Here is a 71281-nt window from a genome sequence, read left to right as displayed (position 1 = left end):
CCTCCAAGGAGTGGAGCCCTGGGCACCCATCTCGAGCTTGGCAGCCACCCAGCTCCCCCTGCCTCTCTGGAATAAGCCCACTGCCTGTCTTCCCACCTCTCACCTCCCTTCCCAGGCCTCCATCTTCTCCCTTATGGTGGGACAGGGAGGTGGCTGCCCATCCCCTGCAAGTGGTCCCTGCAGACCCAGTCCCCCACTCTCTCCCTCACCCGGAGAGAGGGATCATGCCTTGGGGGGGAGATAAGGGGGCTACTGCCTGCCCTGATGCAGTATTTGGGTTCAGCACCTGGGGCCGACCCATATGAGCCATGTGACCCTGGAGAGCTACTTCCTCCACAGGTGGGCAGGAGTCTCCCTCTGCCGGGGGTCCTGAGCCCTGGCTAAACACAGGGCCCAGCTGTACCTTGACGTGGCTTTATGGTGCCCCGTGTACAGAGTGTGGCCTTAGAAAGGTGGCTTTCCCGCAGCAAAGCAGGCTGACTAAATCCCACAGGGCTGCTGCACCGGCTGGCTCTTCCAGACTGAAGGGAAGCCCCAGGAAGAGGTCCAAGGAAGCAGGGACAAGCACACCCAGACCTGGTATTGGAGGCACTGAGACAGATGCTGTTGGTGACCAGTTTCCAGCTTTTAAGGAGAGAGCCGTGAAGCTGCCTTTGGCTGGGGAGCCAGGAAGGATGGGAGGAAGGGCAGCTTGAGGAGCCCAAGAGAGCAGATAGGCCCAGGGACGAGTGCCCTGCAGCTGCTGTAACTAACCGCCACAAAGCTGGAGGCTTCCAACAGTTCTGGAGGTCACAAGTTCAAAATCAACATCACTGGTCCAAACTCAAGGTGATCCATGGGGCCATACTCACTCCAGATGCTCTTGGGAAAATTCTCCTTGCCTCTTCCAGCTTCTGGTGGCCCCAGGTGTCCTTGGTTTGTGGCCATATCACTCCAACTCTGCCTCCTCCTCCTCCTCTGTGTGTGTAAAGTGTCCCTCACCCTCCTTCTTATAGGGACACATGTGATGGCATAATAGGGTCGCTATGAGTCGTAATTGACTCAACAGCAACGGGTTTGGCTTTTTGGGTTGGATAGAGTCTCAGTCGGAATCAACTCAACGGCAGCTGATCTCCCCATCTCAAGACCCTTAATTTAATTCCATCCGCAGAGACCCTTTTCCCTGGAACAAGAATGTGGACATGTCACGGGGACCATTATCACTGAAGCATTGCAGAGGATGAGAGCTGAGGAGAAAGGACAGGTCTGGAAGCCCCGAAGAAGCTGGGGGGCTGCAGTGAGCACAGGGGGCCTGAGCTGAAGAGTGTGGGTGAAGGTGAAAGAAGGGGTGCTTGGTAGGGAGATGGGAACATCAAACACCGTCCTGGATGCCATCTGCGAGGCTACAGTGAGGACCGCGAGCTGGCTTTTATTCCTTCAGTTGTCGGATTCTACCCAAGCCCCCGTCTCCTACACGCCAGATGGGCTCAGAGGCGTCTGGAGGCAGGAGCATGCATGTGGGAATGCTCATTTGGAGAGTCAGAAAAACGAGAAGGACGTGGTCTCCAGGAGTGCCAGCTGCAAGGATGCCAGCAGGACCCTCTGTGGCAGGGGAGAAGCCTCCCCACCAGCTTGTTGGTTCGGGAGGCCACAGCCCGGAAGACAGGGACAGCTGGGCCTCTGGTCTGGGTTCTAGGATGCTGGAGCCCTGCATGGCCCCCCAGTGAGATTTCACACCCCTCATCTGGCACCAGAGAGGGGCATGGGGGCGTGGTCAGGACGCAAGCAGGGCCCATGTGCCCTGGGCTGAAAGGCAGACAGGGGAGCCCCCTCCTCACAATAGGGTGGCTGATCTGGGGATGACAGGTCCAGACAGCTCAGAGATCCTGATGTCTGAGCCTCACTCTGGGCCTATGGGGGCCCCCAGCTCACCCTCCCCGTCGTCCTGGGCACACCCCCCCACAACCTCCTCTGTTCCTCCCCTCTTCTAATTTCTCCCGGAGCTGGGAACGGGTGACAGGCAGCTCTGGGCTTTCTGTCCAGAAAATCCTCCCCACCAGACACCTTAGAAGAGCTGAAATTGGAGGCTAGGAGTTGGTCCAGGGCTGGCCCAGCTAGGATGGCAGGAGGGCTGGGGGGCTGAGATCACCAGGCCTCCTGACCAATCAGCTCCCCTAAAAGTGCCCAGGGCTTGTCCCTTGTCTCTGATGACATTCTCCTGCCTCCAGCTGCCCTCTTGCAGAGCTGGGCAGCTGCCTGCTGCATCCTAGCCTGAGTCTGTGCCTGGGGCCCCCCTAGGGGCACAGGGTCCCTGCCCAGGATTCTGCCGCTGCTTCTAGAGGAGTAGCAGGACCAGTGATGCCTCACAAAGCACCGTCCACAGAGACTCCACAGTGATGGCTGTCACTCCCACACAGCCTGTCCTCACGAGGGTCACGGCCAAAGGCCAAGGGTGGGAGCTGGGTGCTGGACCGTTGTTTGGCTAACATGTGTCCTAATGGGTCTCTTCCCTAATTTCAAAGCCAGCGGTGGACAGTTTCTGAAGCTGTGGCTCCCCCACCACAGGACTGGTCAAAAGGAAGCAGCCAGAGGTTATGACCTGGCTGAGCCAGAGCCTCATGGGGCAGGGGGACAGCTGTCACCCCCCATGCAGCTCCTGCCCGGAGCAGGGGCGTGGGAGGCGCTGTCACATGAACAGATCAATTCGGCACAGAGCTGGGGTGCGGGCGTTGGCCCGAAGGGGCTGTGCACCTCCAAGAGGCTTGGGGGCGCCAGTGACACAACCTCGCCCTAACCACACCCCACCCCAGGCCCTGTGGTGCCTCCTGGCCGTGGAGGCCACCCCCGATCTGCTGCTCCTCACCTGGCCAGCAGACGGCAGCAGCGCCCCAAGAAAGATGAAATGGCTGACCAGGCCTGTTGTGGGCCCAGAAGTCCATTCAGACTCACAGCTGCCCTATATAAGAGAACGCCGCCCTAAAGGGTTTCCTAGACCTGAGGGTCATAAACAGCACCTGAGGCGCACCTGATTGGGGCATCTGCACCAATACTTTTACTGGTATTTTTACTTTGACAGTGATGACTGGGCCCACCACAATGACAAAATATCTCACACTTGGGCAGCATCTAACATTTTCAGAGAGATTTCACATTTATTTTTCCTTTTTACCTTTTAACCTTTTATGTTTCCTTTTAAACTCTTTATGGTGACCAGAGCTGGGATAAAAATCAGTTGCCATGAAGTCAATTCTGATGCCTGGGGGCCCCACTCGTGTCAGAGCAGAGCTGTGCTCCAAAGGGTCTCCAATGGCTGGTTTTTCAGAGGTAGATCACCAGGCCTTTCTTCCGCGGCACCTCTGGATGGACTTGAACCTCCAGCCTTTCCATGAGCAGCCAAGTGTGTTAACCGTTTGCACTTCCCAGGGACTCCAGGGCTGGGACAGTTATTCTTGTTTATCAAGGATGAATAAACAAACTCAGAGAGCATGGAAGTTGACTCGAGATCTTCCAACCCGGAGAAGCAGGAACTGGAACCATGTCTGAGGCTCCGCCCAGACCTCCCCTTGTCCCCGGGGAAGATGAGCTTCTGCAGCTCCACTTGGTGGCCCAGCTTCTTCTTCAAGCTCATGGGACGTGGATCGACTGGGGCACAGATTCCCCATAACTGCACACTCAGACTGCAGCTTAGAGCTCAGAGGACCAGGACACTCTCGGGAACCGTCACTGTCCACCCTCCGCTCAAGTTGCAAGGGTTGCATCCTCACGTGTTTTGTTTTCCATCCATTTTGTTATACCGTTTGTTTGGGTTGATCAACCTGAGATACAGTGGATGTCCCCGGGGATCCATCACCCCACGTTCTTGGGTGCTTTGAGCATTACAATTCCGTGTCTCTGAGGCAGATCCTCTCTCCAGGGCAAAAAGTTAAGCGTTAATTATAATCGAGGGGCTGCCGTGTAGCGGTTCCCCAAGTAAGAAAAGATGAAGGTGCACGTTACAGCGCCTCCCTGGGGGCCGGGGGAGCCCTTTCTTCCTGGAACTGGCAGCTGCTGCAGCATCTAGGATTCATCTTATCAGTCAAACTGACACTTTCTCTCAGGAGAAAATAAGTGGCTCATACTGTCAAGGAGACTTTGATGCACGAAAACCTTTTTTCAATGTACGGGACTTCTCAGTTACTGAGATAAATGGGGGGAGATTCGACATTTATTGTGCATAATTTAAATTCAAGTAGGCTCATAGCGAAGGAGAATTACGAGACACTCTGAACTTTGCCTGTGACTCCAATTCTGTTCCATCGCTGACACAGGGTTCTGAGTGGCTTTCGATCTGCCTTCATTTCTGTCATTTAGAGGGGAAAAAATACAGTGTGGAATATCATGAATCTGTTTTTTTTATTTTGAAATTAAATAAAATTATCCTTATGTATGAAAATGAGCAAGTATTTTTCACACTTTTAAATATCAATTTAGAATGAGAAACATCAGGTGGCTGACAAAGTTCCAAAATACAGGCAACGCCCAGGTGCAGGGGAAGGTGGAGTTTCGAGAGGAAAGGTTGTCCCTGTCGGTGTTTTCGGATTCCTCACAGACCCGCTGCCCATGACACACGTGGGGCTTGGTCATCTGGACTCCCGTGGCCTCACTCTGCCCCTCAGTTGCTCCAAAGGGGAGAGAGAAGCAAGCAGTTCTGTCTGTGCATGGTTGGGGTGGTGGAGGGAAATCCGGGGTGCCCTGTAAGCATGGGGTACCTCCACGCTTAGCCCGGCCACGCTAACGGGGAGGGCCTCTGAGACTTTTCTGTTGTCCGTGATGCCCAGCTATCCCTGGTCCGGGAGAAGAGTCTGGAATTTGTCTCCATCTTCAATACTGCCTATAGTGGGGTAAATGATGGCCCCCCGGAGGATATGTTCACATCCTAGCCCCCTAGTCCCCAGAACCTGTGAGTGTTGCCTTGTTTGGAAAAAGAGTCTTTGCAGACGTGATTAAGTTACGGATCTCAAGACGAGATCATTCTGGATTATCCAAAAAAAAAAGAAACCGTTGCCCTTGAGTCGATTCTGTAGGACCCTATGGGACAGAGTAGAACTGCTTTGTAGGGTTTCGAAGGAGCAGATGGTAGATTTGAACTTCCAACCTTTTGGTTAGCGCCCTCACTGCCTCCTCCCCCAACCTCAGATTGGAACCTCTGCTCAGCCTTGCTGACCCAGCTCCAATCCCCTCTGCCCACAGGTCCTGGTGCAGCTGCTGGCCCTGCCTGGGTGCGGTGCACAGCCTGCCTGGTTGCCCCTTGAATGGCTTGCCGGGCCCCCTTGGCCTCCCCAGGGCTTGGCGTGTGTCGACACACGACATGACCCACCTTCCCAAGAGGACTACGTGATGAAAAGGATCCATATACAAAGCATAGGGCCCGACAGAGAAGCCGTCCCTGACGCCACCGTGAGTGAAGCAAACCTGCCCTTGGGCAGCTCCGGGGTGACACTGCCTCCTTCTGTCCCCTTCAGGGTCACACGCCAAAGGGGCATCACTTGCTTAGAGGCTCTCGGCTTCCCTGAAAATACATGAACATTGCCATGAAAAGGGTCCCATTTTTACTGCCCCTCCCTGCAGGCCCAGGCTGTCTTCCCCAACCCTGTAAAGGTCCTTCACCAGGGAGGCTGAGCAAAGGACATGGCCCAGCAGGGGAAGAGCCAGGATGGTGCCCACCCAGGTTAGGTGCTGCCACTGAGGCCACCCTGCAGCCCCAGGCCACTCCCTGCAGAGATCCTGATTCATCCCTAAATCCAAGCCTCCTGCCCACCCCTCAGTGGGAAGGATGCCCCAGTCTTTCAGCCATGCACTGACCCCTCCCTGGAGCCTACCTACCTGCTGCACCTGGGGGGGTGGAGCGGGGAGTAGGGTTGAGGGGTAATTCCCAGGAAGGGGCCCTTTGCCACAGGTTTCAGAAGATACGTGGGACAGTTTGTGTCACAACACAGCAGTGACTAGAAGTCAGTTGTCTTATGAGCCCCACACCACTCGGAGCCCAGTTTTTACAGAGCCTGACTCTGCTCCCCTTCCTTGAAAGGTCTGCACTGTTACTGGGAAGACAAGGCGGCGTGAGTCACGTGAAAGGCCACACCTCCCTGTGACAGGGGCCACCGAGTCACCTTGGGATACTGGAAGCCCCTCTGTGCTCAGTTTTATTTTAAGGGCCGCAGCCCTCCACCCTGTCTCTGCCCTGCTGGAGACCATCTTAGCCAGCGAGGATTTGACTCTATCCCAAAGTTCGGCAATCACCCACACCACCAGTGACAACAGCAGGTGATTATCGAGGGCTCTCCACAACCTTCTGAGCTGCACCAGGTGGCCCATTTTCCATATGGGAAAAGTGAGACCCCGAGAGGGGCAGGTCACAGAGTTGGTGAGGAGTAGAGCTGAGGCCTGCCCGGCTCACCGTCTGTGTTCATAGTCCAGGCGCTGTGTCTCAGACATCTCTCCACGTGGTAGTGAGACACATGACAACAAGGCCCTGCACTCAGGACCCTGCGTTCAGGACCCTTAGTTCAGGACCATGTGTTCAGGACCCTGTGTTCAGCACCCTGCGTCCAGGACCCTGCGGTCGGGACCCTGCATTCGGGACCCTGCACTTGGGACCCTGCACTCGGGACCCTGCATTCAGGACCCTGCATTCAGGACCCTGTGTCCAGGTACCGTGCGTTAAGGGTGCTTAGACTCCAGTGCTCTGAGGCCAGCAGGGCCCAGCTTGTGAGAGTTGAATGCGGATTGCCCCCATCTCTTCCCAACTCTGTGCTCAGCTACATCACATTGGTGGCTTGTAATTGGCCGTGCTGAGTATTTACACCATGGAAAGTGGCAAACAACACATCAGGGCTCAGTTCTTTCTTCTAGAGTGTCAGTTCCCAGCACACCACTCTTATTTACAAAATCCATATCGTTTGATTTGTGTTGTCTTCATGTAAAAATATAGAATGCTGTGTGTATCCACACACACATCACACATATGCACACATACTCACACAAGACACACGCATGTACACACACCCTACCTACACTCACACACATAGGACACACATGCACACACACATACACACATATACACTCACAAACACACGTGCATACACACACCACATACGCAGAACACACACCTACTCATTCACAAACACACTTGTGCACACAGACGCACACATATACATGTACCACACACACCACACACACTCACACAGAGACACATACCACATGGCAGAAGGGATTATTTTAATTACAGCTATCTTTTTTTTTTTTTCCCTAAATGTTCAAAATGTGCAGCTGTCATTGGAGAAGGGAACGCTGAGCAGACCTATGTTGGCTGGCATCCCCAGGCCCCTCAGAGCTCCGGTCAGACTGGCTTAGACCTCAGTTCCACAGATGGGACACTGACATGGCCCCACGCCTCCTTTCAAGTCTCACAGCTTCCTCTTCAAGTTCTCGCCACCAAGACCCTGCTTCACCTGAGAGACTTGTTCCCCCCACATCCTCACCCGTTCTAGGCCCTCCACAGGTTTGTACAGGAAATTCATTCATTTCCTGCATCTGGGAGGGGTCGTGGGTGGGGGTTCCACTTTCTCACTGCCTTATCTCACTCCCTGGATCCTTCCCCTCCAGATGCTCACCAGTCCCTCCCTTGATCATGCTGGATATCTCGATCCGCACCCAGCTCCTGGACTCTCACCTTCTCCCCTGGCACCTGGGACTTTTCCCAAGAAGCACAATTGCCTCCTGGGAGGCCCCCGGGGTGGCCGTTACCAGAAAGCACGGTCCACTTCCTGACAGCCGCACTGGCTTCCCTCCGTTTTCTTGTTTTCTCATTCATAGTTCATCAAATAAAAATCCCCAGTGGGACGTGGGATGTGGGACATCTCCAACAGCTGCAACCGAAGCTTCATTCAAACAGGACCACGTCTGATGTACTCCGAAGATTCTCTAAGTCTCAGGGGGACCCAGAGCCTCCCACAATGGGTCTGGAGGGGACCGTGCCACCACCCAAGACACTCGCTGCCATGCTGGACTCCCTGGGCTTCAGGCCCCTGATCCACAAAGGACTTGAGTCCTGCTCAGAGCTGAGCCTGGAGCTAAAATTAAACACACCTGAGGCCCAGGCACACTGCGGCAGAACACTGAATCGAGGTTCCTCTGGACTGGAGGAGGGAGGAGGGCACCCACAGGACTCAGGAGGGGTGGGAAGGCTGTAAGGAAGGAGAAGGGGGATAAGGGGACTGAGAAGAAAACAGAGGGTAGACAACCTTGAAGTTGGTGCCAAAAGCAACCACAACAGACACTGAGGAGAGAGGGTGGTGGGAGCGGCATGGGGGTGGAGGAGATAGGGTGGGGAGAAGGGGAGAGAGGAGAGAGAAGGGGAGGGGGAGGTGGGGGAGCAGGAGGAAGGAGTTAGGGTAGGGGGAGGGGGAGAGAAGGTGAGGAGGGGGAGAGGGGGAGGGGGCCGGGAAGGGGAGAAAAGAGACAGGGTGGGGGAAGGGGAAAGAGGGGGGAGGGAGAGGGGAAGGGGAGGGTGGGGGAGAGAAGAGTTGGGGAGAGGGGAAGGGGAGGGGAGGGCGGGGGAGAGAAGAGTTGGGGAGAGGGGAAGGGGAGGGGAGGGCGAGATGCGGGAGAGAGGAGATAGGGTGGGGGAGGGGGAGGGCGGGGGGCAGGGGGGTGGGGAAGCACCCAGCACCTCATCGACAGTCACAGGAGACTTCTGCAGGTGGTCTGTCAGGTCAGCGAAGGCGTTGCTGCTGAGAGGAAGAAGGAACACCGCAAAGCACTGGCGTCCCAGAGAGGCCTGTAGTCCAACACTGAAACGTATTCACTTTCCTTTTATTATTTTACTGTGGTAGAACGCGCACAACAAAACATGTGCCTTTCAGCCATCTTCGAGTGGACAATTCTGTGACATTAGTTAAGTTCACCACGTTGTGTATCACCACTATCATTTTTCTTTTAAAATGATGTTATAAAAATAAAAACAAAAATGACACTCTGTCCTTAAAATCTGTGAGAATCGCCCTGGCCACACCATGTGTGCAGATGCTGGGTTTCCACTACCTCTGCAGGTACATAGGTCATGGTAAGTACCAGCCACGGCCCGCGACACAGGCCTGGCCCAGGGCTGACAGGTGCCTGTCCTGACAATGCTGATGAGCACTGGGGTTCCTCCAGCAACCCCTCTCTGCAAGCATCTTCACTCAGAGCTGCGTTTGTACAAAAACATGGAAAGAAGGCTTCTGGCTTACAGAGCATTTGACATCAGCAAAACATCGCCATCAGCAGGCAGGGTAAATACAATGAACTCAAAGTTCTGTTTTTCCGGAATGGTATTCTGGGCCCTCCGTCTATGTTCTGACACTTCTCATTGGATAAAGCATGTGATGTGGTCAGGGACGGATTACCAGGAAGCACATATGCACCAGGTTTGCACTGAACAAGTTACGTATGCAAGAGCTTAATTGCATTGGCTTGCTAATCTGTGGTGAGCAATTTCACCTGGGTTTCACCGGGTCTTTGATGTGGTTGGGGACAGGGGAAATTGTGCACTGCAGATTGGTGGGAAGGCATAATTGGGCCCGGGCTTCTTGGGTAACCCTGCCCTGAATGGGGTTCTAACATTCAGTCTACCCTGCAGGCTGGCGGGACACCCAGAAAGGGGCTCCTCCCTGAAGGAACTTATTGAGTCCACAGCGTTCAGAGAAGACAAAGTAGCCATTGACAGGCTGTGCGGTGGGGGGATAGCCCCACTGTGGGCAGGGGCTATCTCGGGCCAAGAGCCACCTGGGTTGGGTCAGAGCTAGGCTACGTTGACCAAGACACACTAGCTCCCTGCTCAGCTCAGAGCTCATCGTCCAGGGAAATAAATTCTGCAATGGAGGAATGATTACTAAAAGTACCCAGGATGGGAGGGGGTGAGCACTATACCAAGTAAGAGCTGGGGAGGTGGTAAAAATGCAGTGTGGAGTGATGGAGAAAACCAGCTGCCGTTGAATCAACAACTCCAACTCCTGGTGACTCCATGTGTGTCAGGGTAGCACTGTGCTCCATAGGGTTTTCAATGCTGACTTTTTGAAAGTCAGTTGTCAGGTCTTTCTTCCAAGGTGCCTCCGGATGGACACTAACTTTTGGTTAGCAGCTGATCATATTATCATTTGCACCACCCAGGGACTCCGTCCAGGGAAAAGGTGTAAGATTTGCAGCCTGGCTCCAGCACACAGACAACACTCGACTTCCTTATCTGTAAAATGGGAATGGAGAGAGCACATTAAACACTTCCTGTTCTGATGGCCACGGGATTACCTGGGGCACTTACGTGGGCTGAGCCCAACTACCCCCTAGTCTTGTTTCCCACAGCTCCTTCCTCATCTGCCAGGTAATGCCCATGGAAGGGATATCAGAATGGTGGAAATGGAAACACCTATCGCTTCGATGATGCAAACTGCAGAAACAGAAGCTGAATGGAAACTTGGCAGGTGAATAGGCAATTTGGACAAGGATAAGAATTACATCGGACTTCTCTTCAGAAATCATGCAAGCACAAAGAGTGCAATAAAATATTTTAAGTGTTGAAAGAAACAAACCTTCAACTAGAATTTTGTATCCAGTGTAATTATCTTTCAAAAGTGAAGGACAAACATAGACCAGTGGAACAGAATTGGGAGCCTAGACATAAATCCATCCACCTACAGCCAGCTGATCTTTGACAGGGGACCAACATCCATTAACTGGGGAAAAGACAGTCTTTAACAAATGGTGCTGGCAAAACTGGATGTCCATCTTTAAAAAAAAAAAAAAAAGAAAGAAACAGAACCCATACCTCATACCATACACAAAAACTAATGCAAAATGGATCAAAGACCTAAACATAAAGCCTGAAATGATAAAGATCACGGAAGAAAAAAACAGGGACAACGCTAGGAGCCCTACTACATGGCATAAACACAATACAAGCCATAACTAACAACGCACAATACCAGGAGAGAAATTAGATAACTGGTTGTTGCTGTTGTTGTTAGGTGCCCTAGAGTTGGTTCCGACTCATAACGACCTCATGTACAACAGAACAAAACACTGCTGGTCCTGTGCCATCCTCACAATCGTTGTCATGACTGAGCCCATTGCTGCAGCCACTCTACCAATCATCTCGTTGAGGGTCTTTCTCTTTTTCACTGACTCTCTACCAAGTATGATGTCCTTCTCCAGATAACACGTTCAAAGTATGGGAGATGAAGTCTTGCCATCCCTGTATCTAATGAGCATTCTGGTTGTACTTCTTCCAAAACAGATCTGTTGGTTCTTTTGCCAGTCCATGATATATTCAATATTCTTCGCCAGCACCATAACTCGAAGGCATCGGTTCTTCTTTGATCTTCCTTATTCATCATCCAGCTTTCACATGTATATGAGGCGATTGAAAACAACATGGCTTGAGTCAAGTGCACCTTAGTCTTTAAAGCAATATCTTTGCCTTTTAACACTGTAAAGTGATCTTTTGCAGCAGATTTGCCCAGTGCAACGTGTCTTTTGATTTCTTTACTGGTGCTTCCACGGGTGTTGATTGTGGATCCAAATAAAATGAAATCCTTGACAGCTTCCATCTTTTCTCCATTTATGATGATGTTTTTTTTGTTTATAGGTTGAGCTGTGAGGATTTGTGTTGTTTGAAAGTGTCATTCAAAGGCAAAGAAACCAAACCTGTTGCTGTCGAGTCGACTCCGATTCATGGCAGCCCCACGTGTGTCACAGTGAAACTGCTCCATAGTTTTCAGGACTGTGACCTTTCGGAAGCAGACCGCTAGGCCTTTCTCCTGAAGCACCTCCGGCTGGGTTCAAACCACTAACTTTCTGTTAGTACAGGGCTTCACCACTTGCACCGCCCAGGACTCCTAAGCTGTTCATGGTATTCCTTTTGTTATCCTTTTGATGTCCTCCCTCTTTCCCTTCCTTCCTCCCTTCTCTTCCTTCCCTACCCTCCTCTCCCCTTCCTTCCTTTCCTCCTCTCCTTCTTTTCCGCCTTTCTTTCCTTCCTTCCTCCCTACCCCTCCCCTCCTCTTCCTTTTCTCCCTGCCTTTCTTTCTTCATCTTCTGGAGAAAAACACTGGATCTGATCCTTTTGGGGAGGAGTAAGGGAAAAAGGGGAATGAAGGACTTGTAGTGCTCACTCAGGCAGTGAGGATCCAGCTGGGTGTGCTCTGGGGATCACAGGCTGAGGGTGAATGTCTGTGGACCCAGTGGCTCTGACCTCACCAGCCCACAGGACATGCAGTCCAGGATGCCCTTGCCAGAACGAGTTTCTCGATCCGGTTAATGTTAGATGGGATGATGACATGCATCACTGATAGGATAATTGGAGACAACCCCGAGTTTGCTACTAAATCTGAACGTGAGAATGACCCACATTTGGCATTTTAGATGACATTCAGTAACTGAAGTCTAAATAAAGCAAAGAAAGATTTTTTTTAAGTTATGTAGGGAAGAGCAATTAATAGGATCTGCTCCCTCTGTGATTTTTTTCATACTTTTCAGATACAAGGTTCTTTTCTGGCTTGATGAAAAATTAGATAAACAGTAAGTTAGACTTTTAAAAAATCAACTTTTATCAATGTGTGATCCACATGCATACAATATAATGGACCCAATTTAAGTGTGTGGTTTAATGAGTTTTGACAATGGCGTACACCTCTGTGACCACTGCTCCAGTGAAGACATACAACATTCCCATGGCTCCAGAAAGGTATCTCTTGCTCTTTCACAATCAGCCTCCTCCCCACAACCATGTTTTTTCCTGTCTCTATATTATAAGCGATCTAAACGGAGGCTCAGCAGTCAGACTGTTTAAAAAAAAATTTTTTTTCATCTAGTAGATTCTGACTCCTGGTGACATCATGGAGAGGAAGGAGTCGCCGGATGGGTGACACAAACGGTCAAACGCTCGATGACTAACTGAGATATTGGCAGTTTGCACCCACCCAGAGGCACCTCAGAAGACAGGCCTGGTGATCTGTTTCCAAAAGGTCACATCCTAGAAAACTCTATGGAGCAGTTCTACCCTGCACGCACGGGGTGGCCGTGGTCGGAATCACCATTTACAGCACGTACTCTTTTGTGTCTAGTTCCTTTTGTTCAGCATTGTATTTCTGAGATTCGCCCCTGTCGCTCTTAGGAGTAATTTGTTCTTTTTCGTTACTAAATAGTATTCCGTTGTGTGAGTACAGTACACTAGACTCTAATACACACCAGACACTTCACAACTCGCGATGAGCTCTAAAAATTATGATAAGGAAAAAGAAAACTGTCTTGCAATACCCAAGACTTGTCAACACCAATTAGAATGCAAACAGTGAAATTCACAGAGATATTTAAAGCTCTTTATTATCACAGAAAAGAAGAGTTAAAACTTCTTGCAGGCCAGCTGACGCAGGGTGGGTCCCAAGGAAGACAGCTCACTATTGTCAGGAATGTGCTACTTCTGTGGACCACACCTTGTCTTTTAATGTAGTTTAATGGTAGCCAATACATGAAAGAACACATCTGAACTAAGTTATCCTGCCATCATTTGGAAAGACTTATCTTTCCACACATAATAGTAAAACGGAACAAAAAATAGCAAACCAGTTACTGTGGCGTCGACTCCGACCCACGGTGACCCACACGTGTCAGAGTAGAACTGTGCTCCACAGGGTTTTCAGTGGCCGATTTTTCGCAAGTAGATCCCCTGATCTTTCTCCCGAGGCACCTCTGGGTGGACTGGAACCTCCAACCGTTTGATTACAAGTGAATGCGTTGGCCCTTTGCACCACCCAGGGACTCCTTCCATATATAAAGCAATTACACAGAAGACAGTCTGATAGTTGGCCAACGTTTCAGTTGCGGTCACGGTCAGGCTGGACAAATCTGCACATAAAAAGGTGAGATTATGGCGCCTTGTCTCTGCTTCTCCTGACAAGGTTCCCGAAGGGCTGTGGTGCTCACTGCCCCCACCACCGCCCCCCCCCCCCCCCCCCCGGCAGCTGCTCTGGACTTCTGGGCTCCTACCGGGGAAGCTAAGGTCCACCCTGCAGCCTGTCTGATGCCACCCGCCTGCAGCATTGGAGAGCCACAGCTCCCATCCCGTCCCTGGCTCCCCGCCCAGCTCCAGGAAGGCTGCTCCTCTGTCCTCCATTCTCTGTTCCCACACCCTTCCGGACTCTGACCTCGGTTCTCTTCCCCATCCACCCCCGTTCCTGGTGATCTCACCATTCCAGCCTCAAGATGCTGCTGACCCTGAGTTCACACTCCAGCCCCAACCTCCCTGTGATCCCGGCTCGGATGTCTAGCTGCCTTTGCCACCACTCCCTCAGCTGATGGCCACCCCTGGGCCTGTACTGCCACACTGCTCCTTCTGTGGTCCTTCCCTCCTCGAGCTAGGGCTGCAGACCCCAGGAGTGCAGTGGTCCCTCGGTCCCTTCTTCCTCTACATCCATCCCACCTGCACGCCCACCCAAAGCCCTGCCTTGGCAACACTGCGGCTCTGAAATCCGACCCTTCTCACCGTTCTCACTTCACACCCACGTCCACACCCCTCATCACCTTGCCTGGACCCGGCAGTGGTCCCTCACGGGTCTCCTTGCCTTGGCCCTGGAGTCCCTCCTTCTGTTCTCAGCACGGCAGCCACAGTGGCCTGTTACAGCCCCATCGGTCACCACCCTCCCCTGCTCATCACCCCCATAGGGTCCCCCACCCATCAGAATCCTTGAATGGGCCCACATGGGCACACCCTCCATTCTCCTCGCCTTACCTCCCTGTCTTCACGTCTACCTCGTCTCCCTTCACCCACTTTGCTCCCCCACCCCCGGCCTCCTGCCTTGCTGCTCCTTGCTTGTTGCCAGATGCACGCTGCCCCAGGGCCGTTGCACCCGCTGTTTTCCACCTCCTGGCATAACCTTTCCCAGATATTGCACGGCTGGCTCCCTCAACCCCTCATGGTCCTCCCCATCATTCAGTTTAAAATTGCAAGTTCTCCCCACACACATCCCAAATATACGCCCTTTGCCCGATCTCTACCTTATTTTTCTATCTAGCACCATGTGACTTATTACATAACTTGCTCTTGTTGTCGCCGGAATCCCTGTCTGAAATATAAGCTGGGGAGGTCAGACTCTCTGCCCCCGCCGCACCCTGGCAGCTGGAGCAGGGCGTGGCCATCAATAACCGTTCCTTCAGTGAACGGAGACTCTAGGTCCTTGTTTCTCCTGATTTGGAGCATTGTCTTCTAACTGTGCAATGCGACCACCGCCAACTCTGCAACATCACTGATACGAGTTAGGACTCAGATACCGGTGAAACCCATAAATGAATGGGTAATCTCTCGGATACCAGAGAAAACAAACCCACAAACGAAGAAGAGGCCAGCCACGTTGTATTTCAAACCAAAGGTTTTCATCAAAGTGTCTCCCTAGGTAGCTCCAAGAATCCCTGAGCCGCCGACTTCACAGACACAGGCGAACTCGGCACGGGGTTCTGGCCGCGAACCTGCGGACTCGCCGCGCGGGCCGGGAAGCCCCGCCCGTCCGGACATCGCCGTGCCTAGTGCGCCCCTGTTGGCTCCTTCCATTGGCCGAGGCTCCAAGGGGCGGGCCAGAGCCGCACTCAGGCCACGCCCACCCACCCCCAGACAGCCCTGCGCCGAGCGCGCCCCCATTGGCTGCTCCGCGGCAGGGCTCGCAAAACGGCGGCGCTCCAATTGGTCGAGGTCCGAGGGGCGGGGCTCAGACTGGCGGTGGGGCACGCCTGAGAGCGAGGCTGAGTCAGCACTGGAAGTCGAGTGTCCACCCTGCTTTCGAAGCCTGTCCACTGGGTGCTTCGGGGTCGCCGCTTCGAGCCCTCTACACCCTCCCTGAGAGCGGCCCCGCAAGTGTTCTTCCAAGGAGCTCCGGACACCCGCCGGCCCGGCGCTCCTCCTGCGTCCCTAAACCGTCTCCTCCCGACCGCGGGTCATGCGGCGGGGAGCGGCTCCGGGCGCGCGACGGCGTCTCGCGCAGGCGCAGTCCACGCGGGGCGCGTCGCCGACAGCCCCCGGGCCGCACGCCAGCCTCGCCCCGCCCTCCCGGGACAGGCCCCGCCCCCGGCCCCGGCCCCTCTCACTGGAGGTGGAGGGATGACGTCATCGAGCGGGGCGACGGGCATTGGGCGCCATTTTGAAAAGGGAAAAAAAAAAATCACTGGCGGCGGCGACTGCCGGGCTGAGGTTCTCGGGAGGCGGTAGCGCGGCGGCTGCTCGTTCCGTGCGCGCAGTCGGCGCGGCAGCGTCCGCCCGCCGCCGCCTCAGCGCCCGCCGCCTCGGCGATGGCAGGTGAGGGGCCGCGCGCCGGGGGCGGGACGGGCGGGGGCGGGGGCCGGGCCTGATGCCCCTGGTGTGTTTGCAGGAGCCGGGGGCGGCGGCTGCCCCGCGGGCGGCGGCGACTTCCAGTGGTGCTTCTCACAGGTGAAGGGGGCCATCGACGAGGATGTGGCGGAAGGTAAGGCTCGGCCGGCCCGAGCCCAGCTCCTGGCGTGACGGGCACGTCCCGGCGCGCGGCCCCGCCTCGGCCTCCGCGCGGTCCCGCTGGTGCAGTGCCGCCCGAGCGGAATCGCGCCGGGCCCTGCAACCCGGGTCCGGGTCACTGTGCGCGCCTCCGGCCGCGGCCGCACCTCGGGCCCCGAGAGGGACCGGCCCGAGCACTTCCCGGGACCCCGGCGCTCGCGGGCCTCCGAGGGCGGCCCAGGGGTACAGGCTGGGGCTCAGGCCGGAGGGGGGGACGGCAAGCCTGGAGGGGCCAGACCGGGGGGGGCGATAGAGCCGCGGGGGACGGGCCCGGGGCACAGGTCGAGGGGCGACAGAGCCGCGGGGGACGGGCCCGGGGCACAGGTCGAGGGGCGCAGACGTGGGGGTACAGGCCTGGGGCACGGGCTGGGGGGCGCAGACGCGGGGGGACGGGCCCGGGTTCAGGTCTGAGAGGGACAAGCCGGCACTCGCCCCGCTCCCCGGAACCACGCTCCCCTCTGCCTGGTGGCCATGGTGGCCTGAGGAGTCGCCCCGTGGGGACGGCTGCAGTGGGGCGCTGTTCTGAACGTGATGGTTTCTTGGTGCGCTCACGGATGTGTCATTTTTAATGGGATATTGGCTGAGAGGGGTTATGTAAGTAGCCTAAGGTCACAGACCGGGGGAGTGGCGGAGACTGGATGAGAACGGGGGTATTTTGAGCCCAGTTCTGGGTTCTTTCCAATGGAAGTGGCCCCCGCCTCCTGTATTTGGTGGAACTAAGAAAATAACTGCAGAAGTTGGGGACTCAGGATACTTAAAATCGGGGTGACTGTACTTGAGGATTAGGGACGGGGGCCACGGTTCTCTAGACCCCAGCGCAGTCTTTAATCTCTCTCTTTTTTCTTTTTTTTGGCTCAGTTTTTTCCTCTCTAAGAAGAGAGTTGGTCTACTGGATTCTTAAGACTGCCTTCTAGGGTTCTAAAATTATTGAATTCTACCACCAATCTTGATGTCTGTTTCTTTTTCCCTTTTAGGTTTTAATCTCGAACCTTATGGCATTGCATTAAATTGGCAGGTGGTTTTTTCACAATAGTCTCAAGTGGGCTAAGGCTTAGAGTTTCAGGACTGGGTGGGAAACTCCGTAGGGTGTACCCTGCCTCTCTCAGCTTCCCATGAAGCCACGTGTCATCTTAAAGGGAAAAACTGAGTGTAAAAATGATTTTTAGAGACTGAGAAGTTTAACATTTTAGGTTTAGAATAATAAACTTTTTTTGTTGTTCAGCCATCTTACTGAACATTGTGAGCCTTTCACTTTTCAAGAGTGAATTGTCATTGGCTGATGCTTTGCACCAAGTTCATCTTCCCTGCCCCAAGTAACCTTGGCTCTTCCTGTGCCCTTTACTCCCTCTGCCTGCTCCCTGTGCTTCTTCCTGGCAGTGTCTCCTTTGATGCATGACCCTTGGGGACATCTGCGAGCCTTGGCCCATGGGACAGACAGTGCCCAGATTAGGGAAGTGCAGTTGTACTCTAAGAAATTTGTGAAGTCGTGTATGGTTTTTGGTTGTAGCTTGATGATTTTATATAGTGTAAATAAGCATAAACAAGCACGTTGATTCTGTTTCCTTTGGATCAATCTAAAATATGTTACTTTTGTTGTTTGATTTATGTCCCAAGTAGGGAACAGTTCACCTTTACCCAGATGAAGTGGTGATTTCTATCGAGAGGAAAGCAGAAAATGTTTGTTTGGTGGCAGAGCTTAAGGCCTGTCTTAGTTTCTGGTTTCTTTCTTTTTTCTAGAAGTTTTTATTGCCAAGTTAAATGAATTGAAATTTAAATATAACTGAAATGGTATATTTTAAGTGTGACTTGATACTTTGAAGATGGCATTCTTTCTCTTACAAGAATGGGGACAGAAAGGTTTTGTTCTCAGAATTAAACTGATCAGAAGTTTTTGCAGCCTTAAACCCCGGTTTTGAGCAGAAATTTGAGCTCATCTAGAAGTTTCACGTTTTGAGTTGCCATCATTTTGGTGACTGCTTTGCGCTGATAGTGTGTGTATCGCAACTTTCTCTTTTAACCCACGCAAGGGGTTAGTCACTTGGCAGGGTTAACACATTTTTAGGTGTTCTTTACTTTGTCACATAGTTGTGATATGAATTTGAATTGCATCATTAACGTAGAGTTTGACAGTAACTAAGGAAAATGCAATCTTTAGCAACTGGTAATTTTTAAGCAACATGTAAAAAGAAGCTGGCAGAATGCTTTGCAGAAGAATTTCTAGCCCAAACTCAACCTTAATGAAGACATTTTGATGCTCAGAGAGTTACTAGGGAATGGGTAGGTAGTTTGTGAGAGGGACTAAGCTTTGACCGGAGGACTTGGGGTGCGCTGAAATCTGAACGAATGCATGGCTCTGAGGCGTGCCTGCGAAGGCTTTATTTTGGCCTGAGCTTTACCGTGAGTCAGCCTTAACCCTACGCTTTAGACCATGTTTCTGCATTCCTTTGGGATGGGTGATAAGAAAGGGCATTAGAAATTGAAGCTAGAGACCTCACCTCACTTCAGTGAGGGCGGTATCTGCAGAGGTAGAGGGGTTGGGGGAAGGAGGGTTAAAAGTAGGCACTCTGAACTTTGAAGATTGTAAAGTGAATGAAAGACAGTGTTTTGTTTTTATAGCTAATGGTTTGGGGTGGCTTTAATCATAGCTCCCAGTGAGAGTGTTGACTGTGTAAGCTGGGATGTTGTTTAAGGGCTGAGTCTTGCTGTGGGGCAGCACTTTCGCATCTCTGCTGGTAGTTGTAGACCAGGAAATGAGTGTTGTCCTGCTGGGGACTAGATGGGGAGTGGCAGGCAGTGGGGACGTGCCCCTCCTACCCCTCTGGCAAGCTGACTGTGGCTGGAGTCTTCAGCACCTGGAAGGTGGAATAGGTGAGCTTTTATGCCTAGATAAGCAAAATTTGAAATAGTAAAACCAGGGAGGCTTCCAGAGTAAGCAAGGAGAGAAGTTATTAGCGTGTGCTCTAAGCAGTGACTACTTGTTTGTGTGCAGAGTTTTCGCATGGGATGTTTGATCACCTTCACCCAGCCCTGCCCCCTGCCCTGGACCTGCCTTCCCTGGGTGAACCTGCAGATACCACTTCACCTTCACCCAGCCCTGCCCCGTGCCCTGGATATGCTTTCCCTGGGTGAGCCTGCAGATACCACTTCACCTTCACCCAGCCCTGCTTTCCCTGGGTGAACCTTCCTGGGTGAGCCTGCAGATTGCACGCTGTGTTACGTCCTGTTTCTGCCTGCTTCAGTAGACTCCAAGGCTGGATTTTTGCCTGCCCGCTCTCCCCAACCCACCCCCCCGCCCCGCACCTCCATTAGCACCTTGCAGAAGACCCAGCATGGAAGTAATGATAGCTAAAAGATGAGTCTTACTGTGTCCCAGAAATTGCTCGAAAGCTTTACGTGTCAGTTAATCTCCACACAACCCCAGAAAGGAGGGACCGTTGCTCTTCCCAGTTTTAGGTCCAGAAACCAAGGCACAGAAGGTCATCAACTTGCCCACGGTCACACAGCCACTATATGACAGCCAGGGTTTGAAGCTGGGCCAACTGGCAGCTGTGCTGCCTCTATGAGTGTCCGCAGCCAAGACAGATCCAGCCCTGCTGTGGGGTATTGGCTGCCTGGCCGCTTGGTCCTCTTGGTACTTGGTGGAGCTCTCGCCCGCAGTAAGTGTAGGAAAAGTGCCCTTGAAAACAAGCGAAAATGAGAAGCTGTTGAAGTGCCCATCAGAATGATAGATTAGCAACAAGGGTTCAAGCTGGCATCTTTTCAGAACACTTTGCAGAGTATTTGAAGGGTAGGTATCAGAGGCAGTAAGTGATGGACTCTCCTGCTTGTCACACACACACTGCAGTGTGTTTGCCCATAAAGATACTCTGACATCATTGCTGTTTGCTTGCCAGCAGGGAAGCTTTGGGTTTTACTGCCAAGAAATAATGGGGAGAGGTTGAAGAAGGGGGCTGTGTTCAACTGTTATCTGGTTTTATAGAACTTTGTGTCACTTGATGGCAGCTGGTTCCTTTCATCTTATTATTTGTTGTTTTAAGTATTTTGGCTTTTTATTTGATTATCTTGTTTTAATCATCTTTTTAATCTGTAATCCAGCCTGTTGCTTTGAATTAGACATTAACCTTTTTCTAAAAAAAAAAAAAAAAAAATACTAGCTAAAGGTTTGTCTGCTTAACTCAGACATGTGTCTGGGGAGTTGTATAAATAATATGGACATCTGGCTAATCTGGTAGGTAAACCCTAGTTCTGTCTAGAGTTTATGTGTGTCGTCAGGCCAATTCCAACTCATAGCAACTCTGTGTACAACAGAACAAAACACTGCCTGGTCCTGCACTGTGGTGTAATGGATCACTTTTGTGTGGCTTTTCTCACCATGGTCTTGCAATTCACTTGTAAATCAGGTGGATGGGACTGTGCACATAGGGTAATGGTGGCCCTCCAAGGGAACTGGTTAGTTTTGCCATCCCACTGGGCTTGAAACAAGCCATCCTAGATGTGGAAAGGGGAGGATCCCACCATAAAGACCAACAGGAGAGGCCAGCGAGAGACAAGCGCATTGGGCTTCCTGGCCCACGGAACGAGAAAGCTGAGTGCCTTTTGGCTGAGGCTTACTGGCAGAGTGGGGTGCCTCTGGGTACTTACTGACCGAGCTAAAGGAGCTTTGTAACACTTGCCTGAGCAGGGCAGAGGCCGAAGGGCCAGAGAGAAGCCTGCCTGGAAGCATGGCTGGGAAGAAAGTGGCTGTCTTAAATGGAAGAACGATATCCTGAGCGTACCTGAGCCTTTACTTCCCTATAAAACCCCGTAATCATGAGTATTGTTTGTGAGTTCTGTGTGGCCATTGCAGTGAATTAATTGAACCTGGCACAAAAGTGGAGAGTGCTGTGGGAGGGATGGTTGGTGTCAGAATTGGTAAAGATGGCAAGAGAGAAGGTATGTCTGGCCTCTGCCTCCTAGAAGTCAGCCTTAGGCTGTTGATCTTGATTCTCCTTCCCCCTTTTGAAGTTAGAGAAGGTCAGATGCTGCCCTCGTGCCATTTTTACATGCACCATCCTCGCGATTGTTGCTGTGTGTGAGCCAGTTGTTGCAGCCACTGTGTCAGTCCATCTCATAGAAGGTTTTCCTCTTTTTCGCCAACCCACTACCTTACCAAGCATGATGTCCTTCTGTAGGGACTGGTCCTTCCTAATATGTTCAAAGTATGTGAGACGAAGTCTTGCCATCCTTTCTTCTAAGGAGCATCCTGGCTGTACTTCTTCCAAGACAAATTTGTTCATTGTCCTGGCAGTCCATGGTAGATTCAGTATTCTTCACCAGCACCTTAATTCAAAGGCGTCAGCTCTTCTTTGGTCTTCCTTATTCATTGTTCAGCTTTTGTATGCGTATGAGGCAATTGAAAATATCATGGCTTAAGTCAGATGCACCTTGATCTTCAAAGTGACATCTTTGCTTTTTAACACTCTTGGGTAAAGAGTGCATAGATGGGAGACTGCCAAAATTCAAGCCGGATTCAGAAGAGGATGTGGAACGAGGGATATCATTGCTGATGACAGATGGATCTTGGCTGAAGGCAGAGACTACCAGAAAGATGTTTATCTGTGTTTTATTCACTATGCAGAGGTATCCAACTGTGTGGATTATAACAAGTTACAGATAACATTGCGGAGAATGTGAGAGTTTACGTAGAAGCTATGAAAGAAATATTTTAGTTGGGGAACAGCAACAAAAATTAATGGACCTTCGGTATCAGTAATGATCCCTGGTGGCACAGTGATTGAGTACTCAGGCGCTAACCAAAAGGTTGGCAGTTAGAACCCACCAACCACTCTGAGGGAGAAAGATGTGGCAATCTGTCCATAAAGATTCACAGCTTTGGCATCCCTGTGGGGCAGCTTAGCTCTGCTCTGTGGGGTCCCTGTGAGTTGGCATCGACTTAATGGCAATGGGTTTGGCTTTTTTGTTTGTTTTAGGTATAAATATCAGGAAATTATTGTGCTCCATTGCTTAAGAGGTACATTCTGATGTCAGTGATGTTAAAATGTGGGAAATGTGCTTCTTCAAATCAATGAAAGCAGAACTCTTCAGTCATAGTCATTATTTCAGACTACCGTATTGATTTCTTCCCAGTATACAAAATTGTGCAGTAGTTTTTATCATTGACCTTTTTTTTTTTCTCTTTTTAAGTCTCAGGTGAGATGTCAGGTTTTTTGAAATATTCCCAGTCTGATTTCTACAATCCTGCTGTAGAATTTGCACTTACCTCCTGTTATACCTGTGCCATTGAAATGGACCCGGAAAGGTGTCCCCTGGAGAAGGCATCCTCTGGAGCAGTCACGCTCTCTGGTGGTCTTGTGCAGTGTAACTTATGAGAGAGAGCTTCCCAGGGAGGCCACCTTTAGGAAATCAGACATGTACATTTCTGAAGAGTCATTCTTTGAATGTAGCCAGTGAGCGCTGGTGGCGTGGTGGTTAAGAGCTCAGCTGCTCACCAAAGGTCCGGCAGTCCGAATCCACCAGCCGCTCCTTGGAAGCCCTGTGGGGCAGTTCTGTCTTGTTTGTCCTGTAGTGTGGCTGTGAGTCATAATGGACCCGATGGCAGTGGGTTTTTGGTTTATTGAGCACCAGCTACATCTCCATGTCTTTGAAATCAGGATGCATGTTCAAGAACCTGGACTGCAGTTATAAAATTAGGTACAAATTTGTGAGATTCGTGTGGTATTCGTGTCGATTTGTGTTGCCCCGCATGGAGTTACCGTGAGTTGGAAGTGACTGTATAGCAACTGGTTTCTTTCTTTGTTTTTTCTTTCTCAGGACTTGTTTTTCTCCTTGATCTTAAAATGTCTGTTGTTTGATGAAAAGTTCTGGGTTCAGTTTGTGTCTGCCATTTATCAGCTTTAAAGGCCCTTCTGCCCCATACCTTGCTGATCATAAAATCAGGAATACTTATTAGACTGTAAGATTTTTATTAAGGTTAGACAGTGTGTAGTGCTTTTGTAGCCTGTGAAGCACTGTCAAGTGTTAGGTACAATGGCTAATTAATTCTCATGTATTTTAAGGTATTTGGGTTTGGTTTTAACTATATTTAAATGCAAAAAATAGCAGTTTATTCTTTTATTTTTTCTGATCTCTGTCCTCATCTCTCTTCCCACCTGCAGTTCCCTTCCACTGGGCCTGTTTACCGTCAGCTGCTGTCAGATCAGCCCCAACTCATGGGGATCCCATGCACATGGAACAAAACACTGCCCGGCCGTGCACCGTCCTCGTGCTCGGTTGGAAACTGGACTGTTGTGATCCATACGAAACAAAACACTGCCCAGTCTTGCACCGTCCTCGTGATCGGTTGCAAACTGGACTGTTGTGATCTGTGAAGGTTTTTTTCCGCTGGCTGATTTTCACAAATAGATAGCTAGGCGCTTCTTTGTAATCCTTGTTAGTCTAGAAGCTCCGCTGAAGCCTATTCAACATCATAGCAACATGCAGGCCTCCACTGCCAGATGGGTGGTGGCTGTGTGTGAGGTGCAGGGTCTGAAATCAAACACAGGTCTCCTGCATGGAAGGTGAGGATTCTACCACTGAACCACCACTACGCACCCCGCTGGGCCCAGCCTCTTGATTTTTCCATTATCATCCCATGATTGTTCCCCATCCCCTAGTCTTTGCTCAGACTTCTTTTTGCTTCCTGTCTGCTCTCCACACCCTCCTGATCCCTCTAAATTGATCCCAGCTTCCACTTTGTCATGAATCAGCACTCCAGCCACTCTTTAACATTCATTGTCCTTTTACTTAGCATCGCATGCTGTTTAACAATTAGCTGTAGCCCCTTTGTTGCTTCCTAATTTTACTACGTGTTTTAGACTTGTCTTTTCAACTTGATGTTAATCCTAGTAGGGAAAGTCATGTTGTTTTTGGTTGCCGTCGAGTCCGTTTCAACTCAGAGAGACCCCACGTGTGTAGAGTAGAACTGTTCCACAGGGTGTCCGAGGCTGTAACCTTTCAGAAACAGACCGCCAGGCCCGTCTTCCAAGGCGACTCTGGGTGGGTTTGAACCACCAGCCTTTTGACTAGTAGTCAAGTGCTTAACAGTTTGCACCATCCAGGGACTCCTAAGGAAAGCCATAAAGAATATGGAGTTTGAAGTCACATGGATTTTGGTACAAATCCCATTTCTACCCTCTTACAAGCTTTATGTTAACTAGACAAGTTAGATACCTTCCGTTTCCTCATCTGTAGAACGGGAGTATTGTTACCTAGGACCATTAAAAGGTTGTTGTGAGGATTCCAGGTAATTCGCAGAAAGCAGAGGGCTGCTAGTGCCAGGTGTTGGAGATGGAGAAGCACAGTTCCTGCCCTCAGGAACCTCTCTTTTTAGACAGAGACCGACAGACAAATGACTGTGACACCATGGCTGATACCAGAGTGTCACGGGAACACAATAGGAGGAGGCCGGGTACACAGGCCTTGGGGAAAGTGGAGAGGAGGAAGACAGGGAAGTCTTCCCAAAGGGTGTAGGGAGAGGGAAGAAGGGACAGGGACATTCCCGGTAGAGGCAGGTTGAAATGGAGATGCCTGGTTCATTTGGGAAATCAGAGAACTTGGCGTGGTTGTATAGCAAAGAGGGTAATAGCCTGAAACTGGCAGGAGCCAGATGGTGATTAAAAGCCTTAACTGCTGTGCTAAGGAATTTGAATTTTTTTTTTTGAACTTTAGATGAAGATTACAGAACAAATTAGTTTCTCATCAAACAGTACACACGTTGTTGTATGACATTGGTTAACAACCCCACGACATGTCAGCACTATCTCTTTTCAACCCTGGGTTCCCTATTACCAGCTTTCCTGTTCCCTCTTACCTTCCGAATTGTATTTTGAAGGTGATTATGAGCTTTTAACACTTTAAGCAGAGTGTTAAAAGGAGTGACAGCAGCTTTACCTGTTTAGAAAAGTCATTCTATCCTTTGGAGAGTGGATGATAGCGGGGTAAGAATGGAGGCAGAAATGTCAATTAGGAAGTTACTTCAATAATAAAGGCTAGAAATGAAAATTTACACTAAGTCAGAGGTTGGCAAAATTTTTTTATAGAGGGACAGGTGGTAAATACCTTAGACTTTGCAGGCGAAATGGTCTTCGTTGCAACTACTGAGGTGAACTTTGCTTTTGTAATAGGAAAACATAAACAGTGCAGAAACAAGTGGATGTGACTGCATTCCAATAAAACTTTATTTACAAGAACAGACCGTGGGCCAGCTTTTACCTTAGGGTTGCAGTTTTCTAACCTCTGCTCAAACAGTTCTCTGTCCTATAGGGTCACTATGAGTCGGAATCGACTCGACGGCAGTGGGTTTTTGGGGGGTCGGCTCTAAACTATTGGTTCTGAGAGCCTTTTGGTTCCAGGGCCCTTTATGCTCTTCGTGATTATTGAGAAACCCGAGTGCTTTTGTTTGTGTAATATGTGTTGATACTTACTATATTTGGAATGAAAACAGAACAACTTGAAGTGTTTATTATTTCATTATAAATCTTGCATGTTATCATAATATTTTTAATAATTAAACACTTCCAAAACAACAACAGCAAAAAATTCAATGAGATGTGGCATTGTTTTACACTTCTGCAAACTCTTTATCTGGCTTAATAGAAGACAGCTGTGTTCTTGTATCTGTTTCTGCATTCATTCTGTTGCAATACATTGTTTTGTTGAAATACATGAAGAAAACTTTGCCTCATGCAGATATATAGTTAGAAAAGGAGGTGTAATGTAATAACTTTTCATGTAATTGTAAATGTTTTTTGATACTACACCAAAACTTGACAATTGGTAGTTCCTTTGAGTTTAATTGCACTTGGAGATCTGAAGCTGCATCAGTGAATTGTTTATACTCTGTTCCATTGAAGCCCATAGTTCTCTCCTGCACTTTGAGTGGGTCTTTGGTTCGTTTGGTCATATCACGCGCTGATCATTTAGAAACACGGGTGGATTGAGTTCTGCAGATCTTCTAGATGTTGATATTTGGAAGCATTTCCTCTTCAGCTGTTCAAGATAAAAGAAAATTATGTTTGTTAATGTCACCACCGGTCTCATCAGAATAAATACACTCTTTTTAGAGGGCAATTTGACAGTTACTATCCAACTCTAAGTAAGGGTCGCGGTCGGGGAGGGGGGGTGGTGGTGTGCTGTTGAGCCGATCCTGACTTGGAGTGGCCCCAGAGTAGAACTTCCCTGTAGGGTTTCCAAGGCTGTAATCTTTACAGGAGCAGATCACCAGGTGTTTTTCCCTCAGAGTACCTGGTGAGTTGGAAATGGTTGAGACCCCATAATTCACTCTTTCCAGGAATCCTACAGAAATATGCTGGCATTTTGTAATGCTGAACATCTGGGAAAGAGGAAATGCTCAAAAGTAGCGGAGCACTTCATTAAATACATTGTGCATTACTCAGCAGCCATTCAAAGGAATAAAGGGGCTCTGTGCCTATTGGAAGGAGCCCTAGTGGGTTAAAGCACTCATCTGGTAACCAAAAGGTCACCAGTTCAAACCTTCCAGACTCTCTCTGGGAGAAAGACGTGGCAGTCTGCTTCTGTAAACATTTACAGCCTTGGAAACCCTATGGGGCGGTTTACTCTGTCCTATGGGGTCGCTTGAGTCAGAGTTGACTCCACAGCAGTGGGTTTGGTTTGGTTTTTGGTGCCTATTGGAAAGAGTTCTGTGATATATTAGATGGAAGAACGCAATTTGCAGAATGACAATCCCGTGTAAAACTGAGTGTGATCATAGAAGCCTAGAAAAGGGTCTGGAAGTTATATACCAAAGATACCTTGGAAGGTGAGGGAACCCAGTTTGCACTGACGAGGGACATTTCACTGTCGTTCTACACACCTCCATGTTGTTTAAAAGTTCCATACCAAGGATTCATTGTTTAAACTTTCAGTTGTTCTGCTCCAGGTACCTGGAATGACTAAATAGGTATTCCTAAAAGTTCAGCCATTGCAAAAGCTCTAGGACGATGACTAGATTGAAAGCAAAGCAAACAAAAACCCAGCTGATTGTAATTGTTACTGAAAAGGGGGGACTCAATGTCTTAGGTGCCTCAGTGCATTTATATATGTACCTAACTTCGTAAAACGTCGGGGGCTACCCTCGGCTCTGTTTTCTACCCTTTGCAGTAACCTGCATGTACCGACACCTTCTAAGGAAATGTCGTCATTTCATTATCTGGATATAGCTTTACCTGTAAGGTAAATATTTTACATTTTAAGTCTCAACCGTTTGCCACATCACATTTGATTGGTTGCTTTTTAAATAAAGAAAAAATATATGTTGTTTTTGTTTGGTGCCATTGAGTCGATTCCAACTCATAGCGACCCTAAATACAACAGAACGAAACACTGCCCAGTCCTGTGCCATCCTCACAATTGTTGCTGTGTTTGAGCCCATTGTCGCAGCTGCTGCGTCAGTCCATTTCGTTGAGGGTCCTCCTCTTTTTCTCTGACCCTTTACTTTGCCAAGCATGATGTCCTTCTCCAGGGACTGGTTCCTCCTAATAACATGTCCAAAGGACCTGAGATGAAGTCTCGCCATCCTCACTTCTAAGGAGCACTCTGGTTGTACTTCCCCCAAGACAGATTTGTTCTTTCTCCTGGCAGCCCATGGTATATTCAGTATTCTTCGCCAACACCATGATTCAGAGGCATCAGTTCTTTGTCGTCTTCCTTGTTCGTGGTCCAGCTTTCACATGCATTTGAGATGATTGAAAACGCAATGGCTTGGGGTCAGGTGCACCTTAGTTCTCAAAGTGACCGCTTTGCTTTTTAACACTTCAAAGAATTCTTTTGTAGCAGATTTTCCCAATGCAGTGTATTTGATTTCTTGACATCTGCTTCTATGGGTATTGATTGTGGATCCAAGTAAAAGGAAATCCTTGGCAAATTCAGTCTTTGCCCGTTTGTCGTGGTGTTGCTTATTGGTCTAGTTGTGAAGATTTTTGTTCTCTTTCTGTTGAGGTGCAAATCCATACTGAAGGCTGCGGTCTTTGATCTTCATTAATAAGTGCTTTAAGTCCTCTTCATTTTCAGCAAGCAAGGTTGTGACATCTGCATAATGCAGGTTGTTAATGAGCCTTCTTCCAGTCCTGATGCCACATTCTTCTTCATACAGCCCCCCTCAGATTATTTGCTCAGCATACAAATTGAATAGGTATGGTGAAAGGATACAACCTTGATGCACACCTTTCCAGATGTTAAACCATGCAGTACCCCCTTGTTCTGTTTGAATGACTGCCTCTTTGTGTACAGGTTCTTGTGAGCACAATTAAGTGTTCTGGAATTCCTACTCTTCACAGTGTTACCCACAATATCTTATGATCCATGCAGTTGAATGCCTTTGCATAGTCAATGAAATACAGGTAGACATCTTCCTGTTATTCTTTGCTTTCAGCCAAGATCCGTCTGATATCACCAATGATATCCTTCCTTCCATGCCCTCTTAATCCAGCTTGACTTTTTTTTTGGCAGTTCCATGTCGATGTCCTGCTGCAACTGTTTTTTAATTATCTTCAGTAGAATTTTACTTGCATGTGATATTAAGGATATCATTGTATAATATATGCATTCTCTTGGATCACTTTTCTTTGGAATGGGCACAAATACGGATCTCTTTCGTATGGCTAGCCAGGTAGCTGTCTTCCAGATTTCTTGACATAGGCAAGTGAGTGCTTCCGGCGTTGTATCCATTTGTCGAAACATCTCACTTGGTATTCCATCAATTCCCAGAGCCTTGTTTTTCACCAGTGTCTTCAGTGTAGCTTGGACTTACTCCTTCAGTACCGTTGGTTCTTGATCATAGGCGCCTTCTGAAATGGTTGAATATTGTCCAGTTCTTTTTGGTACAGTGACTCTGTGTATTGCTTCCTTCTTCTTTTGATGCTTCCTGCTTTCCTTCAGTATACATACATATTGAAAAATATATACGTATTATTACCAACAGTAACATTGTTCTTTGCCTTTTCCTTTATCGTATGCATATTTACATTTTTTTCATCGTAAGAGTCCCTCGGTGGTGCAGTTAACTCACTCGGCGGCTAACCAAAAGATTGATGGTTCGAGTCCACCCAGAGGTGTCTTGGAAGAAAGGCTTGGAAATTTCCTCTCAAAAAATTTCTATTGCAAACCCTGTGCAGTACAGTTCTGCTTTGCTTGGGTTTACCTTGAGTCAGAATCAACTTGACAGCTACTGGTGATGCAGATATCATAGGAAATCGCAAAGAATAATGATAACCACCCAATAGCTCTTGACATTTCGTCTTACTTGCTTTTTTATTTATTCATTTTGAGAAGTTAAGGGTTACGTTTAAAAGGGAAGCCTCTTAAACTCCAATTCCATTCCTTGCATTTCCTTTCCTCACCAGCAGCAACTTCTACTATGAATTTGTAATATAGCCTGTCCCCATTTTTTAATTTTTTGTCAAAAAAGATGTACAGGTAGCCTTTTAAATTTTTTTCATCAAACAAATATTAACGTGGTATCTGCTTTACCACTGCTGAATATCAGAGGTCACCTTTCTTTCTTAGGTTTTGACTTCGTCTTCTCATTTGTTCCTGATACCAGAGAGGATGTCTTTTATCGGTTGTTTATATCCTCTGCCGTCAACTCTGGTTTCAGTTTAGTTGTGTAACATGGTCTTACTTTGAAACTTAGACAATGAGAAAAGTTTGTTTTAACCACTCTCAGCTTACTTTAGTTTTCATTAAAGAACAGTAAAATTCAAGTAGTGGAGTAGTGGATTTGAATTATGAAATTATCCGTTTAAGACTGTCTGCGTACTCTATCGAGTACTGTTCAGAATGAAATGTGTCACTAGGTAAAACAGTCGTACAATCATGTAGTCCTCGCCCTAAAGTCCCTGTTGGGCCTATGAAGAAGCCCACCGCCTGTCTCTCCCGGCCAGCTCGCTGCCTGGAGCACTGGAGTCCTGACATTGGCAGCCTCTTGTTTCAGTAACTGTTCTTGCCTTTGCTGGGTCTCAGCTGGCCTGCAGAGAAGAACACAGTACCCAGGCAGACGCAGATGAGGAGCTCCTCAGGTCGGATACCACACGTTCTGATCTCCTTTTCTTGTTTATATTGCTTTTAGTCATTGCATGTACTTTTAAAATTTTTACTCTCAATAAATGTATTCCTAAAAGGCTACTTGGAAATTGAATTATTTTCATGCAGTGAGTGAAATTGATAGTCAGAAGCAGCTATTAAAAATTTTTTTTTAAGTCCATAATCACAAGTTGGAGGATAATTATTGTTTGCTGAAAGTTTGATAACTTGTTTCATCATTTACTTGATGATCTTACCTATTTTAAGCTTTCTGTAACTTAGGAAAACCCGTGAGTTCTTATGTGAGTACTTACGGTGTTTATTCAGTATAAGTTTTGCTAATTTGATAGACACTGTTGTTGTTAGATGCCGTCTAGTCGGTTCCGACTCATTGTGACCCTGTGCACAACAGAACGAAACACTGCCTGGTCCTGAGCCATCCTGACCATCATTTTTATGCTTGAGCCCATTGTTGCAGCCACTGTGTCAATCCACCTCCTTGAGGGTCTTCCTCTTTTCTGCTGACCCTGTTCTTTCCCAAGCGTGATGTCCTTCTCTAGAGACTGATTCCTGCTGACAACATGTCCAAAGTATGTAAGACGTAGTCTTGCCATCCTTGCCTCTAAGGAGCATTCTGGTTGTACTTCTTCCAAAACAGATTTGTTTGTTCTTCTAGCAGTCCGTGGCATATTTAATATTCTTTGCCAAAACCACAGTTCAAAAAAAGCATCAGTTTTTCTTCGGCCTTCCTTATTCATTGTCCAGCTTTCACATGCATATGATGCAATTGAAAATACCATGGCTTGGGTCAGGTGCACCTTAGTCTTCACGGTGACATCTTAGAGGTCCTTTGCAGCAGATTTACCGAGTGCACTGAGTCTTTTGATTTCTTGACTGCTGCTTCCTTGGCTCTTGATTGTGGATCCAAGTAAAATGAAATTCTTGACAACTTCAGTCTTTTCTCAGTTTATTATGACTTTACTCATTGGTCCAGTTGTGAGGATTTTTGTTTTCTTTATGTTGAGGTGCAATCCATACTGAAGGCTGTGGTCTTTGATCTTTATTAGTAAGTGCTTCAAGTCCTCTTCACTATTAGCAAGCAAGATTATGTCATTTGCATAACACAGGTTGTTAATGAGTCTTCCTCCAATCCTGATGCCCTATTCTTCATATAGTCCAGCTTCTCAGATTATTTGGTCAGCATACAGATTGAATAGATACGGTGAAAGAATACAAGCCTGCTGTACACCCTTCCTGACTTTAAACCAATCAGTATCCCCTTGTTCTGTCTGAACAGCTGCCTCTCGATCTATGTAAAGGTTCCTCATGAGCACAATTAAGTGTTCTGGAATTCCCATTCTTCACAATGTTATCCATAATTTGTTATGATCCACACAGTCGAATGCCTTTGCATAGTCAATAAAACACAGGTAAACACCCTTCTGTTAATTCTCTGCTTTCAGCCAGGATCCGCCAGACATTAGCAATGATATCCCTGGTTCCACGTCCTCTTCTGAAACCGGTCTGAATTCTGGCAGTTGCCTGTCGATATATTGCCGCAGCCGTTTTTGAATGATCTTCAGCAAAATTTTGCTTGGGTGTAGTATTAATGATATTGTTCTATAATTTCCACATTTGGTTGGATCACCTTTCTTGGGAATAGGCATAAATATGGATCTCTTCCAGTCAGTTGGCCAGGAAGCTGTCTTCCGTATTTCTTGGCATAGACGAATGAGCACCTCCGGTGCTACATCCATTTGTTGAAACGTCTCAATTGATATTCCATCAATTCCTGGAGCCTTGTTTTTCGCCAATGCCTTCAGAGCAGCTTGGACTTCTTCCTTTAGTACCATCGGTCCCTGATCATATGCTGCCTCTTGAAATGGTTGAACATCGACTAATTCTTTTTGGTATAATGACTCTGTGTATTCCTTCCATCTTCTTTTGGTGCTTCCTGTGTCATTTAATATTTTCCCCATAGAATCTTTCACTATTGCAACTCGAGGCTTGAATTTTTTCTGCAGTTCTTTCAGCTTCAGAAACACTGAGTGTGTTCTTCCCTTTTGGTTTTCCATTTCCAGCTCTCCGCACATGTCATTATAATACTTTGTCTTCTCCAGCCGCCCTTTGAAATCTTCTGTTCAGTTCTTTTTCTTCATCAATTCTTCCTTTTGCTTTAGCTGCTAGACATTCAAGAGCAAGTTCCAGAGTCTCTTCCGACATCCATCTTTGTCTTTTCTTTCCTCTTTTCGGTGTCCTCTTGCTTTCTTCATGGATGATGTCCTTGATGTCATTCCACAACTCGTCCAGTCTTCGGTCGCCAGTGTTAATGCATCAAATCTTTTCTTCAGATGGTCTCTAAATTCAGGTGGGATATATTCAAGGTCATATTTTGGCTCTTGTGAACTTGCTCTGATTTTCTTCAGTTTCAGCTTGAACTTGCATATGAGCAATTGATGGCCTGTTCCACAGTCCACCCCTGGCCTTGTTCTGACTGATGATACTGAGCTCTTCCATCATTTCTTTCCACAGATGTAGTCAATTTGATTTCTTCGTGTTCCATCTGGCGAGGTCCATGTATATAGTCGCCGTTTATGTTCGCGAAAGAAGGTATTTGCAATGAAGAAGTTGTTGGTCTTGCAAAATTCTGTCATTTGGTCTCCAGCACTGTTTGTATCACCAAGTTTCCAACTACTGATCCTTCTTCTTTGTTTCCAATCACCAGTAACTATCAATGCATCTTGATTGCGTGTTCAATCAATTTCAGGCAGCAGCAGCTGATAAAAATCTTCTATTTCTTCATTTTTGGCCCCAGTGGTTGGTGCGTAAATTTGAATAATAGCCGTATTGACTGGTTTTCCTTGTGGGCGTATGGATATTATCCTATCACTGACAGCACTGACTCCAGGATAGACCTTGAAATGTTCTTTTTGACAATGAATGCAACACCATTCCTCTTCAAGTTGTCATTCCCAGCATAGTAGACTATATGATTGTCCAATTCAAAATGGCCAATACCAGTCCATTTTAGTTCACTAATGCCTAGAATATTGATGTTTACGCAGTCCATGTCATTTTTGACGATTTCTAATTTTCCTAGATTCATACATCATACATTCCAGGTTCCGATTATTAATGGATGTTTGCAGCTGTTTCTTCTCATTTTGAGTCGTGCCACATCAGCAAATGGAGGTCCAGAAAGCTTTACTCCATCTATGTCATAAGGTCAACTCTACTTTGAGGAGGCAGCCCTTCCCCAGTCGTGTTTTGAGTGCCTTCCAACCTGGGGAGCTCATCTTCCAGCACTATGTCAAACAGTGATCTGCTGCTGTTCGTAAGGTTTTCACTGACTAATGCTTTTCAGAAGTAGACGGTGGGGTCCTTCTTCCTAGTCTCTTATTCTGGAAGCTCAGCTGAAACCTGTCCTCCATGGGTGACCCTGCTGGTGTCTGAATACCAGTGGCATAGCTTCCAGCATCACAGCAACACACAAGCCCCCACAGTACGACGGACTGACGGATGGCATATTAAAAGACCATTTCCCAAAGTTTCAAATACATCGTTCCCTTTTTAGTACCTGTCTCTCAAAACAAACAAACCCTTTGCCGTCGAGTGGATTTGGACTCATAACGACTCTGTAGGACAGAGTAGAGCTGCCCCTTAGGGTTTCCAAGGAGCGGCTGGTGGATTCGAACTGCTGACCTAGGTGAGCAGCCACAGCACTTAAGTACTGGGCCACCAGGGTTCCTACCTCTCAAAGTAACAGTCTTTTTATGTAGTTATGTAATATTTGCCACTGTTACTGTCTCCTTGCTAGTTTGACTGAGTTTCAAATACTGGAAGAGTAAGTTGTGTATGTTGTTGAGCGTTTGGTCGTGCAGCTGGAGAGGAGCGATGGAGATGTCGCTGACAGTAGTGAGTGACCGGCAGTGAGCGAGCCTTCACTCCTCAGTCCTCCCTTCTTCATTAGCTCACTCATTCTGCAAGGGTTTGAGAATGTAGTCGGCATGGTCCTAAGACTTAAATAATTCGCTAATGAATTACTGCCATTGTGTTGAGCTCTGGGTGGGGTTGGGAGCTTCCCTGGTCCAGGGATGGTTGAGCTTAAACAGGAGGCACTGAGGGGCCTGGAGAGAGGCTGCCCAGCAGAGGGCAGAGAACATGAGCAGACCAGGAAAAGGAGGGCATACCAACCAGCAGCCCAGGAAAAAGGCCGGACAGCAAAGGGACACGAGGGTCAGGGTTCGGATCTTTATCCTGAGGGTGGCGGGAAGTCACCTGTCGCATGTAAGGAGGAAAATAGCACCTTTCAAGCTGTGTTTAGAAGATGAGACCACTTTGGCTGCAGCGTGGAGAATGGGTTGGAATTGCTGTGGGGCAGAGTACTCAGTTTGAGGGATGTATTTTTAATTTTATAGTGAGCCTGTAAGGTGTTGATGGTTATGTTACGACAGTGACCTGTTGTTAATAGTTATAAGGTGCTTTGACTTGCTGATAAGTCAGATTTCTGCCATGGCTCACAAGGCTCTTATTATGAAAAGAATTAGTGAAAACCTAATAACATTATATATGTGCATATGTGTATGTCTCTGTGTGTGTGTGTGTATATGTATGTGTGTATAATCTTTAGACAGTCTTTTGGATAAAAACATTCTCATTTCAACATGGGTTGAGGGAAATAATACAGAATATCCTGTGTGGTTTGGAAGTAAAACCTGAGGACCTGTCTTTATAATAAAGATGAATTACATTCCTCGTTTTAAAAAAGTCTCAATTTGGTTGCTGATTTTATGATAACAGTAGCTGCAGTTATTGTATAATTGCCACCTTTCTTCTGTTTGATGGTAGCTTCATGGTACTCTGGACAAGACAGGGTGGAGGCACATTTCTGAAGGAGATGGGGCTTAAGAAAATACACATGTTTTTTACATTTAGATGGCATACGTGCTATGAAGAAATACAAGGTGTTGGCAGTACTCATTTAACAGGTGCCTTGGGGCTGGGGAAGGCACCTTGACAAAGTGACATTTGAGCTAAGATCTTAACGAGTGAGGCCAAGGAGGGGTGGCAGTTAGGGGCAGAGAGGCATGGCAGAGTTCAGGAAGAAAGCTGGGTGGCTGACACCAGAGAGCGTGGGAGCTATGGTGAGAAGTAGACGCTGAGGCGTGAACACTGGGACACAGACCAGGAGTGTCTCTCACTGGCGGAAGGCACAGACGTAGCTGTGGTCACGCTGTCTCAGCAAGGTGTGCGTTCGCGTAAGGAGGGCACTGGGGAAGCTTTGCTTCAGTGGGGCCTTGTCAGATTATTAGGTAAGATCTGCGGGTGGAAGAGGAGAAGGAGAAATTAGATTACCCGTTCTAAACAGAAATGGCTGTCCACATTCTGTCCAGGCTACTGTGCTTACAAAGATACTCAGTCTTCAACCTGGCCCTGGGTCAGAGCCAGTCTCACTGGTGGCACCTGTGTGATGTGGAGCTCCTGTGCCTTGGCTTGCTTACCTTTCACACCCACGTCATCCTTAGAGGCTGGCACCTCATCTGGGAAGAGCTCCGTAAACTGAAAGTACAGAGTGAATGTGGACAGCTGCACCGAGGTCTGCCACTGCCAAATCCATTTACAGTGCACCTTCCATGAACAGGCAGGTCACGGGACTTCTTTGCAGCGCACCTTCCATGAACGGTCACATCAGGGGACCTGTTTCTTGTTTACAGTGCACCTTCCACAAACAGGCATGTCAGGGGGACCAGTTTCTCGTTTACAGCGCACCCTGCACGAACATGCATGATAGCAGACCGGTTTCTTGTTCTAAGACATTGCTTCATAAAATGTTCCTCAGTTCTTGGTGTATGGGAGAAAGAACCACAACAGATCTCAGACAAACTCTCAGGACCATGCAGCGTTAAAGGGCATGTTACTTTGAGAACTGGTGCGTTCTCAATGGTTTTATAATTCATAGCTATAACTGGCTATGTTTTCTAATAAAGTGTGCCTAGTTCCTGTGAAAATGTGGTATATTAGTACTTCATGTTATTCAGAAAGAACACAAGTGCCCCTTTGGGGTTTCTCGCCACCAAAAGCTGCTGCATGTACCTGTTGTCTTGGTCATCTAGTGCTGCTGTAACGGAAATACCACAAGTGGATGGCTTTAACAAGCAGAAGTTTATTCTCTCACAGTCTGGGAGGCTAGAATTCAGGGTGCCAGCTTCAGGGGAAGGCTTTCTATCTCTGTTGGCTCTGGGGAAAGGTCCTTGTCATCAGTCTTCCCTGGTTGAGGAACTTCTCAGCGCAGTGACCCCGGGTGGAAAGGACACACTACTCTCCTGGCTCTTGTTTCTTGGTGGTATGACGTCTCCATGTCTCTCTGCTCGCTTCTCTCTCTTATATCTCAGAAGAAATTGGCTTAAGACACAACCTAATCTCATAGATCGAGCCTTGCCTCATTAACATGACTGCCACTAATCCCACCTTATTAACATCATACCAAACCACACCTGTTGCTGTCAAGTTGATTGTGATTCATAGCAACCCTAAAGGACAAAGTAGAACTGCCCCATGGGGCTTCTACGGAGCAGCTGGTGGATTCGAACCGCAGACCATTTGGTTAGCAGCCCAACTCTTAGCCACTACACCACCAGCACTCCATTAACACGTGAAGTTAGGATTTATAACACATAAGAAAATCACATTAGATGACAAAATGGTGGACAGTCATACAATACTGGGTATCATTGCCCAGCTAGGTTGCCACATATTTTTGGGGAACACAGTTCAGTCCATAACACTTGTCATCCTCAGATCTCTGATACAAGCCCATAGACGGCTCGGATGGCCGCAGTTCGATGCATGTTAACTCCTGAAACTCAGTGCATTGAGGGCAATTTAAGTCACTTTGGTTGAATTAGAAAGAATGCTGTGGCAGTGTTCTGAAATGCCGTTTGAGACAGCCTGACCCGAAGCAGAGCAGTTGGTATTGGTGGTTCCACACAGCTATGGCTCGGGAATCCTCTGCCGTCAGCGTGGCAGTTGCTCCCGTTCGCCTGTGTGGTGTTTTCTTTCCAAGGGCCAGATGAATAAGACTGGTCCTGTGCAGCTTGCCAGGTGCATGCCTTTTTTTTTTTTAAATCAGTAATGCATGCGTGTAGCTTAAAAATCAGATACTAATGAAATTTTACATCAAACGGCCTTGCCGCCTCAGCTTTTCACATCCTTGGCTCTGCTTCTCAGCCCCTTTGCACTTGGTTAACTGTTTTGGAATTTACCTCCTTATTTTTAAATAATACACTGATTTTTTATTTCTTCATTTTGGACAGTAAGTGTTGACTTCTTGCTATAATAATGATGATTTAGCTTTTTTTTTTTTTTTTTTTTATTGCTCACATCGACCCCAAGGCATACATAACCAAAAAAAAAACCAAACCCATTGCCATCAAGTCGATTCCGACTCATAGCGACCCTATAGGACAGAGTAGAACTACCCCGTAGAGTTTCCAAGGAGCGCCTGGCGGATTCGAACTGCCAGCCTTTTGGTTAGCAGCCGTAGCACTTAACCACTACACCACCAAGGTCAGTGGTTAAGTGCTGCAGCTGCTAACCAAGAGGTCGGCAGTTTGAATCCACCAGGCGCTCCTTGGAAACTCTATTGGGCAGTTCTGCTCTGTCCTGTAGAGTCGCTATGAGTCAGAATTGACTCAATGAGCAGTGAAGATGCACATACTCCCCCATAAAAAAAGTTGAGAGAATTCTGAGTTTTGGTTGCATTGGTATTATGTTGACCATGTAAATATTGTACGTTTTCTTTTTCATACGCATTTTAATTTTTACTAGAGGTAATGATTTCCTGATTTTTTCATATACCCAACTCTCTGTGTCTTTAATGCCTTTTTTTTTTTTTAAACACTTCCACTGATCTGTCGGGTACCTAAGAGTATTTTTCCCAAGCACATCAGGTATCCTCAGCTTGTCTTTCCCTGGAGACGCCACTCATAGCAGCAGCCTCCGTCTGACCTGGCGGCTGTTCCCGAGGCCTGTGGCTGTGTGGCTTCTCTCCTGGCCTGTCTCCATTTTTTGGATGTCAGATCCCTGATCTTCCTTTCTCTTGGTTTATTCTTTCATGTTGCCAAAGTGTTACCAATTGCCAACCTGACATAAAGGGTCCTGGTCTTTTCCTGAGTAAGAAAACACACAAAAGACAAACTTCAACAAACTTTATTTTGCTTAAGTCAAGCAAAAAGGAGTCAGCGAGGATCTAAGCCATGCCAAAAGACTGACTCGAAAAGGGAAGCAAGGCTAGGCCTTATATGGGTTCCGTGGAGACAATAGAGTAATGAATATTTAGTGGGCTTCTTTCAAGGGGAAACCCTGGTGGCGTAGTGGTAAAGTGCTATGGCTGCTAACCAAAGGGTCGGCAGTTCGAATCTACCAGGTGCTCCTCGGAAACTCTATGGGGCAGTTTTACTCTGTCCTATAGGGTCGGTATGAATCGGGATCGACTCAGCGGCACTGGGTTTGGTTTTTTTTTTGTTCTTTCAAGGGGCGGGTATTTCTCAGAATGGTGGTGTATGTTAATTACGTTGCGCATGCATCTGGAATCTAAGATGGAACCCGCTGATATTCAAGATGGAGTCCTCTTGGCAGCCCTTGGCATCACTTACTGTGGGATATAGCGCAAGCGCAGTTGATCTTCGACACTACATCACCGTCTTCGAAGGGCTAAAGAAAGTTAAACAACGCTTTGTTCTTCTGCGCATGCAGAGCCTGTAAAGGAGGAGGGGATTAGAAAAACACTAAGAAGGAGATAGAATTCATGGGCTTTTCAGTCTTAGGTTGACAGGGTGAGTTCCTGTTTACCCAACTTCTAGATGATAATCTTTTAACAGCTCTTTTTGTTCCACCAGCACAGTTAACCCTATCTGTCTCAAAATTACATCTTTCTGTAGTGTCATGGATTGAATTGTGTCCTCCACAATATATGACAACTTGGTTAGGCCATGATTCCCAGTGTTGTGTGGTTGTCCTCCATTTTGTGATTATAATATTATGTTCAAGAGGATTATGGTGGAATTGTAATACCCTTACTAAGGACACATCCCTGATCCAATGTAAACTGAGTTTTCTTGGGGTGCGGCCCGCACTGCCTTTTATCTTACAAGAGAGAAAAGGAAAGGGAAGCAAGCAGGGAGGGGGGACCTCATACCACCAAGAAAGCAGTGCCGGGAGCAGAGTGCATCCTTTGGACCAGGGTTCCTGCATGGAGAAGCTCCTAGTCCAGGGGAAGACGGATGACAAGGACCTTCCTCCAGAGCCAACAGAGCCTTGCCCTGGGGCTGATGCCCTAAATTTGGACTTCTAGCCTACTAGACTGTGAGAAAATAAATTTCTCTTTGTTAAAGCCATCCACTTGTGGTATTTCTATTACAGCAGCAGTAGATGACTAACCCAAGTAGTTTCTGAGAAAGAGTGTACGGGAGACAAGTTTTATTTTTTTTTCCTCCTCTTCGCATGTTTGAAAACATCTTTACTTCTCCCTCAAACTTGGTTGAAAGTTTGGCTGGGTGTGGAATTCTAGGTTGAACATTATTTTTTCTCAGAATTTTTAGGGTGGTTGGTATTCCGCCATTTTCTTGCACCCTGTCTGATGCCATTCCGTTCCTTTTGAATGTGACCTGCTTGATTTTTCTGGAAGGTTTTAGAATTTTCTTTTCATCCTTGGTGTTTTAAATTTCAAATAATGCACTTTAGGCTTGGTCTGTTCATTAATTATGCTGGGTGCTCATTGGGCCCTTTCAGCCTGGACTGTCTTGTCCTTCAGCTCTAAGGAGTCTTACCCCCTTTGATGTTGTTTTGCCTTTGTTTTTTCTGTTGTCTTTCTGGAATTTGTTAACTGGATGATGGGTCACTTAAATCATCCTCTGTCTTTTCTTTCCTAAGTTGTTTTCTTTTTTGCCTTACCTTTTGAAAGAGGCCTTGAGTTTTTCATTACTACTGTTGTTATTACTACTTAAATTTCAAGGTGCGCCTCCTCATCCTTTTTTTCATAGCATCTCCTCCTCTCTGGGGGCCTACTGGGTGCCATGGTGAACAGACAGGCATGGGGGCAGGCTGCCTGAGCTCACACCCTGCCAGCCACCTAGCAGCTGAGGCTACGTCCATCATGTCTAGGAGACAGGATAACAGTAGTCCCTGCATCGAAGGCCTGCTGTGAGCCTCCACTGAGACAGGAGCAGAGCTCGAAATTGCACCCGGCCCCTGGGAAGCACTGAGCAAACATCGGCCCTGCAGTTCTTGCTATTTGGTATTAGCTCCTTGGGGACATCAAATGTGGTTTCCTTGTCAGTTTGTTTGATGTATTGTCTCTCTTTCTTCCATGTCCCTCCTCCTTTGCTTAGGAGTCTTCTCCCTCTTGTCTAATGATCCTCAGCTGTTTGTTCATATTTAAGAGATGAGGCACTTGGAAGCTGATAGGCAGCTCTGTAAGTAGGCTGGGCTTTGTAGCTGGAGGGCTTCGCTGTGACTGGCCACTTCTGAGGACTCCCGAATGTTTGAATACGGCATTTCACAGAAGAATGCTGGGGATGGTGGGAAGATACACTCTTGGCTGCCAGCATTTGAGGAACAAGACATTGGAGTCAGTTATTGTACGCTCCTTCCAAATAGGATGGGTCCTGGGGCTGGGCAGGGCTTGGGGATGTAGCACCTGGGAAGGGGCTGTGGGAGTCTCTCCCTGCACGCACTTAGACTATAACTGGTCAGGTACCACTCCTTACCCACTTGCCATCATCCAAAACGTTTGCAGAAGCTTCTTAAAATTGTTGTCACTTCTTTTGCATTGTAGACAGATTCCTTTGTATTTCCTTCTGACATTTTAATGGGAGCTGGGGAGGGGAAGGAGAACAACACATGCAGATGACCCATTATCTTTTAACTAAAGTCTACAGATGGATTCTTAGGGACTGTGGAAGATGCTTCACGACTCTTATTTGATGATGATGTGACATTCTACTGAGTGTGTTCTGCATCAGCTCGGGGACCACCCTACAACAAGACGCACTGGTGATGTCTGCCTTTGTGGTCCAGCCTTGCTGTGGCCCTGAGGAGAGGCCCAGGCCCCACAATACCAGACTACGTGGTGCTCTGGTCACCTGTCTGCTCAGAAGGAAACAGGAGCATTGAGTCATCACCCAGTAGTGGGATGGGAGCTTTAAAACCCAGCTCAAACCGAGCCCCAAGCCACTACCATACTGATGCTTTTACCATCAGTCTAGTTTTGTAAAACAGTACCCATCTGATAAATTGATGTTGGTAACTTAAATTTTATTGGTTTTATAATTTTGTTGGTATTTGTGCCTTTATTTTGGATTTAAAGCTCTTATAAACACTACAGAGGTTCTGTCTGATTTTAAGGTTCGTGCATATTTATGCAGCATAATGAAAATAATTTCTCAGCACTGGCAGTCAGTGTGAGTTGCTCTCTTAAAAGATCCAGTACATTTTAATTAAGTTTGAAAGTCACTGACATAGCTAGAATATCATTAATTGTATAATATTGTATGCCTTGTGTGTGTATAAATGACATAGATGTAGTCCTTTCTCATCCAATAAAGATAACTTCAGTTTCCTATAGGAATATTAGGGTTTTGTTTTGTTTTGTTTTGTTTTGTTTTTGAGTAATTTTACATAAAAGTGACTCTTCTAACGAGGAAGCCTAATCTCTTTCCCAAGTTTTCCTGAAAATTAAAAAAAAAAATCTCAGGCAGTAGAATCCAGTGTGCTGAAAGTCAGCAGATGGTGCCAATGCATTGCATGTAGAACTTGTTTTATAGATGTTAGCATGAAATCATATATAACAGTTATTTGATTAAAATGTTTTGTGCAGACCTTTAAGAATTGCATTGTATTATGGCCACATTTTTGGGAGCTCTTCAAATTGTACCCATTTTTGGGTCCATTTCGTAGTGGTAGGTAAGTTTACAGTAGCAGTTGAGCACTTTTGGTCTTTAAGACTTTGCCTTTTAATGACACCGTGGGCGCTGCCTGTACAAAGCTATCATCTGTCAGTAGAAGGCACCCGTTGAATGGCCCAAGCAGTGGGGCCACTCATAGCAGCAGTCGTGATCTACTCACGCCACACACAGCCAGCTGGGACAGCAGGCCAACGTTGAGGCCAGTCTGTGGTCACAGAGCCAGCTACGGCTGACACTTGCTCTCATTCGTCAGTGCTCTAAGATACAAAGTTGGCCGTTCTCCTCTGGAATTCATCACTGTACCTTTTCATGTTACAGATTCAAACAGTCTGTGTCATAAGTCCAGATCCATTTGCTCCAAAACAGAGGGCTTACCTCACAGCACGTAGGACACCTCCAGCACTTAGTTTTGTTGTTCTTTTTATCCCTTTTCCTCTAGTTAGCGGATGTCCAAGATTGTTGTGTCAATAGTGTCAGAGATCTCATGAGCCGTCATCATTCTCTGTGGAAGTAACTTCATCCTGACAGTGACACAGAACTTGTACTGTCCAGATGTTATTTTATACAGATGCCAGCAAAGATTATTACATAGAATATTGAAATTTTCTGTTGGTACGTTGATGTTAGGTACAGTCCAGTGAGTTCTGACTCATAGCGACCCTTTGTACAATAGAATGAAACACTGCTGGTCCTGTGCCATCCTCACAGTCATTGCTGTGTTTGAGCCCATTGTTGTAGCCACTGTGACAGTTGATCTCATTGAAGGTCTTCCTCTCTTTCGCTGACTCTATACTTCATTCAGTATGATGTTATTCTCCGGGGACTGATCTGTCTTGCTATCCTCGTTTCTAAGGAGCGTTGTCGCTGTACTTGTAAGACAGATTTGTTTGTTCTTCTGGCAGTCCATGGTATATTCTGTATTTGCCAGCACCATAATTCACAGGCATCAGTTCTTCGGTCTTCCTTTTTCGTTGTCCAGCTTTCCCATGCATTTGAGGTGATTGAAAATACCATGGCTTGGGTCAGGCACACCTTAGTCCTCAAAGTGATAGCTTTGCTTTTTAACACTTTAAAGATGTCTTATTGCAACAGGTTTGTCCAGTGCAATATGTTGTTTAATTTCTTGACTGCTGCTTCCGTGGGCATTGATTGGATTGTAGATCCAAGTAGAATGAAATCCTTGACATCTTCAATATTTTCTCCATTCATCATGATGTTGCTTATTGGCCAGTTGTGAGAATTTTTGTTCTCTTTGTTTCGAGGTGTAATCCACACTGAAGGCTGTAGTATTTGACCTTCGTCAGTAAGTGCTTCAAGTCTTCTTCACATTCAGCAAGCAAGATTGTGTCATCTGCATATCACAGATTGTCAGTGAGTCGTCTTCCAATCCTGATGCCACATTCTTCTTCATATAGTCCAGCTTTTCAGATTATTTGCTCAGCATACAGTTTGAATGAGTATGGTGAAAGGATACAACCCTGATGCACACTTTTCCTATTTTAAACCATGCAGTATCCCCTTGTTCTCTTTGCACCACTGCCTCTTGGTCTATGTACAGGTTCCTCATGAGCACAGTTCAGTGTCCTGGAATTCCCATTCTTTGCAGTGGTAGTCATAATTTGTTTTGATCCACACAGTTGAAAGCATTTGCATAGTCAGTAAACACAAGTAAATATCTTTCTGTTACTCTCTGCTTTTAGCCAAGATCCATTGATATCAGCAGTGATATCCCTTGTTCCACGTCCTCTTCTGAATCTGGCTTAAATTTCTGTCAGATACGTGTCGATGTACTGCTGGAACCATTTTTTAATTGTCTTTAGCATAATTTTACTTATGTTAAGTACTTAGCATAATTAATTACTTGTAATTAATGATATTGTTAGATAATTTCCCCCTTCTGTTAGATCACCTTTCTTTGAAATAGGCATGTATATGAATCTCTTCAACTTGGTTGGCCAGGTAGCTGTCTTCCAAGTTGCTTGGTATAGACGAGTGAGTACTTCAGCATTGCATCCATTTATGGAAACATCTCAATTGGTATTCCGTCATTCCCTGGATCCTTGTTTTTCGCCACTGCCTTCAGTACAGCTTGGACTTCTCCTTCAATACCATCAGTTCTTGATCGTCTGCTACCTCCTGAAATGCTTGTATGTTGACCAACTCTTTTTGGTATAGTGACTGTACTCACTCTATCTTCTTTTGATGCTCCCTGCCTTGTTCAATTTTTTTGCCCATAGAATCCTTTGGTGTTGCCACTCGAAGCTTGAATTTTTTTCTTCAGTTCTTTCAGCTTGAGAAATGTCAAACGTGTTCTTCCCTTTTGGTTTTCCGTCTCCAGGTTTTTGAACATTTCGTTGTAATGCTTTGTTTTCTCGAGCTTCACTTTGAAATCTTCTATTCGGCTCTTTTACTTCATCATTTCTTCCTTCCACTTTAGCTACTCTGTGTTCAAGAGCAAGTTTCGGAGTATCTGACATCCATTTTGCTTTTTTTTCTTTGCTGTCTTTTTAATGACCTTTTGCATTCTTCAGGTATAATGTCCTTGATGTCATCCCCCAACTCATCTGGTCTTCAGTCATTAGTGCTCAGTGTGGTAAATCTATTCTTGAGATGGTCTCTAAATTCAGGTAGGATGTGTACTCACGGTTGTACTTTGGCTCTCATGGACTTCTTTTAATTTTCTTCAGCTTCAACTTGAACTTGCATATGAGCAGTTGATGATCTGTTCTGCCACCCTCCCCTGGCCTTGTTCTGATCGTGCTTCTCTGTCATAACTTTCCACAGATACAGTGTATTCCATCTGGTGAGGTCGTCTTTTATGTTGTTGAAAAAAGGTACCTGCAAGGAAGAAGTCCTTGGTCTTGGAAAATTCTACCATTTGCCCACCAGGGTCATTTCTATCACTAAGGCGTATTTTCCAAACTACTGATCCTTCTTGTCTGTTTCCAACTTGCACGTTCCAATCACCAGTAGTTATCAGTGCATCCTGATTGCGTGTTAGATCAATTTCAGACTGCAGAAGTTGGTAAAAATCTTCAATTTCTTCATCTTTGACGTTAATGTTTGGTGCATAAATTTGAATAATAGTCATATTAACTGGTCTTCCTTGTGGATGTATAGATATTATCCTATCACTGATAGCGTCGTTCTTCAGGAATGATCTCAACATGCTCTTTTTGATTATGAATGCGACACCAATTCCTCTTCGATTTGTCATTCCCGGCACAGTAGACCATGTGATTGTCTGATTCAAAATGGCCAATACCAGTCCATTTCAGCTCACTAGCGCCTAAAAAAAATAGGGTATCAATATTCAAGCGTTCTGTTTCATTTTTGACAACTTCCAAGCTTCTTTGACTCATACATCGTACATTCCACATTCCAATTATTAACAGATGTTCGCAGCTGTTTCTTCTCGTTTTGAATGGTGCCACATCAGCAAATAAAAGTAGCAAAAGCTTGAATCCATCCATGTCATTAAGATCAATACTCCCTTGAGGAGGCAGCTCTTCCCCAGTTGTGTGTTAAGTGCCTTCCAACCTGGGGGGCTCATCTTCAACACTGTATCAGGCAGGGTTCTGCTGTTTATAACTGCTGCTATTCATAAAGTTTTCCCTGGCCAGTTTTTTCAGAAATAGATTGCCAGGTACTTCTTCTCAGTCTTAGTCTCCAATCTCTGCTAAAACCTGTCCACCATGGGTGACCCTCCTGGTCCTTAAAATACTGGTAGCACCAGCATCGTGGCAACACACAAACCACCACAGTACAACAAACTACGGTCAAGTGGTGGTCTGTTGGTGGAAGAATCAGATATATTTTTAAAAATTAGCATTAGGCATGCATTTTAAAGTTAGGCATCACTCTCCTGGGCCCAGAGTTTTTGTTTTTGTTTGTGTCCTTTTGAAAATTAATTTTCTGTATTTCTATCCAATATTCTTATATCATTACAGCCCAGCCTAGATAAATCATGGTGCAGCAGGGGACCAGACATTGGGTCAATATAAGCAAAACTTCCAAGTCCACATGTGCTGGCGGGCTCTGGGCGCCACAGCCAAGAAGTGGCTGCTTGGTAATTACAAGTTTGCCATGAAAACGTTGCTTTACTTACGGAGACTGTTTTGTGTGTGTTTGTCTTTCTTTGGATACTTTTTTACTGATTTTTGATAATCATGACTCCTCCCAAAATCTTCATCTTCTAAATTGCTTCTGTTTTATTGACAGCTGACATCATTTCGACTGTCGAATTTAACTACTCTGGAGATCTTCTTGCAACAGGAGACAAGGGCGGCCGAGTTGTTATTTTTCAGCGAGAACAAGAGGTCAGTAATTCACAGTCCCCAGACCAGGTGGCAGTTTAACCCTTCTCGTGTGACTTAGAAGAAGGGAAGCAAGATCACTTTCTCAGTGTTGAATTTCATTTAGATTTAGTTATATGACATTAACCATATAGAATCTTCTTCCAGAAATCCTTCTAGGAGTGAGCAGAAAGATCTGTGTCTCCCGCTCACTGGCGGTCTTGCTCTTGAGCCCCCCCCCGTCTGTCACTTGCTCTTGAGCCCCCCGTCTGTCACTTGTAGTGCCTTCATCTTCAGAGCAGGGCTGAGAATCTCCGCAGGGCCGAGTGAATACCAGGCGGTGGTGTTAAGAATTTATTTGCTTTCATCCTGAGATTATTTAAAGTGATTGTGGAAATCACGTTACAAGCCCAGATCTTTTTAATAAGAATTTTTTACTTCATAACTTCAAGGACTAGTGAATATTATTGAAGTTTTAAATAAATGTTGAAAGAAAAATACTTGGACCTAAATTTCCATAAATTGTTGTCACTAAACCATTGATCACCACCTGTGTTCATTCCGTGACTTAGCCACTGGGGGTATGATTGTATAAGTGTAAAATCGGACAGAGGAAACGTATCCTGTGATACTTTTTCCTGATCTTAGGATGACAGGCATCTTGGGTCCTCAGCTGGAGAACAGACGTGCTTCAGAAGGCCCTTGGCCGTCTGGGCCTTTCCTCTGTACATGTGTGACACAGCCATAATATTAATGAAAAATGTGAAAACCTATCTAAAACATTAGTATTTAAGAGATATTTCTCTTATCAAGTTAGTGTCCCAAAGCAAATTTTAGAATAATTCACCACATTTAGCTTTTTTAGGTTGTAGCAGTCTGTGATGGGCCCCATCTCTCCCTTGTTAAGCTGAATTTGATTGGGTCTGTTAGGCAGGGAATACGTGGGGAAATGTTTGCATTTCTCTTCTAATAACTGTTCCAACAAAAGCTTGTCCTGGCTGGGAAAGAATTTCAGCTACGGCATCCCCGACCAGCGCCTGATCTCTAAAATCTATATGATTCTGTCAAAACTCAACCACAAAAAGACAAACAACCCAATCAAGAAGTGAGCAAAGGATATGAACACACACTTCACTAAAGAAGATATTCAGGCAGCTAACAGATACATGAGAAAATGCTCTCGATCATTAGCCATTAGAGAAATGCAAATTAAAACCACGATGAGATTCCATCTCACTCCGGCAAGGCTGGCATTAATCCAAAAAACACAAAATAATAAATGTTGGAGAGGCTGCGGAGAGATTGGAACTCTTATACACTGCTGGTGGGAATGTAAAATGGTACAACCACTTTGGAAATCTATCTGGCGTTATCGTAAACAGTTAGAAATAGAACTACCATACAACCCAGAAATCCCACTCCTCGGAATATACCCTAGAGAAATAAGAGCCTTCACACAAACGTATATGCACACCCATGTTTATTGCAGCACTGTTTACAATAGCAAAAAGCTGGAAGCAACCAAGGTGTCCATCAACAGATGAATGGTTAAATAAATTGTGGTATATTCACACAATGGAATACTACGCATCGATAAAGAACAGTGACGAATCTGTGAAACATTTCATAACATGGAGGAACCTGGAAGGCATTATGCTGAGCGAAATTAGAGGCAAAAGGACAAATATTGTATAAGACCACTATTATAAGATCTTGAGAAATAGTATAAACTGAGAAGAACACATACTTTTGTGGTTATGAGAGGGGATGAAGGGAGGGTGGATGAGGGTTTTTTACTGATTAGTTAGTAGATAAGAACTACTTTAGGTGAAGGGAAGGACAATACCAATACACAGAAGGTCAGCTCAAATGGACTGGACCAAAAGCAAAGAAGTTTCTGGGATAAATTGAATGCTTCAAAGGTCAGCGAAGCAAGGGCGGGGGTTTGGGGACTATGGCTTAAGGGGACTTCTAAGTCAATTGGCAAAATAATACTATTATGAAAACATTCTGCATCCTACTTTGAAATGTGGCATCTGGGGTCTTAAATGCTAACAAGTGGCCATCTAAGATGCATCAATTGGTCTCAACCCACCTGGATCAAAGGAGAATGAAGAACACCAAGGTCACACAACAACTATGAGCCCAAGAGACAGAAAGAGCCACATGAACCAGAGACTTACATCATCCTGAGGCCAGAAGAACTAGATGGTGTCCGGCCACAACTGATGACTGCCCTGATAGGGAGCACAACAGAGAACCCCTGAGGGAGCAGGACATCAGTGGGATGTAGACCCCAAATTCTCATAAAAAGACCAGACTTAATGGTCTGACTGAGACTAGAGGAATCCTGGCGGTCATGGTCCCCAAACTTTCTGTTGGCCCAGGACAGGAACCATTCCCGAAGACAACTCATCAGACATGGAAGGGACTGGACAACGGGTTGGAGAGAGATGTTGATGAAGAGTGAGCTACTTGTATCAGGTGGACACTTGAGACTGTTTTGGCATCTCCTGTCTGGAGGGGAGATGGGAGGGTAGAGAGGGTTAGAAACTGGCAAAATTGTTACGAAAGGAGAGACCAGAAGGGCTGACTCATTGGGGGGGAGTAAGTGGGAGTATGGAGTAAGGTGTATATAAGCTTATACGTGACAGACTGACTTGGTTTGTAAACGTTCACTTAAAGCTCAATAAAAATTATTAAAAAAAAAAAAAAAACTTGTCCTGGTCAGCCTGTCAGGACAGTTTTATCCCAGGTGCTTCGGAGATGGCCAAGGGCCTACCAGGGTGTCTCCTGGCTGGCCTCTGGGGGCCTTGCTGCCTCTGGGGGTGGGTTGTCTGGTGGTAGCTTTCTGCGCCTGGTCCCTCAGCAGGGGAGAAGGTCTGCAGCTTAAAGACTGAAGAGGGGGGCAGGAAAGGGCAAGGTCAGGGGGAAGTCCTCTCCCTTTCTCCTAAGGGGTGAGCACACTAGCTCCGCTCTCTTCTGAGGGCAGTGATGGGTAGGGGTCTGCAGACCAGAGGCCTTGCTGGTGCTCACAGATGGGCTTTGCTCATAAGCACTGGCTTTGGGGTCATTTCTGGGTTTTGAGGGGGAGAGGAGAGTGGGAAAAGAACCAGGCTTTGCCAACTGCCTTTTTGTGCCTGGCGGCCCTCACCAGCGTTCTGAATGAGGGTGAGGAAGGAAGTGAGGTAATTTTCTGTTATGCAGTATTCCTGCCAGAACACACTGTGTGCCCAGGCCTGGGCTTTCTGGAAAGCACTTGTCTTGCCTTTTCCCTTACACATTCATAAGGAAGGCCACTGGTCCTTCCTGTCTCTCTGCTCCCCAGCAGAGGAGTGGACAGTTACTTTTATCCCCAAATTCTTGTGCAGATTTGTGTGGTAGAACTTGGCTGTGGAGGCTCCAGGGCCTTTGTTCCCGTCCATCCAGGATTGAAGCTCTTCTGTGCTATAGTCACTGCTGCCCCCTGGGAGAGTCTGTGGGAGGCGATTCCTGGGTCACCTGTGCCAGGGGCAGGTTGCTTGGCCAAACGGGAGGAGATTTATGGGCGCTAACAGATCCCATTATCAGAGTGTACCTGTGCGACCCTCATTTTAATTGTGTCCATGTAAATTAAAGATTTTTTAAAATTGTAATTTCTCTGATTTGAGATGGAAATTCTTTTGTGAATATTGTATATTATCATTAATCATTTAAAATCCTCACCGGTAATTTGACAAGTTTATAATTTTGCGTTCTTATTTCAGATGTAGACTATCACAGATGTAGACTATCACACGGTGCCATTTGAGAACTGTGTGACTTTACCTTTTCAACAGAAGCGTTTAAATGTTACTTTAGCAGGAAGATGGTTTAACCGAGTAGAGTCACAGCTGTCTTAAAGATACCCTTGTGGAAGATACCTGTCATACTTCCTCATGGTTGTTAGGGAAGAAAATGCAATTTTTCTTCGTTTTAGTGGGTTGTAAAAAATACTAGCTTCAATTGTGAAATTGCCTATGATAAAAGTCAAGCATCCTGTTAGGAAATGATTGGGTATTTTAGAGCTGTAGGGCCCGTCACACTGAACGTTCACCTTGCTGAATATCAAGTGACAGAATTGTATAGGAGAAGTTCTTGAAGGTGTTCATGTTTGATGAGCCTGGGTAACTGCAACTTCATAAACTCCCAGCAACTTATTTTTTTTTTCATCTTTTTCTCCACATTTTGGGTAACACAGAGGGACTTTAATGTTCCACCTGCTTCTCATGCAGAATATCTAGCTTCTGAGCAGTATCTGGAAACCCTGGTGGCATGGTGGTTAAGAGCTACGGCTGCTAACCAAGAGTTCGGCAGTTTGAATCCGCCAGGCGCTCCTTGGACACTCTATGGGGCAGTTCTACTCTGTCCTGTAGGGTCGCTGTGAGTCGAAATCGACTCGATGACACTGGGTTTGGTTTTGGGGTTTTGAAGCAGTATCTTATGCTTTGAGTTCATTTAGCTTAGAGTTTGGTCAGTTTTATTTTAGGGTGGATCAGGGCATACAGCTTATAGCCACTAAATTACTAGTAAGGTGAGCAGTGACTGTCAGCTGTTGAAGTAGCTTGAGCAAAGATGGCGGTGGTGGCAGAGAAGACAGAGCTGGGTGACAACTGTGTCATCAGCTTGAAGATGCCCTTGGTGCTATGGCAGTGCCAGCAAGAGGGGAAAACCGCTGCCAGCTACGGTACAGCAGTGTTGGATGTGAAGCTGTGCCAAGATCTGGGCCATGTCCGGAGTGGGGAACAAGTGCGTCTTGGATTCGGTGGAGCAGGGAGGCCCCACGAGATTGACGGCACAGGATGTACAGCGTTAGGTCAAGGGAACCTCCGAGGTGATGAGGTGGGAAGAGTGGTTAGCCATCTGTGCGACTCTCAAGTTAGCTGCAGAATTCTCTGTCCACATTCAGTCCTGCAGGGAAGCTCCATGTGTAAAGCTGATGAAGTGGGGTTTCTGGATGGCCCTTGTGCGTCCCACCCTCAGAACTGGGGTCACAGAGCCCTGTGAGTCATCTGTGTGCTGGGCCTCGCCATCTGCAGCTCCAGCCCCTTTGCAGAATCACTTTCATTTGAATATTTCACCTCGTTACAGCGAAAATCAACGTGTCTGGAAGCAAAACCACTGTCTCCCAGGTGCTGTCCACTCTCCCCCACCACCCGCTGTGTGTTGGCCCCTAGCTCCTCTCAGAGCCCGTACAGCTGTAGCCAGCCTCCTCCATGGGTGGTGTCACACCATCCGCCCTCCTTCCTGGGAGGTGCAGGCAGCTGTCTGACCTCAGCCTGGGCCGTTTGTCTCTGTGCCCTGCTCTTCTGTGCGGATCGATGTCACCTTCTCTGTCAATGAGCCTCTTTAGACATGTGACTGCTTGATTCTACAGACTCTATTCAAAATATTCACTTTTTTCTCACTTCGTCTGAGATAGAAGTATGTATGGATGAGTTATGCTTTCTCGTGGACAGTGTAAATAGCATGAACCACCTACCACACACCCTCCTGAAAACCCATGTAATGGAAAGATTGCCAAGCTCTTGCTGATAAATGCGTGCTTTCGAGGAACATAGAATACATAAATATTCAATAAAGTGGGGAAACTAATGTCGTTTTTTGGAATATTATGTGATCTCATCTCAGAAATATAAAAAGTACCTATCTAGATAAGAGGATTTATTTCTTTGGTACATACGCTAAAGTGTAAAAAATGTAAGATTTTAGATCTTGGTTACAGAGGAAGAATTAAGCAAAATACCCATGTCCTTTTTGACTATGAAATATTGAATATTTCATATAAAATTGAATTTCGGGCCTACGGAAGATTCCAGGATTAATATAAATATACCCCCGAACCCACCACCAGGTTTCCTTCCGTTACAAAAGGAAATGAGACCCAGGGGAGCCAGAGGAAGCACCTTTGTGCCCTCCCACTCCTATCCTTCCACTGCCCCCCATCTTATCTTCCTATCTGTCTTCCCAAAGTCGATCATTGTTTTGAAGAGGGTGTATGTCTTCCCAGGCATGTTGTTCTACTTGTAATATATGGAATTGTTTTGTGTGTGTTGAAAACTTATGTGAGAGGTATTACATTAGGGCATCTTTGTACAGCTTGCCTTCCTCCACAGCGTTGTCGGGCATGTCCGTGCTCACGTGTGGAGCTCTAGTTCATTCAGTTTCTCTGCCAAGGAGCATCTGCGCCATGAGTGCTGCTTCCCAGCCTCTCAGGGCTTCACTCACGAGCAGCCCACACACAGCCTGCTCAGATGGTTGCCTCGAAGAGGAAGGGGAGGCTTGGGGGACGGTCTTCATCTCCTCTTTCCAAGTGAATTAATTCTGAGTTTCAGGTGCTTGAAGGTTTTTTGGTCCAGAATTTTGTTAACTTTTAAAAATGCCTGTGGTCATTTGATATTCAGATAGGTGGTAGTAAAATTCTCTCGCTGCGTTGTTCACTAAGACAGTTGTCCTGTTTCCTTGCAGAGTAAGAGCCGCCCTCACTCTAGGGGCGAGTACAATGTTTACAGCACCTTTCAGAGTCATGAACCAGAGTTTGACTATTTGAAAAGTCTAGAAATTGAGGAAAAAATTAACAAAATTAGGTGGTTGCCACAACAGAATGCTGCTCATTTTCTACTCTCTACGAATGGTAAGAACATTTTTAAGTGTCTCTTTGACGAGGGCTTTGTTTTTAATTTTCTGTGTATGGATTCCTTTTCATTTTAACTAATTCTAGAAGTTATTTTGGCCTTAAACTTTGGGGGGAAGGTAAATTATCAGCTTGGTAGCAAGTGATAGTTGGGTTGAAATTTCAGAGAGTGCACGGAAGCAAAGCACCCCACCGTGTCGCTCAGCTCTGCCTCTTTCTGTTGCACAGGATACAGTGTTTGTCCGTGATTGCAAACGTGAATGCTCACAGACCCCTAGCTTATAAAGCAATAGAGCCATGAGGCTTTCTAATATAATACTCAATTAATAGTAGTCGTGTTATGGTTTTTCTTTTAATATGGAGAATGGGGTTTTTATTTTCAGATAAAACTATTAAATTATGGAAAATAAGTGAACGGGATAAAAGAGCAGAAGGTTATAACTTGAAAGACGAAGATGGACGACTCCGAGACCCATTTAGAATTACAGCACTACGGGTATACGTTGCCTTTTCTTTCAAATGTCCAGTACTTTTCACAGATTAATCAGAACAAGTAACGCGTAAGCAGCTGTGTAGAGAATATTGTTTCTGTGGCAGCCCTGTGAGATCTGCTTTCTTCACTGATGGAAGTCATTTGCAGTAATAGTGATCGCTTTTATGTACCTTTGTTAAAAACTGGGACTCCTCATATTTTCACAGAAGCTGAAAGCCACACATCCCCCTCAGAAAATAGTGGTAATAAGGAAAAAACTCAGATTTAATTCCACCACAGAAATATTTCTCAGTGTATCGGCTACCTTCCACTCTGAAGGTTCAGAGTACTACATGGGCACAGTTTTAGTCCAAAAGGAATTCAGAACATATCCCTGGGTGACATAGCCACGGACTACCACAGTACACTCGTGATGGTTTCGAATTCATTCCCACTGCGTTAGCTAGGAGAAGCTCTGATGCTCAGGGTTCTTGGGCGTGTTCTTCTCTGCGCCTGTCTTCCCACTTTCTTTCATTGTTCAATTCTCCACTCCCGTTTAAGTTCTCCCGAGTGCAGTAGGAAGTGAACACATTCCGTCAGTTCTAATACCTAGGCTTTTTATGTTTTAAGTTGAAGCTTTATGTTAAAATTGGGTGCAGCTTAAAACCTTGGTGTCCTGTCTTAGTGGTGTCCACAGTTGATGGATTCTTGAGTTAGATCAAGTGTGAGGAGGCCAGAGACACGTGAGTCACACCACAGGCACCAGGGACCCCAAGAGGTGCACATGGAGTCACACCCACGGGCACTGGGGACCCCGGGAGGTACACATGGAGTCACACCATGGACACCAGGGACCCCAGGAGGTACACACTGCAGCCGCAAAGCACCATGTCTCTGTTGGGAGGCAGTCCCTCCAACAAAGTGCCTTATCCCAAAGGAATGTTGCTAGTATGTTTGAAAATTGTAGGTTCATTCATTTTTTTATGAGGTTAAAAAGCCCTCTTGAAATATTGTTTATCAAGTGAAGACCTGGTTAGTGAACATACTCTGAATGAGTAGTTAGGGGTCCTACAGAGAAGGGGCTGTGTTTTAACTCTTTGCTGACACATGCCCCTACAACAGCGAATACTAGGAACTCACTGGGCTTGGAGAGCACTGGTCTGTTTGAATAGCATTTCTTGGGCACTTTCCATGTTGGGCAGTGTGCCAGGTGCTGGGATATTGGTACACAAGATGGAGCCACCCGCCTGGCAGCCAAGGCAGCCTTACAGGAATTACATAAACAGTGGGTCATCACAGGGTTCTTGTTCCAGAGGAGAGGTGCAGGATGGACTGGGTCCTCGTGAGACCTCTCAGGTAGACACCATCACCTGCAGGACGGCCCTGGGTCCTCACAAGACCTCTCAGATAGACGCCGCCACTGTTCCCCTGGTGGGCTGATTAATGCTGAGAGGCCATGTCGTGTGCTCAGATCAGCTTACAGAACCATCATTTTTGAATCGAGAAGTTTTGACCCAAATCCCTGGTGAATCCTAACAGGCCACGTGCTGCTGTGTTAGTATCCTTGCATTAGTGATAAAGTTTTGAGATCAGTTGCTGTGACAATGACATCAGCTTGCTGGTTACCACAGGTGAACTAACTTGACCACAGAGGAGTGTTGGAGTGGCCAAGACCCTGGGTGCACCCTGTCCTGCTCCAGCCCGCCCCCTCCCCTCCACTCTCACCACCGCCTCCCCATCCGGGTGTACCCCTCTCTCCCAGCTCTCCTCTGGGCTTCAGTGGAAACAGAACCCAAATTTCTCCTCACCAGACCCACTTCACACATCACAGCCCTTAGGCGTCTGTTCTGGGAAAATGATAGGTCCCATTAGGCCTGACCTTGACTTTGACTCAAGGCTACTTTTAGAGATTGAGCTTCAGCAAGACCAGTCTTGTCGGTGGCCACAGTGACGTGTAGGGGAAGGGTAGTTACCATCATCTGCTGTTTTTGTGACTAGTGGGACGAGCGGTCACAGACCGGGGCTCTGCACTGTTGGCTTCTCAGTGTGTGTTCAGGTCTGTTTGGGGTTCTTACCTCTCAGAAAGTTTGACGTTCTGTGATTTGTCTGCATTTAACTGGGTAGGAGTCAGAATTTTTTTTTTTTTTTAATTGTTCTGTGTTTCTTTTAAATTACTTTAATGCCAGAAAGGGAATTTCATTAAAAGAATCTTTTTATCCTAAGCAATACCTTTGTCATATTTTCTGGTTAACTGGGCTTGTTAGAGGGTTACGGTGTCTGTGTTTTCAGCCCTGTACATGATACACGATAACACTGACGTATCTTCCGTAGAGAGGGCAGGCCTCCACCGTCAGCTTGTACCTGGCTTTAAAGTGAGGCAAGTGTTTTTATATACATTTTTCAAGTTCATTTTTACAGAATTTTGACCAGAGAAGGAGAGATTTCCTCCTGGCCTCCTTAGGGATCCCCTTTGGTTTCCAGTTACAAAAATGACTTGAAAAGCACATATCATTAATTATTTGTTTTCTTTTTCAACCTTACGCTGTATTCTCTGGTCCTGGGGTACTCTCTGGCCAGTGTGCCTTCCTTGCCCTCCTCTGTCCCCCTGGCTCCTCTCTGGCTTGTACATTCCAGGCTAGATGGCGCGGTCCCTGACCACGCACTTGTACGAAGATGTGGGGCTTTTGCCTTTTACTTTGCATACCCTTTTATTGAAGTGTAATACACAGGCAAAAACGTGCATGTGCCAGGTAAGTGAACAGCTCTGAATTTTCTGACTGAACACACCCACACAGCCAGCACCCAGAGCAGTTCATGGAGCAGTGTCAGCATACGGGGTCCCTCCTGTGCACTCTTCCTGTCACTGCCCTCCCCAAGGTTCCATTGTGTCCTGTTGAGAAGCAGCCCACCCATGATGGAAGCTAGGATGTTGGTGGTCCCTGGAACTTGCCTGGCCCTCACTCTTTGAGGCCGTCAGGCTGAGAGGAGAAAGGGAGGAGGCTGGGCCGAAGCCCTGAAAGACTTTGCTGTCTCGGGCCTCAGTGTGGCCCACGGGGAGCAGGTGGTCTGGGTGCCAGCTCATCTGTCCTCAACAAGATAGTGTCAGCTTCAGCCATGGGAGCTGGGGGAGGCACCCAGCCCAGAGAGAGTATCACCCTTTGTAGCCTTTTCACAACCCTGCCACCTGGTTACTATGGGTATTGCCTATAGAGAGCTGTCACTGAACTGTGAAAACAGATGTGTTCCTTTTTGTTATCTACTGTGAGTGTTCTCTTTTTATGCTGTTCTGGTCTTTGTTTTGAATTCCTATTTCCTTCCATTTCTAGGTCCCCATATTGAAGCCCATGGACCTTATGGTAGAAGCAAGTCCTCGACGAATTTTTGCAAATGCTCACACATATCATATAAATTCCATTTCAGTAAATAGTGATCATGAAACGTATCTTTCTGCAGATGACCTGAGAATTAATCTGTGGCATTTAGAAATCACTGATAGAAGTTTTAGTATCCTTCGTCAGATGGGTATCTTGGCATTTTTCTTAGGGTTGTTTTTCTGATGGTTAATTTTCCTTTGCATTACACTCCTGCACGTCAGATTCTCTTCTTTTAAATGTGGTTTTACTACATGATAACCAAACTAAACCCACTGCTGTCAAGTTGATTCCGACTTCAGCAACCCTGTGGGACAGAGTACAACTCCATGGGGTTTCCAGGGCTGTAATCTTTATGGATGCAGCCTGCCACATGTTTCTCCTGTGGAGCAGCTAGTAGGTTCAAAGTGCTGTCGTTTTGGTTAGCAGCCGAGCGTTTAACCACTGTGCCACCAGGGCTCCGGTCTGCTACATGACGGCTGGTGATATAAGTTCTCTGCAATTTAAAGTGTCGATCACTAGAAACACAAACTTCTTTATGCCTTTGGAAAAGGTCTCTGTGTAATGGGACACTCTGAAGTCCAGAGCCTCCATTGGCCGCTTGGGCCATTGAAATAGTATATATTTGAAAATTCAGCATGGGCATGTTTGTGTGTTTGTTTCTTGATTTGTTAATACCTAACAGAAAATACTGGCTTAGATTAGAATGGAGCATTATTTCCCAACCTGGAAAGTGACTGATGTTGGGGAAACCGTGTTTTAGAAGATGATACATTTAAGGAACGGTCAAGGAAAATTTCATCATTTTTAACGTTTTAAGATAGTGGTATCATTTTTAAGATAGGAATCTGAATATGACTGGCTGATCACAGATTTTTTTTTTTTTAATTGACTTGTCCAGAAAATAAAAGAGCCCTATGATATGTGCATATCAAGTAGCTTCAGCCAGATTTTCCCATATTTTGGAATTAGATGAATTAACCATGTGGTGAGATCTGGTGAGGACTGGGCAGGTACTTTTCCTTTCCATTAGTCACATAAAATCTCAGGAAATGAAGTGTGTATGGCTTCTTCAAATTCTAGCATTTCACACTAAATTTTGATTATTTGGAGTCCCTTTACTTGATTTGGTCACTTCATTTATTTATTTCCATCCTCTGTGTAGCTGTTGATAGCTGAAAGAAGTCCAGTCTTGGTGAGTTCTAGGCTGTGATTGCTTTTGAGAGAATCTGTGCTGCTGGGCTGACCTGCTTCTGGCTGTGACAGTTCTCTTTTTCCCTTGACTTTGAAAAGCTTCCCAATTGAAGTGGTTTATACCCATGACCCGTTTTCTCTGTAATCTCCTAGGCCTCTGTTTTGTAGTTATCCTTTCTGATAATATGTAACCATTTTAAGCAAAACTCAGATAATACAGAGAAAGGAAAACTTCCCCTCCTTAATTCCACCCCGGAGGAAACCCTTACTACCAGTATGATGCATCCTCTTCTGCCCTGGTTATGTAAGCAGGCTCACCGTCTGCACAGTGGCAGCAGAGTGTGTGGCACTCGTGGGACCTGAGCCCCGTGACCTTGGCAGGATCCTAGGTCTCTGAGCCTTTTTCCTCATTCATTGTAATGGGCCCGGGAGGCACTGTAAAGATTCAGTGAGGCGCTGGATGCAGACCTCTTTGCACAAGGCCTGCTAGGTGGAAGGAGCCCCGATTATCAGTCTCTGGTTTTCATTAGTGTATAGTGGCATCCTCCTATCAGTTGTTCACTTTGTAACCACGTAAGCTATTTCACACAGGTTTTGTTATTTTAATTACTACTATATGGAGTTACTTTGTTGCCAGTTTAGCCCTGTGGGTAAGCACAGCTCCAGTGAAGGACATGCATACAAGTCTTTGTGCACACATGTTGGAATAAACCCCAAGAACTCAGGTTGGATTGAAGGGTGTACAGTTAACGTTTTGATCCGTATTCTGGGGTTGGTGGCTTCTGTCTGGTGGGCCACTGATCTCTCAGGCAGGCTGTGAGTGCTTGTTTTCAGCAGAGCACTGCGTCTCTCAGAAAAACTTCCCAGATTTATGAGGCTAAAAATGAGACCATTTTTCATTTTTTTGATTATTGCAGAATTAGAATATCTTTTCATTAATGTCCATTTTTGTGAGTTGCTTTTTACCGTCCATAGTCATTTTCTTTTCCCTGCTGGGATGCTCTTTTTTTGCCTAATGACTGGTCAGAGAACTCTGATACATCAAGGGTTTTCTCATGCAGTTGTATCTTTTGTTGCCTTTTTTGTTTTAATCTTTTGCCCCTGTGATCATGCCTCAAGTGACCTTCCTATAACCTGGATTATGAAACACATTTTGATGTATCTGTTAAAACTTTTAAATACCTTTTGTCCATTTACATGTGGAGATGGGACCTGGTTGCCCTCTGCACAGCCCCTCCTGTCAGGGCCTCTTGTCCTGTGGCCACTCCCTGCTCTGTAGATGATAATGCTGCTTGAGTCCGTCCTCCATCCCCATCGTGGGCGAGGCGTTCTGGGTCAGCCTCTCGGCACCACTGGCCACACGTAGAAAGGCAGGCCCGCCCTTTTGAATAAGGTAGTGTCTTTAATTATTTTAACACAGTAGATAGAAAAGAATCTTTAGCAACATGTAGGATGCCCTTCTCGTCAGCCAGTTGAAGAAACATGACCATGACCTCTGCCCCGCCACTTCCCTTCTCCCATCCGCTGACTGCTATGAGGACAGTGGGACATCTGCCTTGTCAGCATGACGTTGTCAGACGTGATTCGGACAGTCCGCTGGTTGTGAGGTGGGGTCTCAGGGCTGCCTTTCCATTTCTCGTATTTCTGGTGCAGTTGAGTGTCTTTTCATAGGTGCTACCCTCCCGGTGCTGTGAAGTGCATATTCAGGGAAGGGTGGAAAGGAAGGCAACACTGGGATTAGAGGAAGGAACCTTTTGGGATGACTAGTCTAGTGAGGAGCCCTGGTGGTGCAGTGGTTAAGAGCTTAGCTGCTAACCGAAAGGTCGGCAGTTCAAATCCACCAGCCGCTCCTGGGAAACCTTATGGGGCAGTTCTGCTCTGTCCCGTAGAGTCACTATGAGTCGTGATGGACAGCAACGGGTTTGGTTCGGGTTTGTTAGTCTGGTGAGAGATTACGAGCTCTTCAACTATATACATCAGTGGCCAAGGAATGGAGAGAAAATGGATGTCGCTGGCCAAGGGGTCCCTTTGGGTGAGGCAGTCAGCCCTGGATGATGAAGGCCCCTTGACCCATTATTCTCTTGGTGCGGGTCAGTGCTGTACAAGCCCTGGCAGTCTCACTCAGCTTGGCTTCCTCATACCATGCTGGGCACCATGTCCTTCCAGGGCGCTCCACCAGACATTCACAGCCCTCTTCACACCAGCCATCCGGGTGCAGACCCCTGGTCTCACCAGGTGAGTGTGCGGCTCAGATGGCAGTCACACCCAGCTGTGCTGGTGGTGGTCTCCTCTGAGAGCACTGATGTCTGTGATCTCCAGTCTCTGGATGGTCGTTCGGCCTCAGCCTTGCTGTTTCCTCATGAGCCATCGCCATTGAATGCTCTGCTGGCTCTCCCTGGGGGGGTCCCTGCCCCATGGGTGGCAGCCTCACTGTTCCCTCCCAGCTCTACCCATCCCTCAACTCAGGGAGACCTCCGGGCTCTGGGCTCCCTGAGTCTGCACAGCACCCACGCTGGGGCAGTTGTAGGGCTCACCTCGTATGTCCTGTCTCCTCAGGGTCACTCACCGTCTGGTGTCCAGTGGCCTGCACCCTAGTCCTGTAGAGTGTGTCTGGTTTTTAGTTGTTTCAGGGGGAGGCATCTGATCCCTACACTTCCAACTTGGCCAAAGTGGGCTTCTGCCCAGTCTTGTTTCTCTAGTGAGTAGTTTCTTTATGTAGTTTTCTCTTGGGCTTTAGGGGCATTGTTTATTGTTTTGTTTTGGGGGAGAGGCTGGGGGTGGTTTGTGTGAGCAGTGGTTGAAAATAGCTTGTCTTAGAAGTAAAGATCTAAGGTTAGTACCCAGGGTTTTGTGAGGCAACCTGCTGGGCTGACACTGTCCTGACCACTGAGACAGGCTCTTGATGTCAGAGAACTGAGAAAGCAAAGTCGTTTGGAACTTGAGGTATTCTTGTGTTTGTAATTATTCATGGATTGGAGTAGGGGCTTTTGGCGGCGAGTGCTTGCTTTTCTCACACATTAGCAGCATTGGAGTCAGTGAGTGAGGTTCTCGTAGAGCGTAGTCGTAGCAGTAAGATCAGAGCGGTGTGTGTTCTCTCTGGTTCTGGCGCCCCAGTCAGCCAGTTACTGCGATCTCATTAATGCTTCATTGTAAATCCTGTACTGGATACTCGTCTGGAATACGGTATGTGTAATCCGCATCGGAGAGATTTAAAGCTTGACATCTCGCCTCTTAAACCTCACGTGCGTGGATTATCTCATGTCTGCTTCTTGATTGAATGTGCACTGATTACAAAGCCAGTCCTTTTTGCCTTAACGACACACCCAGACATCGTGGACATCAAGCCTGCTAACATGGAGGAGCTGACGGAGGTGATCACGGCAGCCGGGTTCCACCCGCACCAGTGCAACGTCTTTGTTTACAGCAGCAGCAAAGGCACCATCCGCTTGTGTGACATGCGCTCCTCAGCCCTGTGTGACAGACACTCCAAGTGTAAGTGCTGGTGGTGCCCCTGTAGCTCATGGAGTCCCGGCTTTCTAGGCCCTGAGCTGCTCCGGAGACTGCAGGCTTCTTCCTGTGAGAGGGCCTGCATTGGTCTGTGACCAGGTATGGCCCTTGCTCACAAGGAGAGCAGCTGTCCTGGCTCCTGTGTGTCCACCTCTGTAGACTCAGGTTGTAGTGGGTGGGTCCTTCCACCTTCATCAGGTTCTGACGAAGAGCCTTGGTGACCTCTGCCTTTGTGCATTGGGCCCTGGGCTGAGGCTGCCAGGACACGGCCCACCTGTGAGTGCCCAGCTTTCAGAGCAGTGAGCTCTGTGCAGTGAGCTGTGCCCTGAGGTGAGAGATTGGGCTTTCAATCCACGGAGCCCTGGGTTCGGTCAGCCCTTCCAGGTGAGGAAAGGCTTCCTTTTTTTTTTTTCAAAGACGGATGAGACTGGCACGACTTCATAGAAGCTTCTAGTCTGTCTGTGGTGGCCTCTGTAGCCTGAGCCTGGAGATGTCCCTGCAGCACCCCAGGCACAGCTGTCCTGCCTGAGAGAGCAGACGCATGAGTGCCAATGGGGTGGACACCACGCGGTGTGGTCAGTGTCCCAGGGTGTGTCCAGAGCTCACGGACAGGAGCGTGTAGCCAGCGCTCAAGCTTGTGCCTTGTCTTTTTTTTTTTTTTTGAGATTGAAGTGTGTTTTTAAAAATTCTGTACTCCTTGTATAGTCCGTGCAGTGAAGAATAAGTCTTTCTCTGGCCTATGTCATTCAACACCCTTGAATAAACTTCAGGTAGCAGAGTAGCTTCATTGTCAGCAAAGTACTTGATTTGAGTGAGTGCTTGTAATGGCTTGCTTCAAAAATAGCTTCAAACACAGAGGCAAACAAACATACAGGTTCTTGCATTTAAAGAAAGCTAAGGCTGCTTGAAAGGAAGTGCACGTCTCCTCAGCTGAAGGTCCCTAGGCGGCAGATGTGTCATGGTGTCAGGGACCCAGTGGCCCATGGGGCACCTCCGTAATGGGTGCAGGCACAGCCTGGGCCAGTTACTGTTGAGAAGGCAAGGGAGGAAGAGGCCTTCTCTGCCCAGGAGGCATCTAGAATCTTTCTTAACAGCACTTGGGTTGTGTTACAGAAGATCATTACTATTGGTAAGACAGACAGAACTCCTTTTTCCTGACTGGCTTGACAGGTGGGACCATCCAGGTGTTGAGTCAGGATCACAGCTTTCCCAGGTGGAGCTGGCAGTCTTTCCTATTGACCCACTGACCCCTGCCCGTTTCCTGGGGCCCAAGAGCGCCCAGCCTGCATCATCACGTTGCCACTACCGTCTTAACGGCTGACCTGGGCGCTCCTAGGACATGCAGCATATGTGTGGTAGCCGTGTCTGATTAGACCCATGGCTGGGGCAGGACCCCGCTGACCTGGGCCTAGGTGCGCTTAGGACATGAGACATGAGCGTGGTGACCGTGTCTGGTTAGAGCTGAGGATCTTGACCAGGGGCCTCCTCAGAACACCGTGGGGAACCTGTCAGGCCCCCCTGTGGAGACACCGATGCAGAATCAGTGAGCTTTGGGGATCTGTGTTTCTGCTGCCTGCCCTTTGTCAATAGCCACGGAGCTAGAACGTCTTGTCTAAAACTCCAAACTATGGAAATAGAAGACTGTCAGCAAACGGTTTTTTAAGTCACCAGTGTTCCCTCTTTGGTACAGGTAGTTTACCAGTGTCCCAGGGTCTCTGAAAGTCCAGATCCTCCTTGGATGTTAAATGAGTTCTATGACTGTTACAGAAGCTGAAAATGTCTCATTTTGTTTTTCAGTTTTTGAAGAGCCCGAAGACCCCAGCAGTCGGTCCTTCTTCTCAGAAATCATCTCCTCCATCTCGGACGTGAACTTCAGTCACAGCGGCCGCTACATGATGACCAGAGACTACTTGTCCGTGAAGGTATGGGACCTCAACATGGAGAACAGGCCTGTGGAGACGTACCAGGTAAGGCTGGACGCTGGGGGCTGCGTGGCGTCTTGTGTTTAGTCTTTTCTAACCTTGCATGTAATTTTTTAAAGGTTCACGAATATCTCCGAAGCAAGCTTTGTTCTCTGTATGAGAATGACTGCATCTTTGACAAGTTTGAGTGCTGCTGGAACGGCTCTGACAGGTGAGGTGCGCGCAGTCAGGAGCAGTCACCCAGCGTCTGCCTGTTCCCTGCACTGACAGGTGAGGTGCGTGCAGTCAGGAGCAGTCACCCAGCGTCTGCCTGTTCCTTGCACTGACAGATGAGGTGCACGCAGTCAGGAGCAGTCACCCAGAGTTTGCCTTTTTCCTGCACTGACAGGTGAGGTGCACGCACTCAGGTGCAGTCACCCAGGGTCTGCCTGTTTCCTGCACTGACAGGTGAGGTGCGCACGGTCAGGACCAGTCACCCAGGGTCTGCCTGTTTCTGCACTGACAGGTGAGGTGCGCCCAGTCAGGAGCTGTCACCCAGAGTAGTTTGCCTGTCTCCTGCAGGGATCCGCAGAGACCTCCATGTCGTGTCAGAGGGGCAGGGCAAGAGGGAGGAGGCTGGATGGTCCAGAGATGCAGGGACCGATACTGATAGATGGTCATTTCCAAGCCTCGTGTTTGTATGTGTGTGTGTGCGATGACAGCGTTGAGGTGTCTGAAGAAACGTCTCTCCTTACCTGTACGTCCTGCGTTTAGACAGGAGCATGCTATGAGGGATGTGTTGGCTGTTTGTAAAATGCTTGCCAAGTGATTTTATTATTATTTTTTATTATGCCCAGCATAAGGGAGAAGGGAGAAACAGGGAAGTTACTGTTTATTTGGAGTGGCCATATTTCAGTGTTTCTCTGGTTTGGAAGGAAAGAGAAGAAGGTCCTCAGTTTTCTGGCTGCCAGCCATGGAGACGGGGTGGGGCCGGCCTCGGGTGCTAGGCTTAGTTTCTGGCATGATAGTTCTTGATGCCGTGGTGCTTTATCTTGTGGGCATTTTTTAAAGGTGGTAAGACTGCTAGTGCTGCTGAGAGTTAGAGACTGTGGAAGGGAGGTTATCTTGCACCGTGGTTAACTAGAACTTGGAGCCATGTGGCAGCGGTGCCCTCGTCCAGAGTTCACGTGGACAGAGGACACCTGCTGCTGGCAGATACGTGCACGTATCCTCTGGGCAGAGCTGAGCTCACCAGTAAGTGAGGGGAGTTCACAGTGGCCACAAGTGGAGAGGCCACAAGGATGGAGTGGTACACGAGCCTGGGAGCCCTGGGCCACCCAGGGCAGTGGCACACACCAGGTACCTGCTGCCTTGCATGATGGGGCAGGAGGCATCGTCCCTGGGACTCTGGCTTCTGAGAAAGCACTCAGAGGAAAATGTGTTTGTCCGAGGCCTTGGATTGGGGAGATGCAGCCCCTGAGGTTCTAAGCAGGAGCCTGTGCTTGTGTTTGCTGGGACAAGAGGCACCTCCAGGTGGGCAGTGCTGTGAGCAGCTGGAAGAACAAAGGTGTCCCCAGGCCTGGGTAGAGACAGAGGACTTTACTTCCTGTAACCATGGTACAGCAAGACGCTGGCCTCTGCTTCCCAAGCCACACGGGGTGTCATGGAGCGGCCCAGGTAGGTGCTCTGTAGGCAGTAGGGTTTGTGTAGCAGCTGACTCATACGGCACTTGGTCATAGTGAGAGCAGACCCGCCCACCCTCTGTCCACAGGGAGACATCTCTCTCCTCGTCACTCACTGCAAACACAGGCAAAGAGCAACCTCCGGCCTGGGTTCCTGCCACACCAGCCAGAACACACTTGGCGTTTGGCCGTGGGGATTTTTTCTCAAAGCACACCTGGCACCAGGACTTCCAGATGGGCTCAGTTGCCCATTACCAAGCATGTGTAGAAAAAGCTGCCATGAGCAGACTAGCAAGAATATTAGATATCAAGATCATAAGTTACAGAATATGAAGTAGGAATGCGTGAAATTTTTACAGGTTAAGTGAAGGAACCAAAAACCTGAGCAGGGAACCACAGACCATTAAAAATGACCTCAGAGATGTGGAAAAGCCACAGAACTGAGAGAACTGAAAGTACAACAGTTTAACATTACAGTGTGGCTTTAGCAGGGGAGCCTAGTGTAGCTGAAGAGATCCTGAAATACTGAGCTGGAAGAGAGAGCAGAAGAAATTATCAGAATGCAGCCCAGGAAGCCAGAGATGGGAAAGAGAAAAGGTCAAGGAACATGGAGGATGGGGTGGGATATAATGGGCATCCCTGTGGAGAGAAATAATCCAGAAGTAGAGAATTGTGGGGAAAAAAGTAGTATTTAAAGTATGGGGACCGGGGTAGAATTCTCACCTTCCACGCGAGAGACCAAGGTTCCATTCCAGGTCAGTGCACCTCATGCATACCCACCACCCATCTCACTGGAGGCTTGTTGCTGTGATGCTGAGCAGTTTTTAGTGGAACTTCCAGACTAAGACCAGGAAGAAAGGCCTGGAGACCTACTTCTGAAAATCAGCTGATGAAAACCGTACGAATCACAACAGTATGATCGATCCCATTGTACGTGGGGTCGTCATGAGTTGGGGGCTGACTAGACAGCAGGTGCCAACAGTGGTAATGCCTGGGATCAAGAGGCAGTCGTTTGAACAGAACAAGGGGATACTTCATGGTTTAAAGTCTGGAAAGGTGTGCGTCAGAGTTGTATTCTTTCACCATGCCTATTCAATCTGTATGCTGAACAAATAATCTGAGAAGCTGGACTATATGAAGAAGAACAGGGCGTCAGGACTGGAGGAAGACTCCTTAATGACCTGAGTTATGCAGATGACACAACCTTGCTTGATGAAAGTGAAGAGGACTTGAAGCAGTTAGTGATGAAGATCAAAGACTATAGCCTTCAGTATGGATTACACCTCAACATAAAAATCCTCACAACTGAGCCAGTAACCAACATTGTGATAAATAGAGAAAAATTTGAAGATGTCAAGGATTTCATTTTACTTGGATCTACAGTCAATACCATGGAAACACCAGCCAAGAAATCAAACGATGCATCGTGTTTGGCAAATCTTCTGCGAAAGACCTCTAAGTGTTAAAAAGCAAAGATGTCACTTTGAGGACTAAGGTGGGCCTAACCCAAGCCATGGTGTTTAAGTCACTTCATATGCATGTGAAAGCTGGACAGTGAATAAAGAAGACCGAAGGAGAATTGATGCCTTTGAGTTCTGGTGTTGGTGAAGAATATTGAATATATCATAGACTGTCAAAAGAACAAACAAATCTGTCTTGAAAGAAGTACAACCAGAATGCTCCTTAGAAGCAAGGATGCGAGACTAAGTCTCACATACTTTGGACATGTTGGCAGAAGGGATCAGTCCCTAAAGGACATCATGCTTGGTAAAGTCTAGGGTCAGTGGAAAAGAAGACCCTCAACGAGACGTATGTACTGACACAGTGGGCTCAAGCATAACAATGATTGTAAGGGTGGTGCAGGACCAGGCAGTGTTTCATTCTGTCGTGCATGGTGTCACTATGAGTTGGAACCAACTCGACGGCACCTAACAACAGCAATGCCTGGGAATGCCCACATCTGATGGAAGACTGAGACATGGGGTCAGGAAGCAAGACCCACCATGCACACCGTACTGACACTGCAGGCGCCACAGGCAATGGGAAGGTCTTCAGGTAGCCAGAGGAGAGAAGACAAGTGGTCTCCGGAGAACGTGCATGTAGACCGAGTGTAGGCTTCTTGGCAGCAACAGGGAAGCCAGACACAGTATAATGGTGTCTTCGTCTTGCTAAGAGAAAGTGGCTTTCAGCCTCAAATTTGAGAATGGGGGTGTGATAAAAGTCTTTTCAGGCCAAAAACAGAATGTGCCATGAACAGGAAGCTCCTGAAAGGAACCGCTGAGGGATATATTTCCAGGAGAAGGAAAGCAACTGGAGAAAGGGCCTGAGACAAGACAGAACAGTGAGTGAAGATGTGGTTAGAGCTGAGGAGATGTCGGCTGCAAACCCATGTTGAGTCATCTGGGGGAGGGGCGTGGGGCAGAAATTGGCCATCGCTCACACCATACTTAAACTGGTGTTTAAAGACCAGAAGACCTGATGGGAGAGCATCTTTATGAAAGTGAAGGGTTGGCCAAACAGGGCATAAAAATCCCCAAGAATGAAGAGAAATGTTGAGGAGTTCAACCACGTTAAGAATTTTTTACTTATTTATATTGAAATAAAGCATGAAAGTCAAACCCACATAAGTAAACGTAATTTAAAAAGGGGTAAGTTTCCAGCATCTGTAAAGAATTACAAACAACTAAGAAAATGGCAGAAAACCACTAAAAAATAGCAAACACCATGAATAGAAATAGAAAAACAAACAGATTTCAACAGTGCTCGTCCTTATTAGTAATCAGCAAATTAAAGCCACAACGATGCTATCCCATACCTGTCAGCATGGTGACAATGTTGGGAGGGCGTGGGGTGCGGCTGGCGGCAGCCAGTCAGGTGACAGTGTCATGTAGGTTCCTTTTTTCAGAAGTGCACTGATGTTGTTAAAAGGATGAATGCCTTGTCTTTCCCCTTCCTGTGCTGTGGTACTTCCTTTTACCGACATGATTTTGTGTGTGTGGATTCAAGACAAGATTTTCAAAGCGTTTTTCTTCTGACACGTTATTTGTTTTCATTCGTCATTGCCAAAAATACTTTTGCTGTACAGTGAATAAAACAAAACCCATTGCCGTCGAGTCGATTCCGACTCATAGTGACACTATAGGAGAGAGTAGAACTGCCCATAGGGTTTCCAGGAACCATCTGGTGGGTTCAAACTGCTGACCTTTTGGTTAGCAGCCTGAGCTCTTAACCACTGCGCCACCAGTGGCGGAGGGATGAAAAACGACCCGCTCTGGGAGTTCGATACTCTGGGTACAGCACCATGGGAAGTGTAGGATTTGAATACTTGTGGCTTGAATTCTTCGTCACTTAGAGAAATGTCACTCTTTTCTCTTGTTTTGAACAGTGCTATTATGACTGGATCCTACAACAACTTCTTTAGGATGTTTGATAGGAACACACGGAGGGATATTACACTGGAAGCGTCACGAGAGAACAGCAAACCTCGAGCTGTCCTAAAGCCTCGGAAGGTGTGTACAGGTGGCAAGAGAAAGAAAGATGAGATTAGTGTTGACAGTCTGGACTTCAACAAGAAGATTCTTCACACCGCCTGGCACCCCGTGGAGAACGTTATTGCTGTAGCCGCCACCAATAACTTGTACATATTCCAGGACAAAATCAACTAGCGAGCCTCGTTGGAGGACCATGGCCCATCTTCCTAGTCAGCCGCTGCTTTCTGCCAGAGAAAAGGCGCTGTTTCCCCTCCGTTCCGGACGGGACAGTGATGCACCTACTCTTCCCTCTGTGGGCGAGGAGAGCAGGGCCCGGGGCTCCGCCCACAGTTCTGTCTTCAGTGAGGTGACGCAGTGTTGCCCAGAGGAAACCCACTCGAGGCAGAACTAAGGGACGGTGCTCAATAAAGGCCATCGTTCAAAATAAACGTATTTATTTACGTCCGTGCCTGTCTTTCCAGTTTATAGACCCAAAAGCTAACGTTCAGGAGAAAAGTTTTCAAATATTTCTTTTTCTCTCCTCCTCCTCCCTCTCTCCGCCATCACATTCAGGCCTTCGAGCACACGTGGTGTGCCGTCTGTCCACAGGCTGTGTCTTCCGGCCTCTGAGTTCACACGGGTTTACCCTGACCTCAGGTTCAGGCCTGGGTGGGTGACAGCGGCGGCCACACACCTGCTCACATGCTGTACCTGCTGTCACACTCTGAGTGGCCACTTAATAAAAACAGCCAACTGCAGAGAGCATTTTTAAATCCAAACACAAGTAACGCCTGTGTTTGCTTCCACTGCATATGATGAAATTATGCAGAGTTATTCTCTGGGACAATTTGGAAAACTTCATTCTTAATTGGCAAAATGGTGAAATATGTGGAGTATTTCAAATTTTAAATGCCTCTGCCCCAAAACTGCCGTGACTTCATCTCTGCAGAAGTAGTATATTTGATACACCAGGGAAGGTAAAGCCTTCACAGGGGTCGCCTCTGAACAAGAAAGCTGCGAGAGATGAAAACAGAACTGCTGCTCTGAGTTAACACCCAGTCTGCAGTGTGCGCAGGTTCACTGCAACGGAATGCTCTCATGCTTTCTTTTTAAAAAGTACTTTGGAGGGAGACTAGACTTTTTAAGTGTTGCTAAAATTACATGCACGCAGAATTCCGTATTGCGTAGCTACCAGCCAAGTCCAGCAGTTAGAGCTGTGGGGTGCCACCAGTACCTTGGTGGTTGATTTTAAAAGTGAAATCTCTGATACCCAAAATTACAGCAGTGTCACTGTGCTGAGTGATGGCATCCCAGTCACGCTGGTGGGCCTCCAGGGAGGGGGAGGGGCTTGCACATTGCAGGGCCAGGACAAAACGCTCCCCACTGCCCTGACTAATGTTGATAGAAGACCCACATGAAGCTAGAAAATTGAGACTCGAAAAGGACATTTATTTTCATTTAAAAGGCATTCTATTATGTATCAGTTGTGACACAGGTTACAGGTTTTGGGGTATGGAATGGAATTATTTAAGCATCAGCCCTGGTCCTTCACAAAATAACAAAAAATAGTTCTAGTAAAATGGGATTGTATATATTTGTTCAACTATTTTGGCCAGAAAGTTGAATAAATTTTAAATGTTTAACTGGATGTGCACTGTGTATTTGGACAGCTTTTTCTGCCTTTCTTTTAGGACGTATTTCTCAGTAAAAAAAACAGGTGGCTCCAGGTCCCCTCCTTTGCGGGTCAGGGTGCACACATGCCCTGGGGCCTCAACTGATCTGGAGTCCCTGCGGGGCAAGGCCCGGGGGTCGAAGGCTCCGGGCAGCACCGCACGGCTTGTGTGTGTGCATCTCGGAGCCCACGTTTCCTTAGGGGCTCGGAGGTGTTCCAGTTGTTGGCGAGACTGCAGGACTCGTTTCCAAGGAATATGTGCTTTTAACAGGCATTTAGACATTTTCGGAAACTCTGGTGGCGTAGTGGTTAAGTGCTACCACTGCTAACCAAAGGGTCGGCAGTTTGAATCCGCCAGGCGCTGCTTGGAAGCTCTATGAGGCAGTTCTGCTCTGTTCTGTAGGGTCCTATGAGTTGGAATCAACTAAGCGGCCCTGGGTTTGGTCTTGGTAGACACTTTCCATC

The 71281-nt window shown here is 47.2% G+C and overlaps 1 protein-coding gene across 6 annotated transcripts; it reads left to right on the top strand.

Annotated features, from left to right (window-relative positions):
• The first annotated feature begins 16233 nt into the window (after nt 1–16233).
• On the top strand, nt 16234–70792 carry PPP2R2D (protein phosphatase 2 regulatory subunit Bdelta). 6 transcript variants are annotated; one of them, XM_064269161.1, is made up of 10 exons: nt 16234–16330; nt 16404–16496; nt 46822–46919; nt 53382–53547; nt 53931–54043; nt 57346–57523; nt 61912–62076; nt 63889–64058; nt 64133–64224; nt 69060–70792. In XM_064269161.1, exons 1-10 carry the CDS (start codon nt 16324–16326, stop codon nt 69337–69339), a joined length of 1362 nt encoding a protein of 453 aa, XP_064125231.1. In that variant the 5' UTR covers nt 16234–16323; the 3' UTR covers nt 69340–70792. The 6 variants fall into 6 exon arrangements, with proteins under 6 accessions (XP_064125231.1, XP_064125227.1, XP_064125228.1 ...); XM_064269157.1 differs by lacking the exon at nt 53931–54043 and having other exon boundaries at nt 16300–16330; nt 57473–57523; XM_003419689.4 differs by lacking the exons at nt 16234–16330; nt 16404–16496 and adding an exon at nt 46551–46669.
• The last annotated feature ends 489 nt before the right edge of the window (nt 70793–71281 follow it).

Source organism: Loxodonta africana, chromosome 16 (genome assembly GCF_030014295.1).
Source record: "Loxodonta africana isolate mLoxAfr1 chromosome 16, mLoxAfr1.hap2, whole genome shotgun sequence".
Taxonomy (NCBI): Eukaryota; Metazoa; Chordata; class Mammalia; order Proboscidea; family Elephantidae; genus Loxodonta; species Loxodonta africana.
The sequence above is the reverse complement of the archived record's forward strand: the minus strand, read 5'-3'. Positions and strand labels throughout refer to the sequence as shown.

Bases quoted from the DNA above. Each gene is read 5' to 3' on its own strand.
- PPP2R2D (XM_064269161.1), top strand. The intron at 16,497-46,821 runs GTAAGGCTCGGC...TTTTATTGACAG, and splicing joins CGACGAGGATGTGGCGGAAG to CTGACATCATTTCGACTGTC. The intron at 64,059-64,132 runs GTAAGGCTGGAC...AATTTTTTAAAG, and splicing joins GGCCTGTGGAGACGTACCAG to GTTCACGAATATCTCCGAAG.